The sequence below is a fragment of the Eretmochelys imbricata genome, chromosome 4 (genome assembly GCF_965152235.1).
Source record: "Eretmochelys imbricata isolate rEreImb1 chromosome 4, rEreImb1.hap1, whole genome shotgun sequence".
NCBI classification, from domain to species: domain Eukaryota; kingdom Metazoa; phylum Chordata; order Testudines; family Cheloniidae; genus Eretmochelys; species Eretmochelys imbricata.
In genome coordinates, this window is record NC_135575.1 from 61,443,320 (window position 1) to 61,504,267 (window position 60,948).

General features: G+C 41.9%; 1 protein-coding gene across 1 annotated transcript; it reads left to right on the forward strand.

Moving 5' to 3' along the window:
* The first annotated feature begins 11,139 nt into the window (after positions 1 to 11,139).
* Positions 11,140 to 60,564, forward strand: FHIP1A (FHF complex subunit HOOK interacting protein 1A). Its single transcript, XM_077815366.1, has 11 exons — positions 11,140 to 11,244; positions 12,986 to 13,612; positions 23,387 to 23,542; positions 26,400 to 26,486; positions 43,748 to 43,915; positions 47,118 to 47,197; positions 48,671 to 48,858; positions 49,384 to 50,430; positions 55,457 to 55,635; positions 55,918 to 56,056; positions 60,314 to 60,564. Exons 1-11 carry the CDS (start codon positions 11,140 to 11,142, stop codon positions 60,562 to 60,564), a joined length of 3,027 nt encoding a protein of 1,008 aa, XP_077671492.1.
* The last annotated feature ends 384 nt before the right edge of the window (positions 60,565 to 60,948 follow it).

Sequence of the window (60,948 nt, forward strand, 5' to 3'; positions counted from 1 at the left end):
GGGACTGAATCAGCATAGTTATGGTTTGTAACTGAATAAAAAGAAATCAGACCTAGCTAGATTATTTTATTAAGCTTACAGTTCAGACTGAATCTTTATAAACTAACTTTAAAAAAAATCCTACCCCCCCCCTTCCCAGTGTAGTTTAAAGTTCCAACATTCCTATTCTTGTTGTATTTATTATCAGCTTTTCACTGAAAGGAAACTTAAATTATGTTCTGGCTGAGTGTTACTGCTAGGTGGTGCAGAATAAACAGATACAAATCTTGGGTTTTAAGGGCTGTGGTTGCAACTTTATTCATAAATTTGATTAAACTCAGTCTGTGATCTGAACTGTTAACTGCTACCAAGTTGACACAGTCATTGTGGTCTTCCTGTAATAGGCCCAACTGGCACTACGAGCTGAAGTACCATAGAAAAATAAGTTTCCACCCCCTATACTTGTGAAAAGAATAAGGCTATGTGATAGCAGTGTACTGTGCAATAATGCTGTCCCTTTCATCAGTGGTAACCGCCGTCTGAATTTAGCTCACCTGTCCCTTTCTGAGCTCAAGTGTGTGACACAGGGATAAGACATGGCTGTTTATACCTCCAGGGACTCTGCCACAGAAACACCAGGGAATTCATGCTAGTTGGCTATCAAAGAACTCTCCTATTCACAAAAGAATGTGAGCTGTAAACAAGTGGGACCTTGTGGCCCATCAGGTGAACACCTCCATGGCTAAGGAGCTCAAGGTCTCTGTAAACTATTCAGCTTTTGCTTAATCACTACTCTAGTTTTTTTAACCCTTATTCTGCAATGGTCCACCTTTGCTAGTAGCGGTATACCTTCCTAAACCCACTGCAGTACAGTTATGGACAAGACATGCAGGGCAGCTGAACAGTTCTGCCGAATCAGCAAAAATTCTTCCTTATTCTGTCCCTTAGGCTTTGTCTACGCTACGCAGCTTTTAGCAACGTGGCTATGCTGCTACAGCCGTGCCGCTAAAAGGCGCTTAGTGTAGCTCCTGCTGACACAGTGCTGTTCATACTGGCGCTTTTCCTCGACAACTTTTGTTGTCTTCCGGGAGTATGTTTTTTTAACACCTCTGAACGACAGTAGTTTTGTCATTCACTTGCCAGTGTAGACAAAGCCTTAGATTGACCCATCCTGTTCAGATCACTAAATAATCAGGATTTGCCTGAGCCAGTGTTCCAGTGTGCACAGCATTGGTGTGAACTGATCCTATGGCTTCCCTTTGAAGCATACTAGTACATCCAGGCCATATGAGCAGCGAACTGGAGCTGTGAGCCCTACATCTTGCTTGCCACCTACTTCTGGGCCCAGTATAGGGGAATTTCATATGCATAGCCCCGAGAAAAGGAAAACAGTTTCTTTTATTTAATCCCCTAAATTGGTTTCCTAACATACTTAATCTGATTGATATTAGGTAGGAAGATGAAGATGCAAGTAGTACCAGCTTGCTATCTGAACGTTGAGAGCTGACATGTCAGTCAAGTCTAAAATAAATAAAAATGAGTGCTGCAAACCTTCAGAAGTACCCCCCCCCGGAACGTGCTGCCCCGCTCTGCTTCCCCTCCCGCCCCGGTTTCCCGCAAATCAACTGTTCATGCGGGAAGCCTGGGAGGGCTGAGAAGCAGGCGGCAGCTTCACGCTCAGGCCCAGGGAGGTGGAGGTGAGCTGGGGCCAGGAGAGGTTCCCCCGCCGCTCCCCCCGCCCCTGGTTACTTGCTGCGGTGCGGGCGGCCCTCCTCGCATCTCCCCGTCCCAGCTCACCTCCACTCCACTTCCATCTCCCTGGGCCTAAAAGCACAAAGCCGCCGCCTACTTCTCAGCCCTCTCAGGTTTCCCTCGCGAACAGCTGATTCGCAGGAAGCTCGGGGCAGGAGAGGGGGGCGGTGGAGAAGCAGAGCGGGACAGCTCGTTCAGGGGAGGAGGCGGAGGCAGAGCCACTTTTGGCCAGTTGTTAAATTTAAAAGCCCTGCTCCCCCACAGCTATGCTACCTCGCCTCTAGGAGCCAGAGGGACGTGCCGGATGCTTCCTGGGAGCCGCCCCAGGTAAGCACCCCAGGGACTGCCCACCTCGCCCCCCGCAGGTTCCTCTGGCTCTTAGGGGCGGAGTGCGGTTGGCACACACTACGGTGGCCCACGAGACCCTCTTGCCCGGTTCTGGGGGCAGTCAGGGGACAGGGGAGGAGGGTGGATGGGGCAGGGGTCCCGGGGGGGACATCAAGGAATGCGGGGGGTTGGATGAGGCAGGAGTCCCGGGGGCGGGGGCGGCCACGACCCCCTTGTGGGGTGAGGAGGGAACCGGTTGTTAAGATTTTGGCAGCTCATCACTACCCCCAGGGGTACGTGTACACCTGGTTGAGAACCACTGGGATAATACTTAGTCCTGCCTTGAGTGCAGGGGACTGCACTAGGGGACCTCTCGAGGTCCCTTCCAGTCCTAGTTCTTACTGCTTAGTACAAAGGGAAGGGGTGAAGTTTTCATGTAGGAAACTAACTTAACTGGAGGAAAAGTTCTAAAATTGATTTTTATTTACTTGGTTTTTTTTAACTGTTACACTGACTTATTTCTTTATCACCTGTGCCTCCACAATCCCACTAAACTCATGCTGCAACAGTTCTGTTGAGGTAAACTGTAACTCAAAAACCTCGGCTGCTACTCTGAAATCTGTCAAAAACCTGTGTGATCCTCTAATCATACTACTGCTTGCAAATGACTTGAGGGGCAACTACAAAATGAGAGGAAAATACAGAGAGAGAATGTGAGCTGTTATTTTTCCAAATTCTTTTAGTTTGTTAATGCATGCCATTCTGGATGGGACCATGAATACTCTTTAGAGATTTGCCTTGTAGTTGTATCAGACCTGTCTACAAATGACATGATCCTCCTTAAAACATGATTTTGGTTTTTTTTTTTTCATGAAAACTATAAACCCTCACCCTACTCCCTCTCCCTAAAGAAGTGTTAACAAAATAAGATAGAAAATGCACAATGACCTGAAGTCATTTTCTTTTGCCAATACTGGCCAGTGGAATGGCTCCATATGCTGCTCTAAGTGACTCTGGTGACCAATCTCACAATAAAGTAATAGGACTGATAGGTAGAGTCCCCAAGACTGAGCCAGTCAACTTGCATTAGCAGCACCGGGAGCTCTATGGTACATGGGCCACTGACTGTTGTAGGCATTTTGAATGTTGTATGTCAATTAGATCTGCTCTAAGCAGAGTTAAATAACACGTTTAATAAAATGTCAGTAGCCATCAGCAACTCATCTACACTATAGCTTCCAATGTTGCTAACATTAAAGGAGCTGACCCAGTGTTGTAACGGTGTTCCATTTTTAGAAAGGTTTTAAAGAGGATATTTGAACACATACTGGCTGTTACATTTATTCTAGTGACTAATTGTGTTGTCACTATCCCATTGTTTGATAAAGCCTTTTGGAGTACCTTATGTTTGACAAGCAGTGTATCACAGCAAATTTTGCTCAAATATTTATGTTTGTAATTATAAACTCCACCTAAGGATCCTTGCACTTATTGGGGGAAATCACAGCTGTAAAATTTTATGCCCTTAAAACCTAATAACCATGAAAAAAATACTTTTCAGAGCAAACTACTCAGATAACAGTTGATCTCAGACAGTAAAATCCTATTAGAATTAATTCCTTGATTCTCATTAATTCTTCCGCCTGATTTTTACTGACTTCCCATAACACAAAACACACACAATTTTAGATTCTTGCCTAAAACCATTTAGCCTGCAGCAAAGTGATGCAGTGCTATGTTAATTTGCACATAATCCACCTACAGATTATATACCTAAAAGTTGCTAGGAAGAACAGATGATTCTCTCAGTACAAATTCATATACAAAATGCTTTGTCAGTAACACATTTTCCAGTAGTGTGGCTTAAAAAGGTCACAGCAACAATGAGTAAAATGGAAAGATGTGGGGATATTTTCAGGATCATAGAAAAGTACTCATAGAAAGTATTTACTTCAATTTCTGACTTTCTCTTGATATTCATATTGGAATCCTTTGGCTCCAGTTTTGGATACATACTGAGATACTGGTGTCAGATAAGTAACGCAAACTAGAGCAGTGCAAATATCTGACTTTTCATTTTGCTAGCAGTTCTGGAGGGGGGTGGGGGCAGAATAGTTTCTGTTCAACCCAAAACAGATTTCTTTCTTTCTCTGTCTGTCTGACTTTCATGGAAGGAAATTTCTAAGCAAAAAGACCCAAAGACTGTAGCATCAACTTATTATTTGAGAAGCAGAATGCAAAACCAACTAAAAATAAAATTGGGACAGATTCATTGTCCATAGTGAGTGAAATTCAAAAACAAAGAGCATAAATTTGTTTAGAGTAGGGGTAGGCAACCTTTCAGAAGTGGTGTGCCGAGTCTTCATTTATTCACTTAAGGTTTCGCGTGCCAGTAATACATTTTAACGTTTTTAGAAGATTTCTTTCTATAAGTCTATAATATATAACTAAACTATTGTTATATGTAAAGTAAATAAGCCCCCCGGCCCGGTGGCCAGGACCCGGGCAGTGTGAGTGCCACTGAAAATCAGCTCGCATGCTGCCTTGGCATGTGTGCCTTAGGTTGCCTACCCCTGGTTTAGAGTGTACTGATTTTTTTTCTTGTTTAATGTACAGTGCTGTTAGTAACAAAATTAAGAGGTTTATTTTAAACTGGCAATATAGGTTTAACTATCTCCAAGATTCCACCTTTTGTCTAAACCTGGAAATTATAATAGTTGATCATTCAATCCCTTTCATTGGCCTTGAACAAGTGCAACTGTACTCCTCCTGCAGTTCATTCACAATGATGCTTCCAAGATCTCCCTGGCTCAATGCTCTGCTCCTGCTGCAAAATGCAAACTTCTTGGCTTAACCTTCAACTCCCACCATGTGACTCAAGAATCTCTTGATGCCAGCTGCCAAAGGGGCACAGAGCTTGCAGGTATCTCCATGTCGGTCATGTATATTCTAGTTCACCAAAGAGGGTGATGTGAGATCTCTAATAAAACCTTATGTCATACTGATCCTCACAATCACTGCAAGATGTATATATGGATGATATTTAAGGAGTTGTATATGTGTATTGAAAATATGTTTTAAAGTCTGTCACCAACCAAAGAGGAAAATAGGCTTTCTTCCAGACAGGAGGCAATATATGTATCTCTCTCTAGAAATGTAAATTAAGCATTGTAAGACAACACAATGGAAGCCTTATTTACATACAGAGTCAACCAGAAAGGAGCACACAGGAAAAAATAAGCCATGGGGGTTAGCCTGGTCGTGTGCTAAGACAATGAACTTTGGGAGCATATGTTGGAGATGAAGAAGACACCCCTTTATCCTGCACTTAGGAAGTAAACTGACAGCACATTTACATTCATGAAAACGGGATCCCAATCAGCCTTGCAAAAGGCTTTGAATGAGATAAGACTGCCTTAGTCAGGAAGTTAGCCTGTTACGTTTAGTCTCTAACAGTCATGTTATGATTTTGTTTTATATGTAACCCTTCTGTCTTGATTATCCTTACTCACGCTCTCTTAAATCTTGATCATTGATAATAAATTTGATTGTTTTCACTATAATTGTATCTCAGTGCTGTGATATTATAAAAGGAGTAGATCTTGAGCTAAATCAAACAAGCTGGTGTGTGCACTGTCCCTTTGGGGATAGTAAACCTTGTACTTCTGAGTGTTCAGTGGATAAGGGGCTACAGGGGAACTCTTCAAAGGCTCTCGAGTAGTGGGGTGCACCTGTTGTTAACCTGCAAGGCAAAATGAGGACTGGCACAGCCCATTGGAGATTGTTTGGATGACTAACACACTGGTGGTGTCAAGGAGCTGGTACCCAGACAAGCGCTGGAGGCAGGGGCAGTAACCAGATGACTCACAATCCTGGGCACTCTGAGAACCACCACATTCCACAATTTAACTTTACACTGGGAAACTGGGGTATTTCCCTTGTGTAGACAAGTTCTCAATGGACTTTGTTCAGGAATTGGAGAAAGAAATGCTCCCCACCAACGTGGGGGCTTGATGCACTGTGGCTGCACAGATACTGTCCTTTTGCCACAGGCCAGGGGCTGTAGTTGCAGCTAGGATCCATTTGTGTTCTTTCTACTGGATGGCTAGGCATATGGATTCAGTTACCTGAGAAAAAAATGTATTACCCATACTAGAGCAGCAGCCAGCAAAAGTTCATCTATACAGCTAGTGAGTCATTAGCATAGTCAGGACTCAGGGTTTTCAAGACAGGGTGATTATAAACACCTGACCCCTGCCTGCAGCACTACTATTGGTAGTAATAATGCAGCTGTAGAGTTGTTGTGGGGGAAAATATACACAAACTTTCCTAGTGAAGGCAAAACTGTAATGGCAGATCCAGTGGCCATTCTCGCAATATGTTGCCCCATTCTGCATTATCTTAGGGAGGGAAAAGTCGTGAACAAGAACTTCATAGCAAATAGGTTCTTTGGAGTCCCTCTTTCTGGTTTCTGAATGGAACTGGTGAATTTCTCTTTCGGTCTTTCCATGCCTGCTGAGAATCCTAGCATTTGGGCAACCCTGTGAGAGCCTCTAATGGCCAAGTCATCAATAGAAAGCCTTCCTTTTATCAAAAAGTGTTATTAGATATATGGACAGCCTCAAGAGAGGGACAGAAAAATTATTTGATGTCTCGTTGAAAGCAATAATACTTCCCATCAATGACAAGTATTGCAGATTTACTCAGTCCAAGTGCCCTCTGAAGATGGATGGGAAATCCCATTAGATCTGCTACATGTCAGTTTCTTTGTTTTATTCTGCGGCTCTGCACTGATGTATGATAATAGCTGTCTGCATAAAGGTGTGCATTTATTATAACCTGTAAAGTACAGACAAAATGGGATAAGTGATATACCAAGAGAATGAGCTGTGTTTATTTTATGTTTTTTTATAAGCAAACACTCAGGATGTTAGAATTTCGTGGGTAAATTGAGAGCTGCCAATGCTGCCTCTCTGATTAATGTTACTGAAAGATTTTTTTCCAGTAAAGCTGCAAAAGGCAAATATTAGTATAGTTGTACACTGCAATATGTTACACACTTATTTGGTACATGTAATATTAAAAAGCTTTTTAAATGAAACCTTTTAAACAGAAATACTTAGTACTATTGTTTCCCCTGATGTCAAGCTTTAGGGTGGTAAATATTACATGTACAAATAGCTTTTCTGGAGAAAGCCTCCATTACCTTAGTGTCTAAGTGCCTCACAATCTTAAATGTAGTTATCCTCCCAGCACTCCATTTATATAGGGAAGTATCCCATTTTGGTTTTGTAATTGTATTGTGGGGATAGTGATGTTAAGGTATCTAGATCTTTGGATAGGCATCTTTTTATTTTAAATATAAATAAAAATGAAAATTAAATTTCACAGATGGGGAACTGAGGTATAGAAAGACTTGCCCAAGTGACTTGGCCAAGATCACACAGCAAGTCTGTGGCAGGAAAGGCAATCAACCCAGGTCTCCAAGTCGAAGGCTGTCACCCTCGTCACTGGATCACCCATACTCCCCTTCAACTTCTGTGTATAAATATACATCTTAAGACATGATTTTTCCTTTGTTTTATTTTAATGTTTTTCATACTTCAGGTTATAAGATACTTTCCCCCCACTCCCCAGTTGCTTATAACATTGCCAAACTTAAACTATTTGGGATGGAATTTTACATGCTGTAGTCTGCCTCAGGCTGGCCTTTTTTAAAAAAAAAAAAAAGTTTCATCCAGAATGATTCAGCTGTTTCTGAGAATGAGGTAAGGGAAAAATATTGTTTTGCCATGTTTAAAAAAAAGTTCTTACAACCATTTGGTTGAGAAGCTCTAGTGATTCCTTGCTTTGAAGCAAGGATTTAAAATTTGCAGGAGGCAATCTCTCTGTCCGTGATGTGCCTTCAGGGCTGGCTCCAGGCACCAGTGTTCCAAGCAGATGCTTGGGGCAGCAGTTAAAAAGGGGAGGCAGTTCCTCCGGCCATGGCAGCAATTCGGCAGTATCTTCTCTGTTCTGCCCGCGGCGGCGGCAATTCGGCGGCAGCTTCTCCCCCTTGCCGGCCGCAGCAGCAATGTTTTTCATTGCTTGGGTCGGCAAAAACTGTAGAGCCGGCCCTGTGTGCCTTTCACTGTTTCTGTGAAAATCTGCCCAAATGTGGCCAAGTTATAAACCTTTGAAAAAAATCTCAGTTCAGAAGTGCACAGTAGAGGTTTGTTAGATCTTCACCGCTGAACTGTGAAGATTCTCCAGTCTTCACCACTTCTGGTATGAATGGACTGTGCAAGCTCCATCACCAGAACAACTGGGCATGTTCTAGCCCAGGGCTACAGGGCCTCTGCAGGGCTTGTCCTGCAATTGCAGCTCCTGGTTGCTGCAGGCTGGGATGGAACCTGCACTGTGAGAAGGGAGCCTCTCTCTCTCTCTCTCTCTCCTGTGCTTTCCTTGACACCCAGGCAACATTGGAAGAGGAAGGTGCCTGACTTAAAAGCAAAGTTGACAATAGCTAGCATGGCAGGCAGGAGACCGGGGGAAGGACTTGGACGGTGTATGTAAGAGAATGGGACTGAAATGAGGAGACAGGAGTGGGACAGGCTGGAGATGGCAGGGCAGAAGGGACTTAGGACTAAGACAATTGAATGCTGTCCTAGAGAACTGGCTTCTGTCCCTTTTTCTGCCACAGAGTTCCTGTGAGATTTAAAGTTATTTAAACCAGATTTTTCCAGCTGGTGACTAATTTATGTGCTCTTCATTTTTTGGGTGTCTGATTTGATACACTGGAATCTGATCTGCAGAAGTGATGAACACTAACTGGTGCAACTGAAGAACAAGGGAGCTGTGCTTGAACATACAGAGTGTTCTAAATGCTAAGTACTCAAAACAACCCGCATCTGGTCCTAGGCATCTCAAATTAAGTGCCCACGATTAGTGGCCTTAATATTTCTGTGCCTCAGCTGCCCATCTGTAAACTGCCTCTCACCAGGTTATCATGAAAATAAATTTGTTTGTGAAGCATGATATTCTAGAGGTGAGTCCACGAGGAAATGAATATTCTCTCTTCAATGCAGGGTTTGAATAGTATGCAGTAAATAAGGTATAGGGTCACGCTTTGAACAATAAGGATATAACAAAATGTTCAATAGCTGTTCATTATGTGAGCACCGACCATCCTGTGCGCTAAATGAGGCAGGCGCTTTGCAGAAAAAATATTATGTGATCATGTAACGAAAGACTGTACCATAATGCATAGGCACAAGAAGGCTGGAATTAAAGTTGCACAGGCTTACCTTCATTCTTGCATTTCCCAACTTGAGTGCTTGACTTTGCAACTTTCAAGATTTTTTAGCAGTATTTTTGTGTGTAATTTCCTAGGTTGTAAACTTTGTAAACTCCTGGAATTTTGTACTTACAATTGAGAGAGAAACTTTGTTATATGGCAGGTCTCAGATCACAAATTCTGCTTCCACTACAGAGTTCCATGAATGTAGGTAGAGCACAATAAGGGAGACGTCTACCATGGAGAGGAGAATTTTGATCTTACAAGAAATATACTAAAGAATACCTAATGTATTGTTAAAGGCCTCTGGATTGTGCAACAATTGTATTCTTTAAAACCAAAAGAGATTCAGCCAAGACAACAGTCTTACAATGTGGTTTTATTAAGACAAGAGAATTTCCTGTTTTTATTTATTTTTGTATATATTATATAGTGTGTGTGTGTGTGTGTTCTACCTGTATTCATGAAACTCTACAGGGACAGTAGAATTTGATTCAATATCTGCCTCATAGTTGACAGAGAAGTGTTATCATAAGTTTACAAAGCTCTAGGATGTCTAGAGTTGGAACAGGGATTGAAGAGAAAAATAATGTTTCAGACAGAACATCTCTATAAATAATCATGTTTAACTCCATATTCTCTGTTCTGACCTACTGTTCACAATATAATCTCACCTGTATGCATTTGTTCTCTGTTCCTACCTTCTTACAGGGATTTTCAGTTGTGATACAGGAGAGAGTTAAATTAAATGTCCAGATTTTTTTTGTGTGAAATTGAAAGCCCAGCTGGTTTGCCTGTTCTCCCCCACCCCCAAGAAAAAAAATAGATGCAGAGGGGAAATGTGGAATTATGTGGTTGTCCAAGACCTTGGTGCTTGGGGGAACAGTATGTTCTCATAAGCCTCTCATAAATATCTGGGAGATGTCTGTCTTTCTGTTTCATTTTGACTCTACCCTGAAGGTGTATCACTGCTCTGATGCTGTGATATACAAGTAGTAAATAATGCATGAAAAGAAAAATCCAGTGTTTGGTCTCTATCTTATTCTCAAAGTCCTCTGAGCTAATATGATACTTTAATTTATGTGACTTTGGATAACACAAGTTCTTTTCTTCTCTTCAATACTTTTATGTTCCATGTTTATGGTGTGTTTAACATTGTATCAATGAATCCTGTTATTTGTATGCAGTGTTCTACAGAGCTTTCTAAATGTACACCATTTACCTTTATTAATCAAAAAGGTCAAGTGTTCGAAAGAATGATTGTTTGTAAGGAAAAGATTATCTTAAAAAGCCCCAGAAATAACCTATAGCTTGTTTAGATGTATAGCTTGCAGAATGTTGTTAGTTACTAAGCAATACTGTACAGAGAGGAGGATGTCAGAAAGCATGTGCACACACTGACACAAAAAGTAAATGTCCATGTATACCAGATTCGAATACCCTTATTCATGTTGAATATATCACCTTACTCCACACACAATTTCACTGACTTCAACGGGGCTATTTGAGGAGTAAGGTACTACTCATTGTGACTAAAGGTATGGGAATCTAGCCTGAAGCAATTTGCTTACAAAGCATTCCACTCAGATCGAAGTCTCAAGGAAATGTATGTCAGTGTTTAACTAAGTCCTGCTTTGTCCTGCAATACAATCTGATGTGTTTTGTCATTTTTACAGATTTCTGTGAGCTGCAGAGTCAATAAAGAAATGTCCATCCTACAGTGATGCTTGCACCTCATTGACTTGACTACAGAGTTTTCAACAGAAATTGAATATGGCCTAGTAGGATTGACCTTTGGAGAATTTATGATGTCCTCCGGTATTAGTAGAAGCAAGAACCGGCAGGCTGTGAACCTGCAGGGAGTTGACCCAGAAACATGCATGATAGTGTTTAAAACGCACTGGGGACAGGTAATATAATTCAGTAATACTTGATAGTTTTATTGATTTGAAGTAGGTTGCGTTCATAGGAATCCACTCAAAGCAAAGACTGGTATGGTAACATTGCACTTTCCAGAAACAAGCCCCTATTTCACAGAGTTTATTGGCTAACATTAAAACATGTTTAATAATATTATAACTCAATTTTTGAACTACAGTAGAACCTTGCTAATCCACACTGAGATAGACCTCAAATTTGCAGCAAAGAGAGAGATAATGTTGCCTAATGATCTGGTACTGGAATTGAGAGACCTAGATTCTGTTTCCAGCTCTCCCAATGACTCACTGGGGTATTACGCAGGTCACTTACCTTCTCTGTGCCATTGTTTCCCTATCTGTGTAATGGGGGGAATAATGCTTAATCGCCTTTTGTGCAATGTGCTTTTAGATCTAAGGGTGAAAAGCTCTTCTGGTATTAATAATTGACTACAGATTTTCAGGTTGCATGGTGTAATTTACATATTACTGGCTTCTTCTCCTGCCGGGTGCTTTTTCAAAAAGCTGTTGTTTGTATTGTGCTGAAAAGGAAGCTGACCTAGGGTCTTTATTGTTCCTGAAACTCTGTTGTAGGGTTTGAAGAGCCACCTGGTGGCTGATCTTGTGATGACCACTAAAGCCCAGATCCTCAAAGTTATTTAGGCACCTAACTCTCATTGAAACCAGTAGAGGCTTGAAATCAATGGGAGTCAAGTTCCTTTGAGGATCTTAGTGCCACTGAGATGTTAAGCTACCATCATTTTAGGAGAGCTGTCAGTAACCTGTGTTGCTGTCATATGGACTGATGTGTTGCAGGAGAATCTGTAGTGATCAGCAAATTTCTGATGCCTGAGAACAATGGACCATTAGTGAGGATCTGCACTGGCATCCTGTAGTGAGGAAACTCTAATTTAAACATCTTGTAGTATTCAGCCTAGTCAAGGGAGCAAACTGAGGTGGCCTCTGCTCTGTTCTGTGTGGGAGAACAGCTCACCTCAGCTCTGCTGTCTCCCCTTGAGGAGGGAGAGAAGGCAGAAAGGGCGAGGAAGTGGTATTGTGATTTAGCCTAAAGAGCAGGGTGGAGCAGTTGCATTTATTACTTGTTCCCAATGTTGGGCTGATTACTGCAAGAGTGTGCAGGAAGCAGTTGCCACTCTGTTCTCACTTAGCACCTTGTGTGATCATATCTTATCTGAGCACCTTCTACCACTAGAAAATAGAATGCTCAAGGCCTTGCAGAGTCTGACCATTAAATTAATAAGGGTGGTATTTTCACCCATTCCTAATTACCTTACTACATCCAAATTTTAACAAATCATGCATACCTTACTGAGGGCAATATTTTGATAACCTTTGCTCACACTGAATAGTACCTTGCATAGGCCCATTGACTTCAGGCTTCTGTTGCACAGAGTTTGTCTGACACTGAAAGAAACTTGCCTAAGACAATAGTATATCTCCGATTTGAAGTACAGTAGAACCTATCTAATCCACACTTTAATAAATCCCAAATTTGCAGCAATGGGGCTACTTGTGCAGTAAGGGACTGGTCAGTGTGAGTAAAGATGTCGCAGTTTAGTCCAGAATGTGTGACAAGTGTGAAGTTTTAAAGATTGATTTTTCAGCGTGCAAAAAGTTTGAAGCATGAAAAGTAAAAGACGTGATCTCTTTTTATTCAACTATATATTTTTAAACATGTACACTGGGATGATAAATGTGCATTTGGTTTGTTTAGGTTGTAAAAATCCTAGAGAAGCATGACCCTTTGAAAAATACTCAGGCGAAATATGGGGCAATTCCACCAGATGAGGCCAGCACTGTGCAGAATTATGTGGAGCATATGCTTTTCTTATTAATTGAGGAGCAAGCAAAAGATGCTGCAATGGGGCCTATCCTTGAGTTTGTAGTCACAGAGAACATAATGGAAAAACTCTTCCTTTGGAGCTTGAGGCGGGAGTTCAACGATGAGACAAAAATTGAGCAGCTGAAGATATATGAGATGCTGGTTACTCAGTCCCATCAGCCTGTGCTGCACCACAAGCCCATCTTGAAGCCTTTGATGATGTTGCTGAGCTCTTGCTCAGGAACGGCCACACCAGCTGTGGAGTTGGAGCTGGTCATCCTGCTGAACCAACTCTGCTCTATCCTAGCCAAAGATCCTTCCATTCTGGAACTGTTTTTCCACACCAGCGAGGACCAAGGAGCTGCCAACTTTCTCATTTTTTCCCTTTTGATTCCCTTCATCCATCGGGAAGGAACAATAGGTCAGCAGGCTCGTGATGCTCTGCTCTTCATAATGTCCCTGTCAGCTGAGAACAACGTTGTTGCAAATCACATAGTAGAAAACACCTACTTTTGTCCTGTAAGTTGTTGGGTTTTGGGGTGTTTTTTTTTTTACCATAAATTTACTTTCTCTCTGTAACTTTTCACTTTTTTGCTTTTTTCTTCCACTATCCTTTTTAGGAAAGATGAATTCATTTTACTTATTCCATAATTCTAAACTATAAGGCTGGAAACCATCCTAGTCCTGTAGAAATTACAGATGCTATAGGGATGGGAGAGGAGAGAGGGGTTGGCTGGCAAGGGAAACAGTTTTCACCATTAACCACCATCTTGTTGAACAGAGGCTTCCTTTATCAAATTTGGCAGTAGGGGGCCCTGTTCTGAGACTTTTAAACCAGTATTTATGTTCAGCTTTAGAACTTGTTAGAAATCTAACTTTACAATTTAAACAATAATAAACCTATTACTTTAAAGAGACAACCAATCAACCCTCCCACAGCAGAATAGCTGTTTGCTAAGCAAATGTTAAACAAGGGTGCAAAGATGGATTTTTCTTGTTTCACTGCTTCTTTGCTTGCCTCCAAGTAAAATAAGAAATTGGGGCCTGAGATGAAATTATAGCTGCTACATATGGTATTTGGGAAAGAGGGCCAAAACAGAGCTATATAGACCACCTGAAAAAAATCACCTTTTTCTGGTTTGGTATTTAATTCTTATTTACATACTATGTGGTTTGTGTTTTAGTCTGGCAATAAAAGACGAGGCACATTTTAAATGGGAAAAGAAAATCTTGTCTAGTTAGCATAGAACTGGGATTTAGCAATATTTGTTCTGGCTTTGTCAGTCACCTCTGCCACAGGCTTTCTATGTGACCTTGGGCAAGTTAACATTTTTGTCTCAGATCCCCTATGTACAATATGTCAATATAATGGTATCTGGAGTATTGAGGCTTATTTTATACATTTACAAAGCACTTGTTGATTCTTGAATGTCTATACATATAAAATGATGGGGTCTGAATTAGCTGTTACCACTCAAGAAAGAGACCTTGGAGTCACTGTGGATAGTTCTCTGAAAACATCCACTCAATGTGCAGAGGCAATCAAAAAAGCGAACAGAATGTTGGGCACCATTAAGAAAGGGATAGATAATAAGACCGAAAATGTCATATTGCTTCTATATACTTCCATGGTACGCCCACATCTTGAATACTGTGTGCACATGTGGTCGCCCCTTCTCAAAAAAGGGATTGGAATTAGAAAAGGTTCAGAAAAGGGCAACAAAAATGAATATGGAATGGCTGCCATATGAGGAGAGATTAATAAGACTGGGACTATTCAGCTTGGAAAAGAGATGACTAAGGGGGGGATATGATAGATGTCTGTTAAATCAAGATTGGTGTGGAGAAAGTAAATAAGGAAGTGTTATATACTCCCTCTCATAACACAAGAACTAGGGGTCACCAAATGAAATTAATAGGCAGCAGGTTTAAAACAAACAAAAGGAAGTATTTCTTCACATAATGCACAGTTAATCTGTGGAACTCTTTGCCAGAGGATGTTGTGAAGGCCAAGACTATAGCAGGGTTCAAAAAAGAACTAGATAAATTCATGGAGGATAGGTCCATGAATGGCTATTAGCCAGGATGGGCAGGGATAGTGTCCCTAGCCTCTATTTGCCAGAAAATGGGAATGGGCCACTTGATGATTACCTATTCTGTTCATTCCCTCTGGGGCATTTGGCATAGGCCACTGTCGAAAGACTGGATACAGAGTTAGATGGACCTTTGGTCTGACCCAGTATGGCCTTTCTTATGTGTATAGAAGTCCAAAGTATTTTTATTCAGGATATTTTTCATTGATTACTGCTTTGCCCAGCTCCGAATCGGAGAACGGTCTGCACAACCAGAGATTATGGCCATCAGTCAGAAGCTATAAATGCAGATTTTGATTAAAAATATTGTGTCAATAACTATTTAAATTATAAATATCTTTCTCCATGTGATTTCTCCCTCCCCCCATTAATTGCTAATAAATCCTGCACTGTGGCAGCTTTCCCTGCCCCCATGGAGACAACCCTCCACAGAGCATCGGAAGGGTATGTGGGTAGGAGATTGTGTCTAGGACTCAAGTTGTCTATCACTTTCACTGCTGACCCAGTGCATGCTTGCTGGCAACATCACACATGTAAACTGCTCCAGTTCAGAGAAGCAGTAAACGGTCCATGGAGCACTCCTGCAGTGAAAGAGATGTCTCCTGTGCCAGACATGCAGGAGGCAATGCATTGGCATCACACTCACAGCTTCCCCATGTGCCAGCTGCCTCAGGCAAAGGCAGGCATTGGGACTGTTGATAAAAACAAAAATGACCACAAAACCTCCTTCTCTTCCTACATGAATATTCCCACATTTAGACGCAAATCCTGAATACAGCAGCTAGCCTGAATAGACAGGTTGGGACAAGGACAAGATGTCTTCCTCCCCAGCCAATGGCAGAGTTGCTCACTGGAGGCTAGTTCTTCCTAATGGCCCTTTTTTGATCAACCTTTCAACTCCATCCTGCAATCTCCTTGGTGAGGTAGTGTGGAGCAGGGCTCAGACCAAGCCTGAATTTGGTAGCAGCCTAAAAACAGGTTTCTGTCTAACTTTTGATGATTCACTTTTACAATTCTGAACTCCATACCCATACATGGCAAATAATGAAGCAGTCTCTTGCAGCGAGAGGCTCTGTTTGACCTAATTTAAATAGATACTACTAAAGAATACATGAGCTTGGTTTTTCAATTGTCCTTCAGATAAATACCATTATTGAATCTACGCAATAACTTCCATAATTACATTTGCCAATTAATTTTTAAAAAAAAGTCTTTAGTATAAAAAGATAAAAGCCAACTATCTTAACCTACGAACAGCGGGGAACTGTGATTGACAAAAAACTTTCTTAATTAAAATGATTGTCAGAGTGTGTTAGAATCAGATTTTCTGAACAGTAATGAGACTAGTCCAACTCTGTAATAAATTCTAATGCAATCTTACGGTTTATGCTTCTTGTTTCCCCTGGCAGGAATTTGCCTGCCAGTACTAAGTCTTTTTTTATGTTGATCTTAACAGAATCCAGGGCCAAATTTTGCTCTGGAACAACTCCATAGGCATGAGTGGTGTCACTCTAGATCAGAGGTCCCCAAACCATGGGGCATGCCCCCCCCTAGAGGGCTGTGGAGGAATGTTTGGGAGGGTACATCCGGGCCCTCTCTGCTCCAGTCCTGCCCCCAGCCATGTCCCCATCCCCAGCCTTGGCACAGCTCTGTTCCCAGTCCCACCCTCAGCCTCGGCTGTAGGCCGTGGCTCCATTCCCGGGCCGGGATCAAGGTGGGGGGAGAGACTGTGAGAAGAGCAGCACCTAACTGCAGGCCTGACCAAAGCCCCAGTTTATGGAGAGGGGTGAACAAGGGTAAGGGGGTTGCGACCCTCAAACATTGGCGGACCGCTGCTCTAGATTCTGAGATCAAACTTGGCCCCAGTTCCCTTCTGCTTGGGTACATACAATAGAAAGCTTAAAAGACTTCCTTCCTGCTATTTCCTAAGAGAAGTGACACAAGCTACTTTGATTTACTCCACTTAAAACTAGACTGGACAAAGTGTTCAAGCTTAGATTATAGGGTAGAGGGATGGATTGCATGAGCCATGGCATGGTCTACTCTTCTGAGCATAGGACTAGGAGACGAGCTCCTGAGCTTCATTCCCAGCTCTTATATAGACTTCCTCTATATCTTCAGATGAATAATTTGATTTATTTGCCTCAGTTTCCTTCTCTGTGAGTTGAACTTACCACCTACTTCCCGAGATGTAGTGAGAAGTAACGTTTCTAGAGGGTTTTCTGTTGTAAAAGTTCACAAATACTGAATATTTGCTAGTAGTTACAAATACATCCATTATGTATTGGCTTTGAGAGTGCCCACAGTTTGTGGGAGGCCCACAATGAACACACAAGATATATAGACTATCACCAAATAACTCTCAACCTTGTCATAATCAATCATTGTCTTATGGGCATGACAGAAGATGTGAGTCATCAGAGGGGATTGATGTATAGAGAGTGGCCTTGAGGACCACCTCATAAGGGCATTACAGCCATAGTTAACAGCATGGAAGAAACCCTGGATATGCTTGTTGGAGAAACAGATAGTGTGTTGGCACTGGTGCAGCATTGTTGGAGTGAAGGGAAAGGGGAGATGTAGAAAGAGACAAAGGAAGTCTTTCCTATCTCTGTTTTTCTATGATCTTAGCATTTATGGTTCTGTCTCTACTGATTAAAAACAGAAAAAAAAATACAAAAATCCATGAAATAACCCACCAAAAGTACCTTATTTTATGTGCCCAGTTACAGAAATTAAGAAGTTCTTGCTTTTAATATTTGACATTTATCACTTTATTTTTTTCTGAATTACTTAGTGCCAAGCTTGTACATATAGCTATTAATTCCTAGCAATTGCTCTGTTTAGACCTTAGCCACATGGTAAAAATCCTCAAACTGTTTTGGCTAAATAAACTGCAGAAACTGCTTCCAACATAGATTCTGCTTTTGAGAACCTTATTTAAGTAATTCCATGATGAGTTGTTTGTGAACCAAGTAAAAATGTTGTATTGCATAACAACAACTTTTTTAAACATTTTTTTTTCACAGCTTCCTGAATTCTATCTTGCCTGATAGAGTGAAAAGTATGTAAGGAATAACCTTCTCTAAGGTGTGGGGTGGTTGTGAGTTTATCACTCCTTTTTTGTGTGTAGTGAGGCATGAAGTTGAAAGTCAGTTTTGTCTAGTTCCAGGAAGTGAATTTGTCTCTTAATAAGAAAAGGAGTACTTGTGGCACCTTAGAGACTAACCAATTTATTTGAGCATAAGCTTTCATGAGCTACAGCTCACTTCATCGGATGCATACTGTGGAAACTGCAGAAGACATTATATACACAGAGACCATGAAACAATACCTCCTCCCACCCCACTCTCCTGCTGGTAATAGCTTATCTAAAGTGATCATTCTCCTTCCAATGTGTATGATAATCAAGTTGGGCCATTTCCAGCACAAATCCAGGTTTTCTCACCCTCCGCCCCCCCCCACAAACTCACTCTCCTGCTGGTAATAGCCCATCCAAAGTGACCACTCTCTTTACAATGTGTACAATAAAAAGAAAAGGAGTACTTGTGGCACCTTAGAGACTAACCAATTTATTTGAGCATGAGCTTTCGTGAGCTACAGCTCACTTCATCAGATGCATACCGGCTGTTACTCTGAAATGTGTACAATGTGTCACACAGGAGAGTGAGTTTGTGTGTGTGTGGGGGGGGGGGGGGGGAGGGTGAGAAAACCTGGATTTGTGCTGGAAATGGCCCAACTTGATTATCATACACATTGGAAGGAGAGTGATCACTTTAGATAAGCTATTACCAGCAGGAGAGTGGGGTGGGAGGAGGTATTGTTTCATGGTCTCTGTGTATATAATGTCTTCTGCAGTTTCCACAGTATGCATCCGATGAAGTGAGCTGTAGCTCACGAAAGCTTATGCTCAAATAAATTGGTTAGTCTCTAAGGTGCCACAAGTACTCCTTTTCTTTTTGCGAATACAGACTAACACGGCTGTTACTCTGAAACTTGTCTCTTAATGAGAACTGTGGATAGTACTCAGCACCTCAGAACCAGGCCACTTATATTTAGGGGCCTAAATATGGATTTATGAATACAATGGATGGATGGTTGAATAAATGGCAGATCTAAAACCAAATTCCTGTTGACTAATCCAGTGCAATGCACAAGTAATGCAAAGCATCTAATGAAGATACTTGTTCCTGCCCAGAGTTGTCTGTAATTCTGATATGTGAATGTAAGGCATTTGTCCTATGCAGAAGTAATTTTACAGGCCAGTTAATTCCTTTCTAATCTGCCCCATCCCCTGCCTTCCTTCGCTTCCCTCTCTCTGCTGGAAAAAACAAAACAAAAAAACACCTCTCTGTTAGGGGGCTTATACCTTCACCCACTTACTTCCCTGGTCCTTCTCGCATGAACAGAGAGCAACAATACCCGAAGTCCAAAGGTGCAAACTATTCGATGTTTATTGGGGTGAACTTCCAGCAAGCATGATTCCAGTTTCCTTCCTTAGTGTCCCCCTTCCCAGCTCTGACACCACAGAGCCTTACACCTGTGTCCCTGTTCCCATTCCTGCCCTTAGCCAAACATGATTCCTATTTCCTTACCCCCATTCCCTGTTCCCATTTCCCCCTTTAACAAAACATGATTCCAATTCCCCCACCCCCATTCCCTGTTCCCATTTCCCCTTTTAGCAAAACATGATTCCAATTTCCTTACCCCCATTCCCTGTTCCCATTCCCCCCCACACACCCACTTCCTGATTGACTGCAGACTATATAGTAAAACTTGAGTTCTGCTTAGCTATACCTTAACCAATCATTTTCCTGAAATTTAACGAACCAATCCTAACATATTGTAACATGATTATATAACCAATTATATCCCACCACCTTAATTAGTTTACACCCAGCAAAGTTAATTATACAGCAGACAGAAACAATCACAGAACCAGACAGAGATTATACAGACAAACAATAGCAAAGTGGGAACTATAATGACAAAACAATACAGAAGTGAGGATTTCACATCCCAGCTATTGATAAGTGAGTTCTTGCCAGACAGGATGCTATCAAACTAAGTTTCCTTTTACATTTTCTAGATACTTCCTTTTCTCTGGAGGCAATAGGCATTATCAGGACAGGATTGTATTCCTAACAGCCCAATAGCACCTTCTTTCAATGTGACTAGTTTGGAATGTGAGGATGTGACTGGTTGCTTCCGTTTATGGCTGCCTCTGTTGCTTAGCCAAAGGCCTTAGCATAAGAACAGGGCCTCAGACTGTCACAGTAAGAGAAGGCCCTTACACCGGCAGACAGTGATTTTGATTCTTTCTTTTATATCTCTATAACTAGCCAAGTGATAAGAATACATCTAAATTCTTAGAATACAGGCTTTTACAGACAGGCCTGAATATCTATATCCTAACACTCTCCCAAAATTCTTCTTAGAAATAACAATATATTTTCCCCAAAACTATATTATGGTATGAACAATGCAATGTCGTCTTCTCATTTTCTTATCCAGAATCTGAACCTGTGATCACTTAATATACATCTACACAGTTTTTGTTTGTTTTTGTTTTTTTAAAGGGGTGGGAGAGGCAGTGAGTTTCAGAGCCCAGATCAGTTGAATTGGGCTCATGCTACAGGGCTAAAAATAGCAGTGTAGATGTTCAGGGTTTGACTGGAGCCTAGGCCCTGAGACCCAGCAATGAGGGATTCAGAGTAACAGCCGATGAAGTGAGCTGTAGCTCACGAAAGCTCATGCTCATGCTCAAATAAATTGGTTAGTCTCTAAGGTGCCACAAGTACTCCTTTTCTTTTAGCAATGAGGGAAAGTCCCAGAGCCCGGGCTTCATCCTGAACGGGAAAGCCTGTACTGATATTTTTAGCCCTGTAGCATGAGCCTGAGTCAGTTGACCTAGGCTCTGAGACTTGCTGCCGCATGAGTTTTTTTGTTTGTTTTTGTTGTGTAGATGTGCCCTTAGTGTCAAAGGCTAAATAGATACAATTTTGTGTCTTCCTGAGTGCATAGTATTGAAGCCGTGTTCAGTGACCTTCTGGAGGAGAGGCAGAAAATAAACACCTAAAACTAACCCTGTCCTTTAGAAGGCTGCTGAGTCTCACTTGCCACAAGGGCTTCACAGAGGTTTTTCGGGTGCCCGAGGCAATATGTGAAAATGAGCCCCTCCCACCCCGCCCCCACACCCCTCCAAAATAGTTACCGTGTTTGAAAGAGTTTAAGATGAAAGAGTTTAAGAAGAGCTGAGAGGTCTTGGGGAGTTAGAGGGAACCCTGACCTGTTGAGTCACTGCTTTCCCTGTGGTGACAGGGGGGCTCTGCCCTGTGTGTGCCTGGCAGGGGGTGTTCCCACTTTCACATTTCTCTGTCTTCTGGCCCCGCTACCAGCAGGAGTGGCATTCCTGACCCTTCTTCTACCTCAAGGCTCTCGGCCTGGTGGATTCTCTTGGGCCTGGTGCAACATTTCCAGTGGTAGCAGTGGTGGGATCTGAGGCAGGCAATTTGCTCACTGAACTGTCAGTGGCAGGTGGACTATCAATTGCCTCTACTTAAACTAGTTCACAATGCCACTTGATCATGTTTGGCCACTCTGTCATTTTGGGAGCTCTGTCAAATGGGGGCTCTGGTCAAGCTGTCCCTTTTAGGCCCCCCCCACCCCCTTTTAACTTGTTTTTAAGTCATCCTGGTACTGAAGTATGTGATCATAAAAATAACTTGAGCTGTTGCTATAACTACTCATACTCCAGCTTCTTAGTCTACATCCTGACATAAAACAAAAGAAACAGTGCAGCTCAGCAAATCTAAGCATTACTTTTTCCACAGTATTTTTATATCTGGCTTAATTATGCCAGTCTACAGAAATCTGTCTTCAAAGTTAGGTGGTTTAGGAATGGAGAGCATTCAGGGATACTACCTTTGCCCTTTAGGGTGAGCTACCAGTTGTAATAGATTTAATTAATGCATCCTCAGGACTGAAATCCCCATAAAATTAACTTTTGGGTCTCTGTTCTCTATTGTCACAAGCATTCATTTTGTAATAGATAAACCACTTGCTTTGGAGCAGGGCTCTCACCCTCTCACATTATAGGGGTCAAGTGGGTGTTTGTGGAGAGTAGGGATATTCTTGCCAAGAATCTGCTGCATGAAAGCTGAAAAGATCCCCTTGGGCTTTGGTCCTAATGACCACATTAAAGTGAGGCTCATTTTAAAAAGTAGCACAGAAACTGTACAAAATCATGAGAAAGAGGGAAAGATGGAGCTGTGGACAAGATAATGGCTGAGAACACTGTGGTTTGGTAACTTCTTATAAAATCTGTGACTTGAAACTGCTCATGACTTTAAGAAAATACAGTAACACTTTAACAGGTTTGTAATGGTGTATTTTATATTTATGGTCATAAAACTACAGTGTTATACTTTACATATAGAAGATGCTGTGCAAGTATCTTTACTCATTAACATTAGCAACAATGCCCATAATTTCTCCAAAGAGTCTTTTCCCCTCCTCCACTTCTCCCCAGTGGTAAACAGAACCTATAACTATTAGGAGTGACCATTTTCCTTCCTATATCTGGCACCATGAGTTCCAAAGCCTAAGAACAAAAGGCGCCAGATGTGTGATGCCTGAATGAAGTTGTGCTTGTTGCAGATGGGATGATCCTATTTCCTATAATTCATAATGGAACTGCTCTGTATAGTCACCTATAACCATAAAATGATAGCCCTCAATGATTCCCTCGATATTCATAGTTATGGAGTTCTGAAGACAGTGACTGGTGTTTTTCTGATGTTTCACCAGATGGTAGAGAACATTTAGAGACTGGTACTAGACTGGAGAAAGGTGAAAGCAGGAAGGAACAGATGTAAAATGATCTTCTGAACATAAAGAAAACAGTGGTGGTTTTCCAGTTAAAACAGATTACAATCATTAGGCAGCCTTTGTCTTGGGCAGTTTTTCCTAAGTGGCAGCTTTTAAAAGGAGAGGAATTTCAGCTGAAATGAATTTTAAAAACTGATGATTTTCTGTAGCATCACTTAAACATTCATTTCCCCCCCTTTTCTGTCATTCCCCTAAGTGTTACTGAAACTAGTAAGAAGAATGTTTTAATGTTATGTTGGAACATTGTTTAAGTCCATGAACTGAACAGTTGAGTAAAGGCCTGTTTTTTCTTCATTATTTCTGAATACAGGTACTAGCAACAGGACTGAGTGGCCTCTATTCATCTTTGCCTACAAAGCTGGAAGAAAATGGAGAATGGCACTGTCTGCTGAAAGATGACTGGCTCCTGTCCCCAGCTCTTGTTCAGTTCATGAATTCCCTAGAGTTTTGCAATGCAGTAATACAGGTACTGGATCTGACTCAGATTTTTTTCTTTATAGCATCAGTTAAACTATACTGTCAAAGCTTTTTACAGGATGTGTTTATTTGGTGGACAGTAGTGTATAGAACTAATTTTTATTTAGTTTAGTGTAACATCATTGTTTAAATGAATGAATGAAAGATCTGCTCTAGGAGTTATTTTGGGGAAGTCCTGTGGCCTGTGTTATAAAGGGGGTCAGACTAGATGATCACAACGGTTCTTCCTGGCCTTGGAATATATGTATGAAAAAAGTGTTCAAAGCTGTTACTGTTCAGTATGGTTACAAAGATTAATCTACACAGGTAGCTTTCAAGTAGCAAATGTTTCTAATTAATAAAATGTAAATATGCAGGTTTTGGGGAGTTGTTACATTGAGTAATTGGGAGCCTTGTCTTAGTTCTCTTCCTAAAGATTGTTGATTGCATTTTAAATACCCAAATTGATATTAAAAGAAATCAAATGTCTTTATTTGAGGAAAAAGGTAATTTTATCTATTTGAGTAGAGAAGAATATCCCATCTTTACATCTAGGTTCTCATAAAAGTCTACAAACAAAAACACTTATTTTCCCTAATCATGTCTACTATATAAAGAATATTGTTACCTTAATTGAATTTAGCAAGAGTTAAGCATCATCTTATCAACACAAATTAAATTCCCTTCAAAATTGGTCTGTTTAGAACACACCCTCTGTTCTTGATTTCTCGATTAGATTTTTTCCTCTTGATTCCTGGTTATTTTTCATCTCCAGTCTAAAGATAAAAATCAGGTTTTATATATTTTTCTAGGCTACAGTTTTTCTACAGCCAGTGTTTTATGAGAAGACAATATAAATTTTGCTGCATCTGTGGATTTGTTTTCTGTATAAGGAAGCGTGCTCAATAACATTAGTGAAGTTGTCATATTTTACTGTGAATTAAAAAGTAATTTCTATAAAGGTTTGTATGCAAAATTTAGTGAAGCAACTGACTATACTTGTATAACACAGATGAAGCTTTATTTATCATTTTTTAAAAAAAGCTTACATGTCATAAATAGAATTAATAGTTGTTTTTACCCTCGAAGCTGCAATATAATCAGCCTTCTAATGCGTACGTGTTGAAATGTGAAATGGTGGCCATACTCATTTCTAAGTCTACCGTGTTCCAAGAGAGGTTACAATCTTAGCCAGTGACGTTTGATACTACATTTTTTCATTAGAGTGAAGGCTGTTAAGGATAGTAAAGAAAATGTGAAATTATTTTAAATCAGTGTAAAAATAAATCCAAACAATCAGATATTTTAAAACGTATTTCTGTAAAGGGGCGGGGGGACAGACATTGAATGAATTCTATTTTTTATGTAGTGCTAGATTGTAATTTTACAGTCTACACTCGATATGAGGCAGAGCATAGCTGGACCACCACAGGAGCACACCAGAGAACTAATTGTGACTAAGGGTATGTCTGCACTGCATTTTAAAACCTGTGGCAGCAAGTCACAGAGATTGGGTCTACAGGCTCTCATGCTACAGTGCTAAAAATAGTCATGTAGCTCGAGCACTGAAGCCCATGTCCTAGGTTTCATAGTCCAAGCTCCAGCCTGAACCTGAAGATCTAAACAACTGTTTTTAGTGCCTTAGCGTGAGCCTAAGTCTGTAGATGCAGGTGCTTGACTCTCTGCTATGGGTTTTAAAACACAGTGTAGACATACCCTCAGCCACAGATTCACCTTGGTCATGCTGGTGAGGGGAATATATAGCTGCTTTTCATGAAGTGGTTTATTCTGTCCTGGGACAGCTACTCGTACCAGTGAATAAACAGGGAGGGTGGAGCCAGGACTCCAGCCGCTCTCTGACTTCCTCCCTCTCTCTCTCCCCACCCACTGGGTTGAAGAGGGGAGTATTATTGGGGTAGTATCCCCTGTTCTCCCCTCCACAGCTGGAGTCACAAATCTGAGGAGGGCTGAGCAGAGGCATAAGAGGACCGTGTTCTTGGACAAGTAAGGGCTGGGACATTCTGAGGAGTGGGTGGGTGTGTGTGACATATTATGCATATACATGCGTAGTGTAATTAAAATTTAAAAAAAAAATACTTGGTTTCTAATACACTTCTGTGCTCCTATAATACCAAATTTATTTTTAGAAAGTATTAGTTCATAATATTACGTAACTGTTTTGCTCTTTTGAAAACAAAAAAATTAACTCCACATTGTAAAAATAAGCAATGGTTTGTCATGTTTACTACACGATTTTTATTACAAATGACAAGTAACTTGTCTTTTTTAAGTGCTTAACCAGTCTATTGAGTGAGTAACGCACTTTCAAAAGGGAAAAAAGGTTGCGTGTTTGGCCAGCGGAGTGAGAATGCTCCCAATATCTCATGTACTCTTGAAATATATTAAAACCTACCACTCTGCTTTTTTATAGTAGTATTACAAGTTAATATTGGTATGTCCACCTTAGTGACCCTGTCAGGGCTGGTAGGGCTAAAATTAGACCTGCCAGTTCTATTTTGGTTCATGGGCATGCATAGCACACTGTCCGTTCATTCATCCTTGTCAGCAGGCAGGGAGATTGAAATATATGGGAAAAGCCCTGTCTCTGTGTTTGGCTATATCATTCTTGTTGTTCCTTAACTTTGTGTATTTAATCGCAGAGGGGAAACCTTTTAATACCCAAAACAAAAACTGTTCAAAAGAACAAAATCAAGGTATCTTGTTGAAATGGGCAGAGGGTTTTGACAGTGATTAAAGATATTCTGTGTTTTATCTTATTTTAAGAATCTTTGCAGAGAACTATTGCTTTAAGAACAAATATGATGGTTCAGAGATGCAGTTTATCATGACACGAGATTTCTTTTTAGGTGGCACATCCCTTGATTCGTAACCAGCTTGTGAACTACATTTACAATGGGTTTTTGGTGCCAGTAATGGCTCCTGCACTCCATAAGGTCAGTGACTTGTGTGTGCATACACTTTGCTTTATAGTAGACAAAGGCAACATTAATAATCAATGGGATACTATTCGGTGGTGATGAAATTCCATATAATCTAATTGCATGTGTTTAGGCCAACTTTGCCCCCTCCCCTTTCCATACTCTCCATTTACCTTTTATGGCATTTGATCGTTAACCAGGATGGAGGCATCTCTCTGTGATGGCAGAAGATCTTCGTTCAGTAGAGGAGTATGTACTGGTTTAATCTGTTATAGACGTGACTGTAGCACATCAGTTTGAGGTCAGCATCCTCCACCTATCTGGGAAATAAGCCCCAAGTCGGCTGCCAGCCCAGGCCTTGCACGTGATTATGAAGTAGGCTGGTTTTGTGATGCTGTGTCAATGCAAGAATGAACAAGTTTGAAATGTAAAAACTAAGTCTTGTTTGTTTGACGTGACTTTTAATGTTAAATCCATATTAATCCTATTAGTACCAGCATGTTGGTGATGTTAATGGTAGGGGGCCTGCTCCCACTGCTTGAGGGAACGATGGTAGGAAGACAGTGACTTTTTTCAGCAATAAAAAACTATTACATATGGAGATGCACAAAATTTGGCAGCTATGACTCTGTTAAGAAATTTACGCATCATGGTGGTTCAGTTGAAGTGTCATTAGCCTTACTGCTGTACTATCTGTCTACTTCTTGCTCTTCAGCCTAGTGCTGCTCTTAGTTAAAGAGCTGTAGCGGGAGCTTCTAACCTGTTTCCAACTTTCTAAAGCAAGGTTTATGTTACATATTGCCATACAGCTTCTGTAGCAGTGCTGAGTACTGTACCCATGTTTGGAGAAGAAATGGTAGTTCTCCTTCAAGTGCTGGTCCCTATGAGTATTTCACTGTGGGTACACATGTGCTTCATGTGCCTGAGACTAAATAATGCTTGTTATTAGCTACTTCTGGGGGAATTGTGTGCCAAAAAATTAAACATTCCACGCACAATATTTTAAAATTCTGAAAAATTCTGCATATTTTATTTGTCAAAATACCACCATAGAATCACACCAGTTTCAAGTATTTTTGGTCATTTATTTCAAAATACTGTCAGCAAGTATGTCTGTAACAATACAGATGACAAAAAGATTCAGAAAATATTTTTTGACAAAATAGATTCCTTACCAAGCATATTAATACAGAACTCTGAGTAATAATTCATTTAAACTACAATACAGAACCATATTTCCCACACCCAAGAAGCAGTGCAAAGACTGGGGGGAGTCAGGGGTAATGGAGGAGCTGAGGGAGAGGGAAATAATTGCTGGGAAGGACCCTGGGTGTGAACCTGAAGGGTTGTTAGATATGGGTGGGAAAAGTATGGAACAGGGTTTTTTGGGGGGTGGGGAGGGACTATTAGCGAGCTTCCCCCATGTAGACTTTGGCTGACCTCTAACCTCTCCCATTCAGTCAGGCCCGTGTCCCTCCATCCCCCACTCAGACACCCACTCCCCCCAACCCATGTGGCCCTGCACCCGGTCCCCATGTCTCTGTGCCCCCACTCAGCCACCTTCTGTCCCTATGTAGCTCTGCACCCCCTCCCCCATCACCATGTGGCTCTGCACCTCCCTCCCCCTTACAGTCCTGTGCCTCTGCTCCCATTCAGCCCCTACCCCAGTCTGTCCTCCCCCACTAGCCCTTATGAGCCCCTGTCTGACATCTCAGCACCCCACGCTGTCTGTCTCCCATTAGCCTGTCTCCTGACCTGGCCCACTGCGAAGACAGCAGGCTTTTTCTCTTTCCTTGCTGGCTGGCAGTGGCTGCTGTGTTCTATTGCCACAGAGCCCTCTGGTGGGCAAAATGTGGAACTGCAGCAACTTTTCAGCAGAAGTTTTTTCTCTGCGCAAAAAAATTAAAAATATGCTTGGCTCATTAATTATGGACGCAGTGGTGCAGAATTCCCCAGGAGTATATTAGCATCCATTTGTCCACTCCTGCGCTGTTCCTATCCTCATGCTCTGAACCAAAGTTATAAAGAGCAGTGTGGACCACCCATTTCTCCTGTTCCTACTTACCGTTGCATGGTCTGAGGTGGAACATTCCAGTTTACTCTAAGTTCTTCCTTCCACTTGATCTGTAAATAATGTATATCAAGTTATTAGACTGTTCTTGTTTTAATTAGTATAGACACTTAAGTTTGGGAAGTTGTTTTTCCCTTTCCTCCCCATCTCCCTTTCTGGTGCAAAGCTCAGACTATGCCCAGGACTCTGGACTTCAAAAACTCTCTATCCTGCTTCGAGCCTTCCTGGTCAGCGATGACTATTAGAGGTGCCTATACTGCCTTGGAGAATCTCACATCTCTGCCAAGCCTAGTATCTGCTGCTCCTTCCCCAGCCGAACCTGCCAAGCATGGGAGGTTAGATTGCAGTAACTTCTTATGGAGTGTTCAGTGAGGCCTCAGTCTGACCCACCCTGGGCAAATTCCCTGGTATATCATGTGTTAAGACAGAGGGGTAGAGCTAAGGACTTCTCTATTCAGATGAAGCACTATCTAGGAGAGTATCCCCCCAAGTCCTCCTCTAAGAGGAAGACTTTTCCTCGACACCCTCTAAACCATGAGTCTTTGTGCCATAGGGTCCAGAGGTTCAGAATCCCTGAAGACCCACAGTACTGAGTCTCACGCTCTGAGGGCTAAGTGTGCTGCAGCTTCAGCTCTGGCACTGTCTGTTTCCCCTTCGTAGTTAGTACTGTGCAAGGAGAAACACTGCAACTCCCTACCTGGACAACCATCCGTACTAGCAAAGAAGCACAGGGAGTCATATGCACCAACAGTACTGATATGCTCGCATAGGGAAACTCTCACTAGCAAGGGACTCCCTATTAGGGTTGCCAATTTTGGTTGGACGTATTCTTGGAGATTTCATCACATGACATAATCTTTAATTAAAGATTAATTTTTAATTTCTGGACACTCCAGGACAATCCTAGAAGATTGGCAACCCTACTCCCTATGCCAGCTCCGTTGGTTTTGGGAGATGGGACCTTTCATTTCCTGACTGGAGAGAGGTATACGACCACTGAGGATATCACTATCCTCACGGATCTGCACTCTCCCATCCTTTCAGACCTAGTCCTTTTTAGGGAGATTCTGAGACCATCAGGGCAGGAATACTATGAAGAGCGGGGCTGTTCTCTAGTACCATCCACCAGTAGGGGAGCTATAACATCAACAGAACAGATGACACTGCTTTTAGAATTGGACCCAATATTGTTCTCGTCGGGAGGGTCTGACATTGAGGAGGGACCATCATTGCCTCCATCGAGTGAGGTTAATCTGGATGCAAGATCCAGAATCTCCTGGGCTCTTCCACAAGACATACCTCTCTCAGGACTACTGGTACTCCATGCCTTGGGGACCATCTCAGTCTATGATGGATCTGTCTCACTGGCCATATTGGGGGCCGTCGTACCTGTACATGCATTACCCAGAATCAATACGGTTCCATCAAGGATGCCATCATCCTGCTCCTCCAAGAGACCAGCTTGAGTTCCTCTTGGAGCCCATGGAAGAGGAGGAAGAAGAGCCAGATCCAGCAGTAGGGTGGTACCCCTGGTTAACAAAGCTATCCCAGAGCCAGCTAAGGTGTTGTGGCAAATCCAGCGATAAGCACACCTATTCCAACTCCTAAAAGGACAGAGAAGAGGTATTTTGTCCCAACCAAGGAGAAAAGTTTTTATGTTCACTCAGCCTGCCCCAAACTCCTTGGTAGTTTGAGCCACCATGGAAAGAAATAGACAGCAGCAAAGGAAATCTGCCCCTTCAAAAAAGAATGAGACCTACCCACTTTGTCAGGTTTCAGACCTCTGGCTCCAGCCCAAGTGGGAGTATCTACACTCCTATTTTAGTTCCACAGTATGAACCTGAGTCAATTGACCCAGGCTCTGAGACTCGCTGCCATTGGTGTTTTTTTGTTTTTTTTTGCAGTGTAGACATGCACTAAGTGTGCTTGATCTCCTCTTCCCCACCCCTCCCCCCTCCCTCGAGGTCAAACACTTCTCTAAGTCATTCTTATAATCTTGTTTCTAAGTTTAGTTAAGTTTCCAACGTTAAAGAGTTCTTAAAAGAAGTGCTTTCTGTAGAGCAGTATCTTATGGTCCTCCACATTGCCTCAAAACTAAGTCTGTTCCCTGCACGTACAACTGTGATATTAAACACAAACTCTGCTGGACAGATGCATGCTGAAACAGGAAGCCAAACAGTCTGCTCAGCTGGTACAACTCCTTTTCTATTAGTAGGGGGTTGCCATTGAAGAGTTTTGTGTTCATGTCTCCATCTGAGGATGGTGAAGGAAACCCTTTCCCTCCCCCCTCATAGAAAAGGTAGAGATCGCATAAGCAGCTTTACCTCTCTCGCACTGCATTACTGTATTGGATGTCTCGCTTTCTATATGGCAGCCCAGAGTTGATGGTGTCTCTATAGGGAGTTAACCGCATGCTGCCAGATTTACACTATATCTACACTGTCCCACAGTTCGAATTACAGGGGTATAAATACAGTGCTCACCAAAGTGCTGTGCTGTTAATCCCCCATGTGGATGCTGTGAGGGCAAACTAAAAGGTTCCTAGTTGGCATTGATGTAGTCCTACAATATGAACCTTTTAGTTTGTGCCCAGAGTGTCCACATGGAGGAGTTACAGCGCAGCACTTTGTATGCACTGTTGTTCACACCCCCGTAGTCCAAACTCTGGGGCAGTGTAGACAAGCCCTGAATACTTCATCTCTGAGCAACTATGGAAAGCATTGTATCAAGATTGGGACAACAGAAGCTCAAAAATCTTGTCAGAAATAATTTATGTTCTCTGGATGAAAGTTTAAACTTTTTTACGTTCCATATCAACAGCTCCAAAGAAACTACACAAGAGCAGGAAAGTATTCTAATAGTGGTTATAGTAGAGAATTCTTATAGTAGAGAATTCTATGGGAAATTTCATTTATTGAGCAAAGCATACAATTCTGGCTTCTTACAAAAAGGTGAAAATGGTTTCCATTTTTGCTAGTGAAGTCTTATAGATTTTTCTTGTAAAATGTAGTGATTTGGGTAAATTGTTTCTTTTTTGGTCAATTACAGCAAAATACTATAAATTAGAATACATTTACAAAAGTTTGACTAAACTGGACAATATTTCAATCTACAGATTGGGCAGTTCTGAAGAATTTCTATTTTGCAGTGAAAATATGCAAGACTCAAAACCAAGGATTTTCCCAAAATCCAGCTACCAAACACACAACGTTTAATTGATATTCAATTGTTATAAAAATTGGAATCTGAATGGGAAAAAAAAATCTGCTTGTGTGCAACAAATGAAACCTTCTACCAGATTAAATCAAAATTATGGATTTACTGGTCAACCAGTGGAACCAGAAGTCCTCAATCCAGCAGCAGTGCAGGCTAGAAAAAAAAGCGGGGGGGGAAAAAAAAAAGCAAACACTGTACTGCCTTGGGGCTAAAGCCCAGAGGCTTAGGGCTTCAGCCACTGGAAGGGGTGGCGGGGAGGAGGAGGGAGGCTTGGGTCTGCACCTGCAAGGTGGGGGGTAGAGTCAGGGCTCCAGGCTTCTTACCCTTGGGAGCACTGGGGCTCAGGGCTTTAGATGGGGTGGGAGGGAGCACTGGGGAGCATGGCTTCAGCCCACAGCTCCGCTGACAGTTTCCATGGGTGTGTGTGTGGGGGGGGGCAGTCACAGGCACTGGCTTCCTCCTTGCTTCAGGGGTGCTCAATGCCCATTCTGGCCCAGGCTTCCCCCCCACTCCACATCTTCACCTAAGCCCTTACCCCCATCCCCACTCCTCCCCCTGCCCCCTCTGGTGCCTCCTGCACACCATGGAACAGCTGATCGCAGTGGGCAGTAGGTGCTGGGAGGGAGGGGGAGGAGTTGATCGGCAGGGCCACTGGCAGGCAGGAGGCGCTGTGGGGGAGGGGATAGCTGACTGCCAGTGGGTGCTAAGCCCTAATTTTTTTCTGTGGGTACTCCAGCCCTGGAGTTCCCATGGAGTCAGTGCCTGTGGTGCCAGGGCTCAGGGCTTCAGCCCTGCGGCTCTATTCCTGCCTTCAGCCCTATGGGGGCGCTGGGTCTTGGGGCATTAGCTATAAGGGGAGCAGCAGTTTCAGCCCTGCACTCCCCCCGTAGCTAAAGCCCCAAGGCCCCCCCCCCCACTGCAGCAGGGAGTGGAGGTGCAGAAGCCAGGAGCGGAGCCTTGGAGCTGAAGCCCCGGCCCCAGCGCTCCCCCCTAGGTCTAAAGCGCTGAGCCCCGGTGCTCCTATAGGGCAGAAGCCCTGAGGGCATCCCCCCCACTCTCCCACCCCATGGCTGCAGCCCCAATCCCTCATGGGGCTGAGCTCCATAACCTCTTTTTCAGAGTTACAGGCAATCTCCATTCCCAAGGTGTCCGTAACTCTGAGGTTCTACTGTATTGGAAGAGGAGAAAAAGATTCTAATTGGGTTATCCAGTCACTAAGAGCCAAATTCTTTTTACAGTTACTCTTTTGTCAATCCAGAATAATTTTATGGATGTCTTGGGAGCTGTTCTGGGTTTACACATTTTAACTGAGAGCAGAATTTAGCCCTGAGATTAGTCTAATCTGGCCCTGGCTATGAAGTACTTGAGATTAGTTGGGCATTAGTATTTAAAAAGCTAAAAACTGTTAATATCTGTCATTAAACCAGTTAACGAGACATTGGGCTGGCTATCACCACGTAAATGTTACTTAAGGAAATCAGATCTCCACATCAGTGAAACCGCTGCTAACATTTCCTTTTTGTGGGATCTGTCAGTGGTACTTAAGACTTTTATGAACCTTTTCTTATTCACCTTTGAAGTCAATTGAATTCACGTTTCTTTTGAAAACAGAAGTCAATTTGGCTGTTAGGAGAGTATCAAGCTCCAAGCCTTAGTCATTAATGAACCTTCTTCAGATTCAGCAAGTCCATTGTTCTTCCAATAACATATCTTTGCTGGCTACCAAAACTTCTTTTCAATTTTCATGTTCAAAATTAACAACTTAATGCACTATTCTGCCAAAACATATTTAATGGAGGACAGACTGCACCGTTTAGTGGATCTGAAGAAAGGCTCAGGTGCATCTGAGATAAACCACCTAGAACAGGGGTCTCAAACACGTGGTCCGCAGGCTGCATGCAGCCCGCGGGGCTATTTCCTGCAGCCCACCAGCTCCCCGTGGTCCCCCGCCCCCCGCGTTTACCTAGAGCGGCTCCGCCCAGCGTGCACCGGAGGCAGGGCAGGCTTCCTGCCTGCCTGCCCTGCCCCCGTGCCACTCTGGGAAGTGGCCGGGACCTGGGGGATGGGGGGGACAGGGATCTGTGTTGCCCTGGCGGCTCCTCCAGGTACCTCCCCCAAAGCTCCCATTGGCCGTGGTTCCCGTTCCCGGCCAATGGGAGCTGTGGGGGGTGGTGCCTGGAGGCGCGGCCAGGGCAACACACAGACCCCTGTGCCTCCCCTCCCCCAGGTTCCGGCTGCTTCCCAGAGCAGCGCGGGGACATGGCAGGCAGGGAGCCTGCCCTGCCCCCAGTGCGCGCCGGGCCGGAGCCTGCCCCCTGAACCCCTCCTGCATCCCAACCCCCCCTGCCCTGAGCCCCCTGCCGCACCCCAAATCCCTCCTGGGAATGAGGGTCAGGAAGGGGTGGGAAGAGGCAGGGGCCTCATGGAAGGGGTGGAGTGGGGGTGGGGGCCGGGGCAGAGTTGGGCGGGGTGCCAGTGATGTGGCCCTCGGGCCAATGTACTAATCCTCATGTGGCCCTTGTGGTCATTTGAGTTTGAGACCCCTGCCCTAGAAGGTAACGAGCAAATGCAGTTACATCTGAGGTCTTCATAAAACCCAGAAAAACTCCATAATAGGTTACTATTTTAAACCCTTGCTTCTGGGACAGACACCTCCTGGCTGAGTAGATAAGGAAGATTTTTCACTGTGCTGGAACAACTCCTTCATATATAGAAACCATTTCTAATTGCCACCCAAGAACTTAGTGCTGAGTTGATGATGTTTTTTCAAGTTATCTCACTCATACACCTGGAGACTTGTTTTTTAATAAAGAAAGGGCAAAATGAGAGAAACTCCTGAGCCAAATCCTTCCTTAAATCAGAACATAGATTCTGCTTCCATTATACACAGTGCTGTGGGCTTCCTAATTTCTAAAGTAATTTGGAACTTAAATAATAGAAAAATACCTGCACATTCACAGCCATGCACATAGAGGAACAGTTCCTGTTCTCAAGACAGATGCTTAAACTTTCTCTTATATTTTCAGCATTTTTTAACAGATGCAACCTGGGTGAGAGACTAGACTTTAACTTGGTCAGAGCAAAAAGTCTCTTTCTCCTAAAATCAGAATTTTGGAGTTCAACTTTCATATGAAGGCCTATCTGCCTCATAATGCTGTTACATTTTGACAACATGTCACTTATAGCTTGAAAGAGTGCAATTCTAAAAAGAAGCCTAATTTTTGGTGTTCTGTGTCAGTATCCTGACATGTAAGAAATAAACACACTTTTTTTCTAGGTTACTGAACTTATAGGATGATGATACAATTAACAGTAGGTACTATATGTCTCAATATTGTATTAATGCTGTAAATTCATTAGATGCGTCTTGCCACATTTTCAAAACTAACATTTGAGAGAGAGTATCAGAGGGGTAGCCGTGTTAGTCTGGATCTGTGAAAGCGGCAAAGAGTCCTGTGGCACCTTATAGACTAACAGACGTATTGGAGCATAAGCTTTCGAGGGTGAATACCCACTTCTTCAGATTTGAGAGAGAGTTCACCAAAAATAAGATCTGTTGAGCCAAAACCTGCAAAATTCCAGTTAAGCAAATGGGACAGATTATGTTATCAGTTAACCAGTGTAAATCCAGAGTAACTCCAGTGAAGCCTATGGAGCAGTGGTCACCAACTAGTAACTCGCAATCAACTGGTCAATTCTGGAGCCTCTGCCAGTCGATTGCCATCTCTGGCCACTAAAAGTCTGGCAGTGCAGCGGGACTAAGGCAGGCTCACTGCCTGCCCTGGCCCCATGCTGCTCCTGGAAGCGGCTGGCATGTCTCTGCAGCCTCTGTTGCTGCTGCCCCTGCCCCTTCAGCACCATCTCTGCAGAACCCATTGGCCGGGAACTTCCTAGTGGCTCTGACTAGCTCTGGTGGCAGGAGCTGTGGTGGTTCACAGCTCTGGCTCCCAATACAGCCGTTCTGGCTTTGGTGGAAGCAGTGGTGATGGCTCTAGTTGCAGCAGCACTGAGGGGCATGAGCCAGAGGGAGCGGATGGCACAACCTGGAGCTGGGCAAGGGGGACACAGAGTGGGAGAAGGAGTGAGAGTTTATTTGAATATGGGACATGTGACTGCATGTAGGGGCCCACAATAAAAACCTGCACCAACCCCCATCATTTTGTTCTTCTGCCACTGGCAGATGGGAGAAGGAGATGGGGGCAGGATGGCCCAGATTAGGTGGGGCCCGGTTAGCATTTGCCGTCCTTTCTAGTTGTTAAATCTGCCCCTGCAATGGATCTCACCTTGATGCACTGTATGGTAAACCAGCTATTCAAGTACAGGACTTCTCCAAGCAGATAATCAATTTACTGTGGTAATTATTTAAGATTAAGATTTACTCTGGGTTACACAAGAGACAAACTGGGGGATGATCATTTGTTAACGCCACTATATGGACAGGGGACTATTCATTACAGCATATATATGCCTTAAGTACTGTATATCTTTGTGACTATCCAAAAATAATTTTCTACTTTAATTGGGAGTGATGTCATCCTTCTCCTTACTGAAAACCGTTTGCACAAGGAAGGATGATATTGCTTTATTCTCTGGAAAAGGCGATCACTATGCCAAATGCTGCACATCTAATCTGTCCATTCTGTGGTATGTATAAAATATCTTTCACTTTGGTATCTAACTGGCACATGGATAGTTGCTTGGTAGGAGGCGCTATGAGCTCCTTCGAGGAGCAAAATGTGAAGCAGGGGCTGAATCATGATAGCCATATTCTTATGAAAGGGGGGAAAGCTGTAAATTAGCAATAATATTGTAAGGAGGCAGCAATAAAGAATTAGTGCACTTGGTTTTACACAATGAGAATAATATATTAAACTGACACTCACAATGACAATTATTTGACTCCTCACTATGTCAGAAGCATAGTAACTTGTGAAACCTGCATCATTTACATAGTTGCCACTCCATCATCTAATCCATCATCACAGAAGATATTTACTAAAAATGATGCCGTAATTAGAGAAGAGCACTAGATTTCAGGGGTGGCTTTCTCATGGTTTCTCTATTTTGAATAATCTGTAAGCAAACTTGTGTCTCTCTAAGACTGTGAAGACTTGGTCAGTCTATCCTGTAGCAGAAAATACTTTCAAAAAAAGATTTGTACCAGCCATTTTCTTTATGAAAAAATGTGGGATTCTTTTAACTATTGAATAAAAATAACCTCGGATGGAAACAAATGTGGATGGTAACACAAATTGTAGGCTGATCAGTAGATGAATGACATGAAAGTAGATTTTTTCCAGCTTTTTTTCTTTTAAATACTAGAATTCTACAGTAGGATTTGAAAAGACCACTTGTCTCATCCAGTCTTGACTGTTTTGAATAGGAAGGTTGAAATGTAGAGGATGCTGTGAATGGTTTTGGGAAGGTTGGTTTGTTGTTTTTGTTTTGGTAATTGTTTAATTGTAATATTGGAAAACTCATTTATTAACATTACCTATTCAATCTAACTTCCCTTGTAAAGGACTTTTTTGCAAGGGGATGTGTGGGGGGGAAACTCATATTTACTTGCTTTGACCAACTCCCTTCCTTGTGATATTTCTGATGCTTAGAAATTTAGGGATATCTGAAGAGAAGGGAGTTTTCAAAGCTCAAGAAAGATGACAGTTGAAGGCATGGGGAAAGTTTCAGGCGATCCTCTTTGTTTTTTCAAACTTGTTCATGTAAAGCCAAATCCGGAGCGCCTTAATGAGGTCCCACTCTGAGAAACTCCTGTTGACATCAGTGTCTACAATGAAACAAGGTCTCAGATTTGGCCTTGGTGAATAGCAGTGACATGGGCAATAAACACTTGCATTCTTTGGGAACCAGGGATGTATCTTTGATGCTAGGACTGTTTTAGGAGCAGGTTAGACAAACACCTGTAAGGGATGGTCTAGATCAGTGTTTTCCAAACTTGAGACGCCGCTTGTTCAGGGAAAGCCCATGGCGGGCCGGGCCGGTTTGTTTATCTGCTGCATCCAGAGGTTCGGCCAATCACGGCTCCCACTGGCCGCGGTTCACCGCTGCAGGCCAATGGGGGCTGCAGGAAGCAGCAGCTTGTACATCCCTTGGCCCGCGCCATTTCCCGCGGCCCCCATTGGCCTGCAGCAGCGAACCGCAGCCAGTGGGAGCCGCGATCGGCCGAACCTGCAGACACGGCAGGTAAACAAACTGGCCCGGCCCGCCAGGGGCTTTACCTGAACAAGCGGTGTCCCAAGTTTGGGAAACACTGGTCTAGATAATACTAGATAAGTGCAGCCATGTGTACAGGGGACTGGACCAGATGATCTCTCAAGGTCCCTTCCAGTCCTATGATTCTATGTTATATTATCTGTATGCTGTAAAGAAATTGATATGAATGTCTTCTAGAGAATCAAACTCGATATATTGCACTTAACTCAGGACACAGTCTCCAATCTGTTCAAAAGCGAGAGAGGCAAATTGAAGAAGAGAATAAAGAAAACAGCACTATAGTTAAAATATAGTGTTTCGGGGCCTTCAAGCACTTCCAGTGCTCCCACTGACTCCAACTAGCTTCCTCACAGTGCCAGTGAGGGAAGATTTTGTGACTTTTCCACCTTTGACCGGATACTCTGTAAGACCAGAAGTTCTTTCATTTTTCTCTGGGGTAATGGGTAGGAGTTTTCCTTGCTAAAAGTCTCTAAAGCCAAAACTGGAGGGAGGCGGTTAAATAAAAGTAAAAATTGTTTGGCATAAAGCAGAACTTAAGAGAGGAATCACAAAATGTATGACAAGTGTGAATGAATACATCCATTTAGCTATTGTGGAGGCATTGCTGGGTGAGCCCAAAACTTGAGTTATGAAATTTCTCCCTCATCTGTAGTCTACTCTCTATGAGTTTGTGTAAACTTTCACTGCAAGCCAGTGTTCTCTCTTCTTAATATACTCCTTTCCCTTTCAGTCTGGAAATGCAGATACTTCGTTATGTAGGGGGGCCCATTATCTTGGTGTCCGTGTGGAATAGAACAATGTGTTTCTCCAATCAGGATTCATCTTTGTTGTAGCGTAAATGATTTTGTTCTTATTTTGTTAGATTTTTTTTTCTTGTACTCTTGGTGTTTACCTGAATACTAATTTGCATTTAATAAAAAGGATTTACACACTTCCCAAAATCCCTCTCCCAAAGACATTTAATCCTATTAGGATCCAGAAAGTGGACGTGCTTCTTCCTGCCCACTGCTAAAGGACCCTTCCTCCCCCCCCAGCCTGAGGGGAGGATCCACAGGACCTGGAAGCCAAGTGATTTCGGGGGACAACTAATGAAATAACAGGGACAGAAGTGCTTTCAAAGGGTCAAACGAAGGACACATCCCTCACAGGTGTTTGTCTAACCTGCTTCTAAAACAGTCCTAGCATTAAAGGCATTTAATTGAAGGCAAGGGAACCAGCCGGTAGTCTGCAGAAAATTTAATTAATTTCCTTGTTTTTGATATGTCTTAAGAAAAACTGCTTCAGGATCAGCCATGCAAATGAACTGAGTCCAAGTTTCCAGGCTAACTGTCCTATACAGGGCTGGTTCTAGGTTTTCTGCCCCCCAAGCAAAAAAAAAAAAGAGTGGCCGGAAGAACGCTGCCCCTGGAATTGTGCCACCCCAAGCACGTGCTTGCTTTGCTGGTGCCTAGAGCCAGTTCTGGTCCTATAACATAAATAGAATACAATATTTCATTTCCCAAGGTTTTCAGAGAAAGTAATTCATATAGGAGAGAGACACCAACTGTCACAAATAGCATGAAAGAAAACAAAAGCAAAAAAATGTGAGATGAAGAGGAGATACACAGAGTACTGATAAACTAGTTTGAAAAATCCAGTTGCCACCTTAATGGCTCCTTTTCCCAAGCCATTGGCGATAGAACCCATGGCATGTAGTTGAGTAATTTCTGCCAAACAGCAGCATCTTTTGCTTTTGCTAGGTGGTGGGCTGGGCTCCCTCAGGCAAGTTTATATAATACATATTATAGATATCATTACACACACAAATTATGTTAAAAGAACCCTCTTAAGGTTGCAAACCTGAGCCATCTTTTGTACGTGACAAATCTGAGGAATTGGCACAGATTGAAGTGTCACTAGAGGAGGTTTTGGAATTAATTGAGAAACTTAATGGTAACAAGTCACCAGGACCAGATGGCATTCACCCAAGACTTCTGAAAGAACTCAAACGTGAAATTGTGGAACTATTAACTATGGTTTGTAACCTGTCCTTTAAATCAGCTACTGTTCCCAATGACTGGAAGATAGCTAATGTAAAGCCAATATATGAGAAGGGCTCTAGAGGTGATCCTGGCAATTACAGACCGGTAAGTCTAACGTCAGTACTGGGCAAATTAGCTGAAATAATAGTAAAGAATAAAATTGTCAGACACAGAAGAACATAAATTGTTGTGCAAAAGTCAACATGGTTTCTGTAAAGGGAGATCATGTCTTAGTAATCTGTTGGAGTTCTTTGAAGGGGTCAACAAACGTGGACAAGGGGGATCCCAGTGGACATAGTGTATTTAGATTTCCAGAAAGCCTTTGACAAGGTCCCTCACCAAAGGCTCTTACATAAATTAAGTTGTCATGGGGTAAGAGGGAAGAGCCTTTCATGGACTGAGAACTGGTTAAAAGACAGGGAATAAAGGGTAAGAATAAATGGTAAATTTTCAGAACAGAGAGGGACACCTAGTGGTGTTCCCCAAGGGTCAGTCCTAGGACCAATCCTATTCAACTTATTCATAAATGATCTGGAGAAAGGGGTAAACAGTGCGGTGGCAAAGTTTGCAGACGATATTAAACTGCTCAAGGTAGTTAAGACCAAAGCAGACTGAAGAACTTCAAAAAGATCTCACAAAACTAAGTGATTGGGCATCAAAATGGCAAATGAAATTTAACGTGGATAAATGTAAAGTAATGCACATTGGAAAAAATAACCCCGACTATACATACAATATGATGGGGAATAATTTAGCTACAACTAATCAGGAGAAAGATCTTGGAGTCATCGTGGATAGTTCTTTGAAGAAGTCCACGCAGTGTGCGGCGGCAGTCAAAAAAGCAATCGGGATGTTAGGAATCATTAAAAAAGGGATAGAGAATAAGACGGAGAATATCTTATTGCCCTTATAGAAATCCATGGTACGCCCACATCTTGAATGCTGTGTCCAGATGTGGTCCCCTCATCTCAAAAAAGATATACTGGCATTAGAAAAGGTTCAGAAAAGGGCAACTAAAATCATTAGGGGTTTGGAACGGGTCCCATATGAGGAGAGATTAAAGAGGCTAGGACTTCTCAGCTTGGAAAAGAGGAGACTAAGGGGGGATATGATAGAGGTATATAAAATCATGAGTGGTGTGGAGAAAGTGAATAAGGAAAAGTTATTTACTGGTTCCCATAATAAAAGAACTAGGGGCCACCAAATGAAATGAATGGGTAGCAGGTTTAAAACAAATAAAGGAAGTTCTTCTTCACTCAGCGCACAGTCAACCTGTGGAACTCCTTGCCTGAGGAGGTTGTGAAGGCTAAGACTATAACCCACCATTCTCTTTGTGTGTCCTTAAAGAGACTTGGTGGATGGGGTGGACAGACAGGAACAGACAGAAGCTACTGAAGAAAATGTCATCATGATGGCTGCTACCCCACCATCTCCTGATACCCCAGACCCCAACCAGTTCTCAAGTTTGTCCTAATTATAAGAAATGTCCTGAGCACACTAGGCCAGGGAGAACATTGCCACCTCCACCAGACTAAATCCCAGTCACCGCCTGGGATGAAACGAGATCAGACTTTAACAGCAGCAACTCAACTAACTACTCTTTTTTCCCAAAAGGACAGTTATTAGCATCTTTATTACCATCTAAGGGACTGTCAAACAAAACTCTCTCCAGCTAAAGGGAAAGGGAACAAATGATGTTGTTAAAAGTGAAAGTCTCACTTAATACTGTATATTTCAGATGCTTTAACTGTTTTTCCTTGTCTTCTGTATCTTCAATAAAATGTTAAAAGGATTGTTAATGGTGCATTTGCCATGGTACTGTACAGGCTACTGAACCCCGAACCTTATTTAACACTCTTTGATATTGGACAGTGACTGGGTTATGTTAACAAGTTTGGCCCATATATTCCATCAGTACTGTAATCAAAGACTGTGTCATAATGCATAAGCAGAAGGGGGCTGAATTAAGGCTGCCGAGGCAATCTTAATTTTGGCATTTACTAACTATTGAGTGCTTGACTTCCCAATCTTAATAATCTTCTAACTTTTGTGTGTGTGTGTGTAATGCATAAACTGTACTGCTAGCACCTAAGTTAGAGTGTAGGATTCTTGGTGCATGAGCTATGTCTTCATCTCTGCTTCATCATTGCTGAGCATACTTTCCTAGTTCATAAATAATACATTCAACTAATGTGTAGCTGGTTTTACTGAGTCTGCAGAGCCAGTGAGAATGGGATGCAGAGTATAGGCTGTGGCCATGAATTTCCTCTTTCGTGTCCTATATTCTCTTCCTTTTTTATTATGTTTGAGATTGAGGTTTGTTTCAGGCTAAGTTTATGGTAACAGACCAAGAAGATGAACTCCTGATTTTTTTTTTTTCTTGGTGAAGGATTTATGACCAGCTTGCATTAGTACAGTATCTTTTTTTTCCTAATGAAAAAGGGAGTTAGTAGTCAAAACTATCTGAACTATTAACATCAGGCAGAGAGGCAGTGTGTAAATAACAGGATAAAGCTTCAAAAAGAGAGTGAATGACCACCTCCAAATTTAGAGGTACTTGGAGTCTTCCACATTTCTACACAGTTCACAAGACTACGCAATATTCCTATGTTCTGTCACTAGTGGAAACAAGATTGTTTCCTAAGGTGATCCTAAAAATGTGTTAAAAGGCATCTGCAACGTGACATTCCTGTGCGCATAGCTAACATGCAGCATAATGGAACTGGGATTTTAATATTTACAGCATGTTACGCAAATGCTGCCCTTCTGAGTACTTTCTAAATCCTCTTAGCTTTTAAGTGACAGCTTTGATTCTTTTTTAATAAAATCTGTCTTTTCATGCATCCAGTTAAGAGTGGTAAATAAAAGATGTTTAATGCCCCTTTTCTTATAGACAGATTCCTATATGTAAGGATTTATCTTTGTACACGTAAGCTTATTAGGCTCATATGTAGCTATTTTTAAAAAGCTGACTTTGCAGCATCAGTGCATGATGCAGAGGGAGCCTTTGGAATGCTTTGTGCCTTGCCAGCACATATTGTCAATAGATAAGCTTAAAAAAACCCTGCGTTAGCAAAGTAACATGCAATATAAATTTTGATGTATGAATACCAAATACTTGGGCCTGAAATCTGGTAGGAAACTTTGTGCATCAATCTACGTGTGTGCGTGTGTGTGTGTGTATTTGGAGTAGGGGGTTAAAGTGCTGTTGGAAAATAAGAAGTGGAAAGGTAAAGAAGAAATACAACTTGGTGGAGGGATTTTTTCTTTTAAAAAGACCCCTATATCCTGTTTTGTTGGTTCATTCATTGTTTGCTCTTTACTATTGTTCCTTTTTAGGGGTGAGGCATATGCTGGTATTCAATATATGCATCTGAATACCAAATAAATGGCTTTACCATTTCCTGAATGCAAATCTGAACAGTGGCAGGAGAATGGAGCCAGCCCGGTGTTAGAGGAATGGTGATGAGGGTCTCAAGTTATTTGTGAACCAGTGTTGTATTTCAGCAGATAGAGGGGGGTGGTACTTTTTTTAACTAATCAAATCATTGCAATAAGAACAAAAATATTTGATTTTTGAATAAGTCAGAGGCTTTCTATTCCACATACTTAAAAGCAAAATGCACAAAATGTGCTTATTATAGTGTATCGTGTGTACAGTGTTACTGCAGAAGGCACACATAATGTAAGCACAGTGGTGTTTGTAGGATGTACACTTACCATATATTTGCTTGTAGGTGACTGTGGAGGAGGTAATGACTACAACTGCATACCTGGATCTCTTTTTGCGCAGTGTTTCAGAGCCAGCTCTACTCCAGATTTTCTTGCGTTTCATCCTGCTGCACCAGCATGAGAACGTGCACATCCTAGATACGCTCACGAGCCGAATCAACACTCCATTTCAGGTAAGGCAAGCAGGAGGGGAGCATGTGTGCTTTTGATGAATTTGGGTTAAGAGATTTAGTGGGAGCTTCATCATATCTGTATTTGCTATGGCTCTGTTTAACCTTTAACTGCGAATTTCCTTTCGTACCTGACTCTGTGATCTAAACATAATGTTGTTTTGCTGTAATTGTTGTCACTTAGCCACCATAGTGATGAGCAGTTTGGGAGTGTGTGAGATAGCTGTAGAGTGGTTGAAGGAGAGACTGTGGGGCTTCTAGGAGCCTAACTTCTGCCACAAAATAGAAAGTAAGTTTGGAGTAATCTACCTGCCTCTAGTGGAGTTATTCCCACTCTAGATACTGCTAAATTATTTCTGCCATAGATAACTCATCCCCTGAGATTTATACAAATATTCAAGAAGAACAATTTTGGTGGCCTTATGAAATAGCTCAGAATGCACCAAGTAACAGGCATTTTCAAATAAGTTTCACAGAAGAAACTACCCAGCCCCAAAACCATGAGATCATTATAACCACCCCGCTTCCAAATTACCTCAGTTGAGCACTGTCAATATGCCCAGTTTGTTCTTCAGGAACCAAGTATAAATCTTTCCAGCATGTTTGTTTACCAGTTATGTGGCCTGCTTCTTTGTTTATAAGAGCAATTTTGTTCATTTGTTTTGTTTGGCTGTGTATTTAAATAATCAGATTTCCCTCTTCTCTGCAGCATAGGCACCTTTAGTACACCGGGTTTGTCACAGGCTAAGGCTACAATTTTGCAGACAGCCCCTTGTTAAAATATTCACAGCATATCACTGTAGGTAGCTCGTTGATGAATATACTGTAAATCAGTGCTTCTCAAGCTATCTGATGTGGGGGACCGGCAATTTTTTTTCCCAATGTGCGCGCAGACCGGTAGCCGATGGCTCGCACCACCACTTTGAGTAGCACTGCTGTAGAGTAACGTGTGGTATAAGTTCAGGTAAAGCCAGAGAATTAGTATGTGCATTACATTTGTGTAGTAGGGACAGCACCTTGGACTAGAAGTGTATTTAGGAATGGGAGTGCATGCATCTATGGATATATGTTGCTGTTACTGCATTTCAGAGATGGATTAACTCTGAAAACTCATAAACAGCTTTTGTAGACAAAAAAATGCAGATGTTGTCTTGGCTAATCATAATTACTGTTCCACAGGCAAAGGAAATGGGTATTGTAAAGAATTCTCCAGCCCTGAGCAACTCCTGAGCCCTTGGCCAGAATGGTTCTGTGATACTCAATGAGTTTTCTCCAGTATAGCTTGGCCAAGTACAAACGCTAGAATTGCAGCTTTTTGTGGGCTTCCATAGAACAAAAGCTGCACACATTATTATTGCTGAAAAGACTTCTTAATAATTGACGGGATTAAATTTACAACTCTTTTGGCCACCTATCCATACATATAAAAACCGTCCTCTGTTTCCTGCTAGTACATTTTACATACTTGTTTTCCTTTAATGAAATACAAATAGACTGTCTCTGCTTATTCAAATGCATGTTGCTTTCTCATTTTTCTTTACAACTCTATTAGGAATGCAAGAGATGGTTCTCTATAAATAACACGGTATTTAGTGTAAATAATGTGCCTTCAATAACATTTAAGGAAGTCATTTTGATTTTCTTTAGCAATCATTATTTTGAACCCTTAAACCACTTAGAACAACTCTCCACAAATCACAATAAGGAAACAAGGAGAGCTCCTCACCAATCTCTTCCCTTTATATCCAAAACACCCCAACTCTCTCCCTAACTACCGATCCCTCTCTCTACCTTTGCAAAGACTTGACTTCCTCCTAAGGCTCCTGCAATTGTCCTTCAACCTACCCACCTCTGGGAAGAATCCCACTTTCCTGTCATCTCCTCATATATTTTCTCACCGCCGCCTTCTCCAACTCCCTACACAGTCACAAGGTTGTGGCTGACTAGTCTCTTCCTGTTGGCTTCCAATATTACTGATAGTACCTAACCTACCTTATACTTGTACCTATCTTTTATTGGACCGACTTCTGTTGGTGAAAGAGAGAAGCTTTTGAGCTACACAGAGCTCTTCTTCAGGTACAGGTGGCATTTAAATGGGTCATGTGATAAGGATTTCCAGCAGGAGTCTGTTAATTGCTCTGAGCAAGAGTCAGGTACTGTCCTCTTTCCTTGGACTAATGTTCTTTTACCTGCCCAACTTAAGGACACCTCTGTAGTTCTTCACCAAGACAGTGAACGTTTTTAGAAGGGTTAAAGCACATATGTGTAATTTAATGCCAGCGAAGGTAATTTTGAAATTCAAGTTCCCAATCTCCCTTCAGTCTAGTGTAAACTAAAATAGGTACTGCAACATCATAAATAACTTTCACCCTGCCCAGCAACCTCAACACTTTTGTCCTGGATAAATAAACAATTAGCCTCTCCTATACATATAGGGTCAGTCATTCATTACCAGGAAACATGCTGCTTTCACAAAAGAGGTTTCTCTCAGGGTATGTCTACACTAGAGCTGGAGACATACCGTGCTAGTTGTGATTGAGGCAGGGTACTAAAACTGGAAGTGTACCTGCGCTGGTGCAAGTGGTGGGCCAGGCTAGCCACCGCAAGTACATAGCATTTTGGATAGGATTGTACTTGAGGCAGCTAGTCCTCATTTTTATTTTTAGCACACCAGCTTTCAGAGCTAGTGCACGTATGTCTACTTGAGCTGGAATTTACACCTTCCAGCTCTAGTGTAGACATATCCTTAGTTTGTGAGATAACTGAACTCTTTCCAGCAAAGGCCTTCAGCTGGTCAAACTACGTGTGTCAGAGGTAAAAGCTATGCTTTATCCATTGAGTTGGCCAGAGTCCCTTTGTTGCTGAAACCAAATTAAACTGAATTGTCTAAATTAGCAAAATTCCTTTGAAAGGTGTGCTATTTCTCACTTTTCAGTTCTTGCAAACTTTTCTCCTTCAGCTTCTTAAAAAGCAAATTTCTGATTTGTGTGCATTTTATAAAAATATATTTTGGTGTATGTATAACTTCAGGCATCTAATAAAATCCTACCGGGTGCTGACAGAATGAAATAAGCATACTTTCAGTCTCTGATAAAGCACTAAATTCAGGCTGTGCTTTCTATAATGCAGAATTAAATTTACCTCATGGAAGGGAGGAAAGTTACAATTGCCAGATCAAAAACTGACTGTGTATATCATTTTCCAGCTCTGTGTGGTATCTTTGGCATTGTTCAGAACACTCATCGGCTTACACTGTGAAGATGTGATGTTACAGCTAGTTTTAAGGTAAAAACTAATTCTAATTCTCCAGTAACAAGTCTCTGGATGTACAGCTAGAGCTCTTAAAAGGAACAAGCAAACAAATATAGGGATAAAACATATATGTTCCTGACACAAATATACCAAACCAAGAGAGGCACAGTTTATATATCCTATCATACCCAGGCACAATGGGAGACACTGGTTTTCACATATTCTTTTGTTGTAATTTATTTGTAGAAAAGTGGGGGAACAGAATCCACGGATTATTTACCACCTCCAAATGTTCCCTGGTTCTAAATTTATAATATTTTTTCTCTTCTGAACATTTTCTCTCATGAATTATAATCTGCTAAATACACTATGAAGCAGGGCTATATTTACTTTTCTGTAGCTTTCAAACCTTTTTACTCCCCCTTGCCCAGGAATTTCTCAGATAAATTCCTGACCTGTTGTACCCCGGGGTAGAAGGACATGCTGCTTTAATTGTGCAATGTCCCCTCAGTTTACATTTTTTTTTATTTTTCTAGCTGCTTTTCTTTATTCTTTTTATGTTGTTATTTTAACAAGTGTGGTTGGCATGTCTGTTAGAATTAGATTAGATTGGATCAAATCAGGTCACTGGTAATTAATCTCAGATGTATTAACAGTGACCTAATCAGATCATTAACTCCATTGGAAATCCAGGGGTATTAGCTATCTCTCCGTGTCTCTTTCCCCTCCCTCCAATACAACTTACACTGGGATCCCATCCAGTCCCTGCTGGTGTATGTGGGTACATAAGTAGGGACTGAACCAGATCCTTATATAACTTTGTGGGGAACTCAGATTTGGTACGATTCCTCCACTGACTTTTAACAGAGGTGAGTGCTACATTTATTTTTGTATTGTGTTATTTATTTGGGGAATCGCTTGTTATTAAACACTGATTTACTTTAAATGATAAAACACCAATCTAGTTAACCCCTAAATCACCCTAAGAAACAGAATGCAAGTATGTGCTATGTCCGCTCCTCGTCCTTCCATAATCCCTCCTGTGCCCAAGAGCTTTATATGTTGATTCTTCCCAACAAAATGACCCAGCTGGACTTCTTTGTTGCTAGTCCCTTCCCTGACATGCACTGCCTCAATTTGCATTTATGTGCTGGCTCTTTCTGTGGACTGGGCTCTCCAACCCTTCCTCCCTAACTCATCCTGAATAGATCCAGACAAACTGGCGCCCTCTGGCATATGCCCCTCCCTGCCCACATTTAGGACAATGCTCTGACACAACCCTGGTCTAGTGGTTTCCTGTAACTATGCCCACAGGCATTTCCTCCCAGGAGTGACTGTCCTTCCCTTCCTCCTCTACGCTGGAGCCCAGTGTAACTCATCAGACTCTAGACCTACCTCAGAAAGCTGTTTTTAGGGAGATGAGAGGAGAATTTTCCACATAGCTACTCTCCTTGAAATACACAGAATGTTGTTGTGGGCATGTAATGATTGGCTTTGTTGTTTCAGATATCTGATCCCATGTAATCATATGATGTTGAGTCAAAGATGGGCTGTGAGAGAAAGAGACTGTTATTCAGTATCTGCTGCTAAACTGCTTGCTTTGACCCCAGTCTGCTGCTCTACTGGGATTACACTGACTGTTGAAAACCAATCAAAAGATTACATCCTATGGACAAAGGCCACACCCAATGCAGGTAAACATTGGGCGTGCACTGTGCTGTGGAGGGTTTGGTTTGGAATATCCTCAGCCTAGGGTGGGAAAGTGAACATAATTAATATAAAAAAAGTGTATTTACTATTAAGATTTCACAAACAATATGTAATTATTCTGGATTGGAGAGGGCTGGCATTTAACTACTCCCACATGGCAGCTCTATCAAATCTGTATTGTAAAGAATATCCACGTTGGATGTACATTCACAAAAACATGTGTGAAGATGTGGCTACATCTTATGCTACTCGAGGGGCAGTGTGGTCTGATGGATTGGGCTCCAGGCCGGTCTCTCAGAATTCCTGAATTCTAATGCTAACTCCGGATTAGACACAGTCATGAGCAGCCATGAGCAAATCTCTTAACCTCTGTGCCTTGGTTACCCATCCCCTTTGGGTGCTTGAGGCAAAAGTATCTTCCTGCCCTTCTTAGCAGCTGCCTTGCATTATTGTAGGGAGTTCAGATGGATTTTTTTTATCATATTATGAATACTCTTGTTTTATCTCAGGTTCTTCCGTAGGCTATTGCAAATCTATGTGCATTGTGAAATATGGAAGAGCTGTGGACATCAGTTACCTGCAGTACCTGTGGGAAGCTGAAGCCATCATTCTCCACTGCATGAAAGACTGCCGGGTTTGGTCTGCCCCATATGATGGGGAAGACCCTGACCCAGACACCTTTATCCAAACGCTGGCAGAGGAGAATAGTAAAAGTGTGGAGCACCCTATGTTCCGACTCCAGCAGCAAACTTCCAGTAACTGCAGTTCTTCTCAAATTACTCCATTGGGAGAGAAGATACAGTTGGAGCTGGAATGGGATGACAGCTACGACACAGGGATTTCTCCTGGGTCTGATGTGAGCTCACCCCAGCCTTTTGATGATCTAGGGACTGTAGAGAGACAACTGCCTGCAGAGCCACCGAAGCACATTCAAGAGATGAAGAAGAATGCAATCATGCTTGTCAGAGGGTCTTACATAGAAGAATCAGATTTTCAGGATGATGTCATGGTTTACAGATTATGTGCCCAAAAGGATACTCAGGATGATGACAATTCCAAGGAGGAAACTTTAAGTACAGCAACTGAATCTCAAAACACAATTCAAAGCCAGCCCATTAAGAGGTCTTTGAAAAACTCACATCCAGACACAGACTTAAAGGAACACAATAGGAAAAATTCAGGTTTGCTTCAGGATGTAACAAAGGAACAAATAAACCAAAAAGCTGTTGAAACAGACCGACAACCAGACTTAGAGCTGAAACTCTCTCCTCCAGAAGCAGATCAAAACTCAAATGTGAGGCTGCTGAGCCCAGATAGTGAGGAATTTATTGCACAATATGACAAAATTATTGAAGAACTGGATTCTAACACAACAGGCTTGTTAGAGGAGCAGAAATTGTTGACACCTGATCCTGTATCTCCAGTGGAAGAGGAGGAGGACTTTGAAAATTTTTCAGCGGACACTCCTTCTACAGAAAGTATACTGTCTCCATTTGGGCCAAAGGAGGATACGTTTTCCAACCATCCTGCAAGGAGCCAGAATGCTGCATTTACAGGTGGAATTTCCTCATTAATTAATTTCTTTTTGATGTTCTTTTACCATGTTTGTTACGGTTTATCAGAGCCAACCAAGAACAGGATCCCATTGTAACCGGCAGTGTACGAATATCGAATAAGAGACAGTCCATTAACTAAGGAGCTGACAATCTAAATCAGTAAGAAAGGAAAAGGGTTGGAACACGCACAAGCAGAAGAATAATATGATGGCAGTGAACATCAGGGTTAGGTCCATGGGATTTCTGGTTTGTTTAAAAAACCCTTTTAGTGGGGGGGTCATGGTAGAAGGAGAAAGGAAAGGAAAGGGCATTCGTGGCCATGAGAGAGATGGCAGGAGAGGCTGGAACAACAGTCAATCAGCAGAGAAGAGAGTTGTTAACCAATATGAAGGTCAGAGGGGTAACATGAATAACAGTAACCTAATATGGCATTGTTAAATTTAATGTTATTCACTGTGATACAATATAACTATGCCAAGAAAGTGTGTGGTGCTGTTCTTGGGCTGAAGTTTTTGACCTTCATATTTGTTTAGTTTATGTTATAAAATTTTAGAACAAGACCAGCACCAAACAACTGTCCTAACCACATCATTCCAGGGAACAATCCTGCCATTGTGAGTGGTTGGACTATCTGACCTAATAGAATGAGTGCACTTAAAATGTCCCATTTCTGCAACTGCTTTGCTGCCTATACAGCAGCATGTGCAACATAACAGAAAAAAAAGCTTATGCTCAAATAAATTGGTTAGTCTCTAAGGTGCCACAAGTACTCCTTTTCTTATAACAGAAAAGTGATAGGCTGCTCTGCCACCTTTTGCTGCTATTTTGCTTTTGTGCACCAGGTGGCAGCGCTGTTGCCATTTCTGCATGCACCTCTCTGCAAGCAGGTCTAGGCACCTTGCTTTTCAAATGTCAATGGCACCCTCACTCTTGTGTTTTTCTCTTGTGCCAGGTATCCAGTGAAATTTGGCCACAGAATTATATCTAAATCATTGGGAGGACACAATGTATTCAGGCGTGCTTACCCACAGCAAAGCCTGTAAGGGCTGACTCTAAATAACTCGGGATACATTAATCTTTTCAAAAAGAACAGGAATACTTGTGGCACCTTAGAGACTAACAAATTTATTTGAGCATAAGCTTTCGTGAGCTTCATCGGATGCATGTAGCTCACGAAAGCTTATGCTCAAATAAATTGGTTGGTCTCTAAGGTGCCACAAGTACTCCTTTTCTTTTTGCGAATACAGACTAACATGGCTGCTACTCTGAAACCTGTCATTAATCTTTTAGTCATTGAAATGCAGCCTTTGAAGTGTGGCCAGCAGGCCTGGTGTTCAGTCTTTAAGTATTTGAGGAAGACAACTTGGTTTTCAAGTGCATTTGCCACTATTGCTGTGATGAGTTCTCTGTACCAGGCACTCAGAAGCTCCCCTCATGTCCCTAGGTCACATCTGGCTCTGTCAGTCTCCTGTCATTCCCTGTCAAACATAGTTCAGATACTTTGGTCACATCCCTTTTTGTCTGTGTCAAGTCCTCTTCTTCCCTTTCAGTTCCTTTCAAACAAAGCTTTGCTACTACCCCTCCCAAGCCGTGTTTCTCTCTCTTTGTCTCTTCACTCTATTTCAAATGGTCTTTTAACTGGTGCCGAGTGGGGAAGACACTGGCAAAGTTGACTTTGCAATGGGGGTTACACTATCACTCATACAAATGACATTTCAGCCATCTCTCTGTTACTGTACAGAAATAGTATTTTGCATATAATTTGGATCCAGTATTACATTATGTGTTGGTCTAGGGCTCTTATTTGACTGTGTCAACTTAGTGTTATGGGGCGCTATTACAGGAAGGAGCTTTGTTCTACAGAATCAAATGTCAAAACCAAGTTTCCCACCACCAGTACATCCCACCAGTGTGTAGACATGCTGCTCCACTACATGACTTGTACCTAAAGAAAGACGCTGTCATATGGATGTGGCACTGATGCTGGACTCTTGATTTAGAAAATGGTGGCTGTTCCTTTATTATTTATTTGCAGTATAAGATTGTTAAACATAAACCTCCCTCCCTCCATGCCACCCAAACAAGGAAACTTCAAGAATAGAAATATGTGGCAAATAAACTTTTATTATGGGTAAGTCCCCCATATCTCCAGGCACATGCATTAGACCCGTGTAAAATTTTTTAAAAATGTTCTAATTAGTTTGTGTTTTTCCTTTTGAAGCTTATAAACACCTGCGGAGCTGCTCGGATTGTTGCTCTAGTAAGGTTCTGGAGGACCTTTTATTTTTCCCGATTTGTTCATATGACAGAGACCTTCTATGTATTCTGGTCAAGTCTCATGAGGTGGTTTTCAGTTGTTGCTGTAAGTGCCTGGCTTCAGCCTTTGCTGCTCAGATCCCAAGGCTGACTTGGAATCGTTAGCCTCGATACACCTTCTCTTGGAACCTCTTGTACAGCTGCCTTCATTGCACGGAGGGGTGGGGCAGGGGGAGTGGAGTGTCGTGTCCCAGCAGGTTTCAGAGTAGCAGCCGTGTTAGTCTGTATTCGCAAAAAGAACAGGAGTACTTGTGGCACCTTAGAGACTAACAAATTTATTTGAGCATAAGCTTTCGTGAGAATGCCGCCATGAATGTGAGAGAAGGAAGGGGCAGGATGATCAGATAATGCAGGCAGTGCGGGATGAGGGCTTTTTATGTATCCCAGGCAGGCAGTGTTGGGTGAAGGCTCTTCATGTATCTCAGCAAAATATTGAAAGACACCTCCATTGGTGGTATTGCAAATGTAGATAGGATCCAAATTAGTCACTGGTGTTTTAACCAGCGGTGAAGTGGCTCAACCTTCTCGCTTGTCCTTGGGCTGCATACAAGTACATTGTCCTTTTGCTGAGGTGGGAATCTACCCCACCCCCTCACTGGCTTGCCACATACTAACTGTCCATGTGGACCCTGCTGACATGCATTAACAATTCATTAGTGTACTCTGATCTACCCTGCTTTGAAATTAGATAGATTCACACCCCAGCTTGCTACAAACCAAAATCTCATTGACATTTCAGCTCAGATCTCACTGTCCTCAAATCCTTATGTCATAGTCCTCCCGGGCTTTGTAGCAGCACCCTAGGGAGTTCAATCTTTTTCTAGTTCGCAGAGAACTGGAGAAGGGAAGCACATCCAGGATGTGGGGTTTCCCCCAGCAGTCTCATCTCAGTCTTCATAGAATTTGTGGTGTAGCTCCTTGGGCAGTTTCCTGCCATTTTGCTGCTGACACAGAATAGTCCTTGGCCTCTCGGGAAGCCACCCCCTTCTGCCAGGGCTGCAACTTCTTATTGCGACTGTTACTGGTCCACCATAGAATCATAGAATATCAGGGTTGGAAGGGACCCCTGAAGGTCATCTAGTCCAACCCCCTGCTCGAAGCAGGACCAATTCCCAGTTAAATCATCCCAGCCAGGGCTTTGTCAAGCCTGACCTTAAAAACCTCTAAGGAAGGGGAGTTGGCCAGAGCTGGGGAGGTGGCTACTCTGTCCCTTAACCCTGTGTTTTAACCACTATGTTATGTGAATTAGAGTTGGGTGACATAGTAGTTAAAAGCAATACACCCCTGGACCCATGTCTACACTAGTACTTCCACTTGTGCTCTCCTCAGTGGGGCTGTACCAATATCAGTAGTGAGACGTGTTTTAGAAGAGAGCTAGTGTAGACCCAGCCATACTGTGCATCCATGGTAGCAGTAGTTCTAAAACAGAGTGGTCTTTGATCCTCAGCCATGCCCTATGCCTGATGGGTGGAGCTGCAAAGGAGTTATTTGTGGTTTGGTTCCTTGATTGCTGGGCTGCCCAGGGATTCCTTTTGGCCTCCAGCATAGTTTAGAACAGCCCTACACCGTTGTTGTAAACTGCACCCTGTTATCCAGGACATTGAAGGGGTTGGCTTGCCAGCAGGAGCTTGCTGGAGTGCAGTTACCTCAGTTACGTTCTTTCCCCCAGGTATACCTCCTATGGCATGGGTCACAGGAGGTAGTATAGAAGTTGGCTATGCTTTGTGCAACCGAGGGATTCCCTCATGTCAAGGATCCCCATGTGGAGAGAGTTTGCTGGCTTTCTGGTATTCTCACACTGTGGGAGTTGTGCAGAGGAACCAGAGTTGGATCAGGGCTGAACCTTATACTTAAGTAACTTTTATAGACTGTTTCCTGTTGGTCTTTTTACTGTCTCTAGCTACATACCTGCTTTGTCATTTAGCAGTATGTACTAATCCATATTCATTTGCTTAACTCATGTTCATATTGGCAGTCTTTGCCAGGCTTACGATGAAGGATATGTACATTCATTGTAAATAGTTCTGTATTTTAGTGGCTATACTGTAAAAAGTGTACACAAACCAACACTATTATTTAGAAGTGACATTAATCTGATAAAGCCTACATCTACCAATAGCCTATATTTATGGCTTCCGCACTTTGTGTGAATTTTTGCAGTGCAGAAAATGTTTGTGTTGTGATACAAATTAGTCCAGGGTTGGGTTTTTTTATGTTTTGAAGCAGCATTTTTATAGTCCCACTAAAATACCACTATGTATTATGATAATGTGAAAAACCTACCCATAATTTACCCTGTCCAGTCCTTCTGTAGAATTAAGCTAGAACGGTAATAAGAAGCGTGACCCTGCTTCATCTGAAATCTTTGGAAGCACTCCAAGTAACTTCAGTGGGAGTAGATCCATAGAACATAACATGCTGGATTAAATCTTTATTGGCACATGTGAGGTAGAATAATTATGCATGCTTAATATACTTTGAATGTCAACTGATTGGCTAACCAGTCAGAGTGTCCCTGCTCATGGTAGGGTTAACAAGAGATTAAATCTATTCAAAGCTGCATCTTCTGTCTGTTCAGACCTGGCTTTTTTCCTGTTGGCTTTTAATTGGCATGTGGGAAGTCTGATTTAGTCAGATATGGAGATTTAAATTCCTTTTCAAATGCTTATTCCCCTGATTTTAAGATTTTTCCCCCCCATTTTTCTTGTAGGGCCATTTATCAGCGTAGTGCTGTCAAAACTGGAGAATATGTTGGAGAATTCCTTGCATGTTAACTTGCTGCTCATTGGGATTATTACTCAACTGGCCAGTTACCCGCAACCTCTTCTTCGTTCCTTTCTGCTCAATACCAACATTGTATTGCAGCCTAGTGTACGGTCATTATATCAGGTACTTCATCAATGCTTCATTTCATGCTCAATGCAAATTTTGCCAGTAATTCTAGTGCCTTGTTTACCTGTTTTTCAGTTTGTTGCTGTGTATTTGCTTTCCCCTACCTGTTTGAGGACCTCTCTGTTTAGTTTGATGTTTTAACTGTGCCAATGCAAGGAGCTGGAAATTAACTACCCAACTGGCATTGTTAACAGTCTCTAATTTAGAAAGAGCGAGACTGAGGTTTCAAGCCATAATTTCAAGGATAGTATTAAAAATGTACCATTCTTATTTTGGCAGGTGCTGGCATCTGTGAAAAATAAAATTGAGCAGTTTGCATCCATCCAAAAAGATTTTCCAGGCCTTCTTATACAGGCCCAGCAGTACTTGCTTTTCCGAGCGGACATGTCTGATGTGGCTCCAGAGTTACTGACCAAAGGTAAATATCAACCACTTTCACAGAGGTGTATGATCTAAAACACTGACTTGCTTGTTGTCTGCCCTATTTCCCACAGAAAGATAAAAACAGCAAGAGGGCATTGTGCATATCACCAGCCAAATGTATTTCTGTATCTGTGTAACTTTAAAGGGACAATCCTAAATTTTTAGGCCACAATATGTAGATGCATCTTGAAATTATCTCCCATCTGGAAATTCTTAGTGTGTTTTATTTTAGCACATGAAAACTTATTTCTGAAGAGTAACAGAATAAGGTGTTGGCATGACTTGCTGTCAGACTGGCCGAGTACATGGTTTATGGGGAGGGGTTGCATGTGTGCGCGACCTCATTTTATTTTACTCTCATTCTAAGCAATGCATCAGCTCTTTTTTGATAATTCTTGGAGAGAACAGTTTCAGAAATAAATTCATTGTGGAATTCTAGTAGATAAAACCTTATAGGCTGGACTAGAATATCTTTAAGGGAGATAAATATGAGCTGGAAATTTTTGATTATGCCCTTTTAAATGGAAAGAAGCAAGTTAAAAATAAAATGCAGTACTAGGAGGGGCACATCAAAGGTGGTGGTGAGTTGGTGCCACCTCAGGGCACAGCACTCCCACTCTAGCTGACTTTTCTAGCATCTGCTGCTTTTCAGGTATGCTGTGTGCTACACCTATTTTCAACGGGCTGTCAACCATTAATGTTTTGTACAGTAAGTCAGATAATAAATTTAAAATGTAGAATCCTCTTTTCTAAATGATAAAATTCCTCCAGCAGCTGATGGGGTTAGGACCTCACAGTGTAGTCTGAGTTCAGAACTTCAGATGCCAGGTTTTAGAATTGCTGCTGAGTAGTCAGCACTGGGCTCCAAGCTTCCATTAAAACCTGACTTTCACATATGATGGGAATGCATAGGATCTGCTGAGAATAGTAACCATAGTGACAGCATGGCACTAGTTAGCAACAGAACAGGGTTCAAGAGATTCTATTTATTGAATCATTATCATCAATCATTTGGAATGAGTATCCCACTTGTTCCTACATCAGATTTTTTGTTTGGCTTTTCATTCATGTGTGGGAAGCAAGGGAGACTTTTAAAAAATGTTTGTTTAATTGTTTTTTTCTGAGGGACTTAATAATTTTCTTCAATTCTAATCAGCATGGTGTCAGCTTCTAACATTCACAGTATGCATACTCTGCAAAATCATAGCCTTTCTCAGGCGGCTACTTGAAGCATTGGTCTGTGGAAGGTGCATGCTGTAAGTGAGATGTTTATCACAGAGACCAGTAGGGTTTAGAAGTCAGGTTCCAAGAACAGTAGATGAGAGAGCCTTACAATTAGGGTGCACTGTAGCTGGCATGTGGGATGCAAGATTAGAAGCCAATATTTAATGGCTTTTTTTTTTTAAAAGGTACTTGTCAATAAGATCTTTGTATAATACATTCCTAACATAACTTCATTCATCTTATAAGTGTTATGCTTCAAAGCTCTCTGTTGTAGCTATTCAAACCCAGTGAAACTGCTTCATAAAACAGTCTCTGATTTTGGCATTTATTTATATTTTCCTGTTTTACATTAGCATATTTGTGGGTTTCAACGTTTGCCGAGTCCCTTCATTGTGGTCATTATTCAGGAACCTGAAGCAGAGGCTGCTCGGTCATTTGCCTGTAACATTTTCTCCTGCCCTGTGGCAGCCCCTGTAAAGAACGAGCCTCTTGACTAATGCTTAGAGACTAAATAAATATCTGGATAACTGCAGTTTTGGCTCTTAGCCAACCTAGCAATGCCAGCAATCAAACAGTAATTCTTGGGGCAAGTTGCCTCCCAAGTACATCAACACACCACATCATTATATTGATTAAGAAATGTAAGGTTGAAACTGTTACAGTATTGGCAAATAAAATATGGTTGGACTTTACGAGATTATTTCAGGAAGCTAAAATGAAAATCCAGTATTCTGGAACGAAACTTTCTCCTAGATTCCCTTTTCAAGTTGAAAAGTGAAAGTGATGTATAACTGCAAGCACAACAATCTTTCCTGATTCTTCCTACATTATTGAATATAGTTGACTTCCTACAGGATTTAAAATTGAAAAACAGAAACTGATCCCATCGGTGAAAACTAATTCAAATCATAGGTGTTCAAGAGAGGGGATATACTTGGATTGCAATAATGCTGTAAGAGTTCTAGGAATGATGGAAAACTTACATCTCTGCTTATACTGAAATAGTATATGGTGAAGGGAAAAGTCTATTTGATTTGAGATTGCATATGTAGAGGCATCAGGTTATAAACCAGGTAAGTGACACACACGCTCTACCTGTGTCCCTGGTAAAAACACATCTGGAATATTAGACCTTTTCAGTCTCTGTGCTGTAAGATTCTATATTGTGTACAGTTCTGTGCACCTGAATTCCAGAAAAATGGAAATTGAGAGCATTGAAATATTTTGCAGGAATGGGTATATTTGGATGAAATTATTCAATAGGAAAAAAATCAAAATGTTTAGGCTTTTTACTTTTAATTATATGTAAGTATTAAATATATTTAATATGCATATAAAAATAGTTCATGTTTTAATATAATATAAAAGTCAAACTAAAACATTTTGATGGCTATTGAGATGACCTCTCTGAATTTCTATTTTGCAGGCAATCTCAAAATGCTTGTTTTTTGTTCCACTTCATAACTCCCTCCCCCTCCAAAAATGTTGGAGTTTCCTATAGAACAGAACTTCTGGTTCCCGACCAGCACTAGTTGGGAGAAAACCAGAGAACAACACAAGTGACTAAAGTGACACAAGTGACTAAAGAGTCTGGAGGGTGAGAGTTATGATTAACTAGAACTAAAAAAAGTATAGCTTTACCAAATTATTGCTAAGGGATGAAAACTTGGATTATCCAAGTATCAGAAGGATATACACTAATGTCCGTAAACTGAGGAAGGGGAAACAAGGATGGAGAAATATAGAACATAGGAACTGCCGTGCATCAGACTAGTGGTCCATCTAATCCCATATCCTGTCTCTAACACTAGTTGGCTGGCATCAAATCCTTCAGAGGAAGGTGCAAATAACCCAACAGTGGAAAATTATAGAATAACCTGCTCATACTTTAAGGGAAGTTTCCTCCTAACCATATCAGTTAGTGGTTAGTTTATGCCCTGAAGCATGTAGGTTTAATCCTTACATTTTTTTTTTTTTTTTATGCAGTCTCATATAACAGTGGACATTCTTAGTGGTCACGTAAATGACTAATTACATTTAGAATCCTGTTAAGCTCTTAACCTCAGTAACATTTTGTGGCATGAATTCCACAGGCTAATTATTTATGGTGTAAAAAATAAAGTACTTTTTACACGTTTTGAGTTTGTGGCCTTTCAGTTTCATTGAATGTCACTTAATTAAAATGTGGTTCCAACTGGGGCTGAAATTAAAGTGCTGCTGCCTTTTTAGTTTACTACATTTAAAAATTTTGCGTTACTTACTTTGAATAAGAGACTACTCTTGGTCCCAATCCTGGGATGAGCTCTGTGATGGCAGACCATATAGGTGTCTGGAGAATGTGTGGTGTTCTCATTTATTTTTAAAAATTATCTCCTGCCTGTTCACAGGAAGATGGTAACCTCCAAGGGGAAAGCTCCAAGAGGGACAGCGGTAGAAAAAACTGAAACTTCATATAGTATTTCTTAAATAATGTGTTTGAGCTTTGAAGAGTTGTCATGAAAATTTACCTGCCCAGGCCCATAACTCCACTTACCTGCTTTTCCAGGGTGGTGATGGGGAAAAATATATTTTGTCTATCCAAAACATACATAAATACTAATGCCAGGTAAGCAGGAGAGTAGACTAGTGCAAGGCTGTATTATTTTAAATTATACTTTGGGAAATTTTTTTTCCACGCATAAAATGCAAATAACTGTGATTTCCCTTTTTAAGGGTACCTTCATATATGTTCCTTTCCATTACTCTGCCTTCACTTCCATGTTGTTTCTTCCCACTGGCAGCTCTCAGCTACCAGATTGCTAAGGGAAAAAAGGGAGCACATGGGGAGTGGGGGTGGGGAATAACCCCACATGCCTATCTGAGCCTTGATCATTCTTTTTTGGGAGGGAGAGAATAGAATTTGGGCCACACGGTGTGTAAAAACATTGCATTTGATACCAGTCATAGAGTGAATACATCCTCGAGCATGCAGTTTAAATTAGGTTTGCTTACTGGTCAAAACTGATTCTTTTTTTCTTCCTGGCTTTAGAGAACATCCAGCACAACAGCAGCACAGGGAAAGGAAGAAATCTTTCTGAAGCTTCCCAAACCCTGCTCCAGCCTTTCTTGGGACACAGAGCAAAGAGAGTAACGGCTCTTCCTGGTATTCCCTTGCCTGTGAGGAATAGCGTGCTGGCAGCTGCCCTTTTCCCAGAGTTTCTGAAGGAGCTAGCAGCTCTTGCACAGGAACATTCCATCCTGAGTTACAAAATACTGGGTGATGTTGAGGATTATTATTAGTGTCATTTTTACAGATTTTTTTTTTTTCTAATAGAATTAGCAGATTTTTAAATGCAAAGCTGCTTACAAAAGAAAGTTCTACTTTGATACTTCCTGACAATACTTGATCTGGGAAAAAATCTCATTCCATGGTACCTTTATATTGGGCCTTATGACTTCCAACTGTGCAACATACTCATATGATATATTTCTGAGGGGTTCTGTCATTTCGAATATGTACCCCTCTTCCCTTGTGCATATACACAACTTCCTTTACCTCACTGCTCCTGTTTTCAATTCTGGCCGAGAAAATTGGGTTGCCTAGAGGGAGAAATACCTGATATGTAAATATATATGAAAACTGCACAAAATTGGTCAAATAAGCCTTCTGTGTTAAGGACCAAG

Excerpts from the sequence above, each read along its gene's own strand:
- FHIP1A (XM_077815366.1), top strand. The coding sequence starts at position 11,140 with ATGATGTCCTCCGGTATTAGTAGAAGCAAGAACCGGCAGGCTGTGAAC. Across the intron at positions 43,916-47,117 it reads GAATCAACACTCCATTTCAG|CTCTGTGTGGTATCTTTGGC; the intron begins GTAAGGCAAGCA and ends ATCATTTTCCAG. Across the intron at positions 55,636-55,917 it reads GTGTACGGTCATTATATCAG|GTGCTGGCATCTGTGAAAAA; the intron begins GTACTTCATCAA and ends TTATTTTGGCAG.